We start from the raw sequence: 72,089 nt of genomic DNA, 5'->3' as shown, positions 1-72,089 counted from the left end.
ACTTCGGCATTCTAATAAATTGTCATCCTAAAAAGGTGAAAATTACCAAATGTTCAAATTACCAAACATGGAGGGAATCTTCAAATAGAATAGCACCCTTTACGACAGACATAAAAAAAGACATATTACAAGAATGTTAAAAGGACAGTGCTCTTAACATTGTTTTAATTTAACTGATACCACGTAATCCTAAGTGTATTCAGCTTGCATAACATAAGATGTAATGTTGCAGAAAAGCATAGCAAGTGGCAAACTGTGCGATATATTATTATCATTATCTATTTTCACGAACAAAACAAAACAAACGTATTCCAACTTGTCCATTATTTTGCCAAGAGTCACGTTAGCCACATGTGCGAATACTGGCCTTACAATCACTGCTCATGTGTACTAAATGTTATGGTAAGTGATGCTTGAGATTTTACGTCGTATTTAACAATTTTTCAGTTATATGACGACGAGTCATTAGGTGTGTGCACATCATGTGTCTTCTTGGTTCGTGTCGAGTCCATGCAGCCAAAGTGTTGTAGCCACTGAAATATCATGCCGAATACACCAGACATGACACCCCACCCAGTCACATTATACGGAGACAAGCCAATCAGTCCTGTTTCCTTGCTCCATCCTCACGCGAAGCAGCAAGAAATACAATCTTTAACGTCTCTGATATGATCCGACCTGGGGTCACCCGACTTCGAGACGAGCGCTCTAACCATTAGGCCACCAAAGATACGATTGATTTTATTTATTTATTTTACTGGTTCTTTATGCCGTACTCAAGAATATACCACTTATACGACGGCGGCCAGCATAATGGTTGGAGGAAACCGGTCAGAGCCCGGGGGAAACCCACGACAATCCGTAGGTTGCTGGCAGATCTTCCCACTTACGACCGGATACGATTGGGATACATGTAAAGGCTCACTTCGTTTGAATGAGGCGAGACTAGAAAATTGCAAGCTTTCGTACAGAATATGGCTTTTCATCCCAGATTAGTTTCTATCACAACTTTGGATATGCCTCCATATATAATTTGTATGTATTATCACATCACTTTTTCACGGCACGAGGTCGATACATTTATGGATGTTTAATGAAAAGTAATTGCTTAACAAAACAGTCAGAATACATACAAAACGGAGCATTCCGATTTGCCATGGACCAGTGGAAAAGGTAAAAGACGTACGGGTGATGGAAAGTCATACAGTGGATCTATTCAGTTGTAAACAAAGCAACTGCAAATACACAAATTGTAGAACGGATGACAAAACTCCCAGAACTCTCCGGATCCGATGCATTACCCATCGCACAAACTTTTCTCAGAAGGTTCAATCTGGAAGGCACGACTATGTGCACTGTATGTACAAAAAAAATTTAACTGATATTATGATACCCTGCCTAAACTGCCATAAAGCAATGACTCTGCTATGGGGCCTGTCGTTCTAAATGAGACATGCGTGATAAGCTAATTGTATTTAAACTCTAAAATGTGGCACACGGCAAGTGTGGAGTAACTGCCATCGCAAACAACCATATATTTCGTCGTAATTAAATATACGTGTAAGTGCTAGACAATTTTGGATGCATTATTTAATTTTGGCCATTCTGTCCGCGAGTAGTTTTCATTCAATACCATTGACTGGTGAGGATTTCAACAATGGGGACAGCTAAGTGAAATTATCGGCCATATATCTGTCCTGGCTTGACAATGACAAATGCCCACAGCAGTTTAATCGGCGCTAGTTTTGGTGCAAATGAGATTCTGCGCAAGTCTCCTTTGTCTTTCTAAAACTCTCACTATAAGAGATCCATGTCACGGTAAGTATAGTATAAAAGGAGCCGTTGTCTCAAAGCGGATTGCTGTTCGCGCTTAATTTACATTTACATTTAATAACAGTTCCTTCGTCCACATAAATCAGTGAATTAAAAAAAATGCCGGTAGTTTCTCGAGGCATTCATCAGGAGTCTTCCTTGGTGGATTATTGGCGGAGTATGATCTTTTTACAAATTGTTCGCATCTACGACTTTTGTCACACCTTTTTCGCTGCTCTGGTTTTATTACTATTGTACAAGTCTTTTTTATTATATTGCCGTGGTTGTAATTTGGTACAGCACTGTTCCACATTCTCCTGCATGTGACTGACTTGTATCAAACAACAGCCGTTGTTTCGTAAAGAACAAAGGAGAAGGCCGTTGTACAGGTTGTTAACGGTGCTTATTGTTCAGTCGTTAGCACATAGCTGGTGCAGGCTCAGAATGGCCCATTTACAGATAATTTGTAGATTCCCCCACTCTCACTAATCGTGGGGCCATGGTGACAATAAGAGGTCACAGCTTCTGGTGTGGCCGTTTTCGCAATCAAGTTGAAAACCACCAGTCTCCCATGAACACGGTGTGCATATCTGTTCGTAACACAGACTGACGCTTGCTTATCAACAATTGGTGGCGTGTGGCATTCAGTACATTCAGGTTTAAAAACCATATTTTTATCGAACCGTTATTGAGAAAACTATGCAAATTTGTAGATTCCTGCGTTGGTGGTAATAAGTAGTCGACGAAGCATTGTTGACCATTTAAAGAGATTACCGTGTTCGTTGAAGACCTCTTGTCTTTCACCAATGTGTTGTGTGACAAAAGGTCGCCCGTAACATGTAACAGTTTTGTGGGTTACACTTCAGATTTCCTCACTCTCAAGACTGGCCGTCGTCGTGAAAACTGCGAAATAGGCTTATGGTGATAAACAACAGTAAGTAGCCATTGCAACATCGCGATAGCCATTGATGTATATACCCTTGATAGAAAGATACATTTTAGTTTGACGAAATAGAGCTTTGAAGTGCAAATGGAGGAGGAGACGATTCTCAGAATAAGGCACATTTGTTCTCCAAAAAAGTAGTAATATCAAGTAGATTGCACAGAATAGAAACTAAATGAAGCCTAGAAGGGCGGTAAGGCCTTCCCACGAGTACATGCTAATAACGGTAATTCTCATTGTAAGACCAGCTTTGTTCCTTCTGATATCTAGTCCACTCCGAGCTTGCCTTAGATGCGACAAACCTGAGATCTCTGACAAACTTTGATGTCGTAAAGGGATATTGGGGATCTCGTCATGGGGATATCTACATCCAGTAGATAGGTAGTTCACTGGGCTTCTCTATCAGTTTCAGCTATTGAACCTTTACCTTACTAATGGGACTTCCCGGACAAACTTGATCCGAACTAATCAGTCAAATAACGTGGCGTGGCACAACTGTATCCATCAGGGCTAATGGTTTTATGATCTCGAAAAGACCACTAGAGACGTGGCTGCTCTTGGGTAACCTTGTGATGTCTGGCGACCATAAGCTTAGCGTGATAGGCCCACAGGTCTGCAGGGCACGAACTGAAGTAGCGCACTCACAATCAATGTCCTTGAAAGATTTCAGATCTGTTCTCACTTAGATTAAAGTTCACCTCAAGAAACAAGCACATGGAGTACTAAAACCGACGCCCATAGCATAACGGTAATGTTATTTTGACGAACAAGAGTTGAAGGTTTCCTTGCCTGGTGTGATTATTGTCCTATGAAAACATCATATACAAGAATATATTTTGACTTGAATCCAACATTTGTCAGTTGCTGGAAGGCGGTCTATACGTATGCCATCGTTACTTGTTGCATACCACTTGGCTCATTTATCATGTATAGGTTTACAGACTAACTCACTGTACTTTATGTCTGATAAAAGTTTAATTCTATTTTATACGCACAGCCAATACGCTAACTGATATCTACGTGAATAGATGTCTTGCCGAATGGTCGTAATTAAATTCATATCTTAGTCTGTACTCCACAAGACATGAATTAACAGGTTTATGTTTCTGTTACAAGCACTATGCAAGTTCTCAACAACTCGCTTTTCTAACTTTAAGGCATACACATTTCTGGTGTTGAAGTTTGCGAAGTAACATATCCCTTTTGGCCATTATCATTGCGAAAACATTTCCGTGGATGTCATTGTATGGTGAGTAATTTATCAATATTGTCTGCGGAGGGGAATTATCAGCAATATATCCATTCTAGCTTGACACTGACAAATGTCATCAGCAGTTATAATCAACGTTCCGTCTGATCAAAACAAATTTCTCCCACAATCTCCACTGAACCGATTCGTGGCACAGTAAGTTTGGCAAGACATGACAACTGATGATTGTGTTTTGGCAATTTATTTATTTATTGGATTGGTGTTTTACGCCCTACTAAAGAATATTGGCAATTTATAGTTGCGACTTCATTACACTCTCGTGAATGAAACTTGTTCATTTATGTTAATAATATTTACCTAAATGTATTTATGTACCCGTGTATCTTCATTTATGTATTGTTTACATGCATTTCTGATGTTTTGCTATATATATTCATGTGTTCCTTATATTTTATGTAATTTCTTTCAGTATGTTATTTTACCCCTCAACGAAGTTGGTGGGCGTGTTCTCGAATCATTCTGCCTGACTAAAAACACGAATTTATTCGTCCATCTCTTCCCAAACTACTGCACCAATTTTAATAAAACTTTCCATACATTTACATCTTGCTTATCATCTACTCTTCTGCATGCTGAGGTTTTTCGGGAATTTCGAACATCTGGATTCTATTTCTCGTTCACACTGTACAATTATGTGATTTGTAATTTCCTTTAATCGGTTCTTAAAATCCACTTCAATGGTTTACAAAATCAATAAGTCAGCTTACCAGCACGGCTCACATTTATGAGCTGTTTATTTTTAATACTACGAGATTGTTGTCAGCTTGTTTTTCAGGATTCGGGCAATTCAAGATTGAAGATTTGGGAAAAAAGAACATCATGTCGGCAGTGATGCCTTTCGGGTGAACATTGCACTTATCAGCAAAAATCTATTTTAATAAAACATCATAAAAAGAAAGGAAAAATACTACCTTTGATAAAAAGAAAACCAATATGTAAGGCCTGGATAAATAATGTTGGAGAACTTACTGTACAAAGAAAGAGTTAATCGAGTAATAGAGGTGGGAGACGTGAAACAATAAAATGGCTTTGCTGGTTTCACACATTTTTAATGCAAAGAAAATAGAGTAAATGTAACTAAAACTTGGCTTTCTTTCGTGCACAGCGAGTCTAGCCAAGAGTGAAGGACGTGAATATTTTAGAAAATGTTTCTCCGTTTTGTTGTGTCCACGCATACTGTCTCCCTTTCGAGGTTTTCCAGGTGAGACAGCGTCGAAACACCGTGACCTCATCCTCTTCCTTAACATTCTACGCAACTCGATGGTGTTACAAGAATGGAATAGTACAAATTCACTTTTCGTCAAAAGGTGTGAAAGCGCATCGACAGCTGTATAGCAACACCAGCCTATTATGAGCTTTATTTCGTTTAGGTTCTTACATTACCACAGGTAAGGTGAGACCAGCACTGTAATTCCTCGCTGGGCGGACAGATTAATGAAATTTCAGGTTTTCCGCCCACCATAATGCTGGCCGCCGTCGTATAAGTGAAATATTCTTAAGTACGGCGTAAAACATAAATCAAATAAATAAATAAATGGAGATTTGCGGAAAATCTCATTTCCACCAAAGGTAACGCTGATTAAACTGTTGAGGACATTTGTCAATGTCAAGCGAGGACAGATATACGGACGATAATTCCACTTCCCTGTCCCAGCTGATGAAAAAAACTCATCATGCGAGGAAATGTAATGAAATTTACCACGCCAAGAGAATGGGACAAAATAAATAACGTCTGTGACATTATCTAGATCCACACGTGTGTTTAATTGCAACCAAAGTATGATGGCAAGTCAAACTCGCTATTTTATGTAAAGACCTGGCCGAGAGAATCACTAACCTGTTAAACTATATCATACGGAAGAATTCTGTAAATTTTGAAATGAGAAACATTAAAAGACAAAATTCTGCAGGACAGAAAAACACATTACTCTGTGATACATCCAGGAAATCAAACCTGTGTATTAGTTCTGTGCCTTATAACCAACAACGGGTATTAACGTTGATATCAGTTGCACCGCTTTAAGCTCATTCATGGATAATTGAATATGTGTCAAAATCACTTTGCTCTCAAACTATTTGGAATTGTCCAAGGCGTCTTAAATGGCAAAAAAAAACATGTAGAAACCATTTACCTCTCCCTAACAGATAGAAAGCCTTTACAAAACATATATGTAGGCATTATCAGAGCCCAAGTTGATTAATGCCTTCTTCTTCAGGTCAATTTCGATCTCGATGTGGAAAGCGAATAAAACGGTGTCAGTTTAGACATGGACAGAGCAGTCTCACAGGGACCTACATGGTAAGGGCTCTGGTGATGATGACGAGTAAATCAAGACACCTCTTTTAGATCGCAGTCAATGGGTCGAAGACTTGAGGGCTAGTGTGCATCTCTTGCCGACCGGAAATAAGTTTATGATCAATAGATACAAGGTTACCCAGGAATAGCCACGTCTCCGAAAATATTCGGCGAGCTTTCAAGGTTATTCCATTGGATTCCATTGTGCTAATTTAAACAAGATCAAGCCAGTCCCGCAAATCAAGTTTGCAAACGATAGGTTGAATAGGTGGAATTGATAGAGAAGGGTAGTAAACTACTTATCTACAGGAAGTGGTTATCCCAAGGGTAAATGGTTCATATCCCGTTTTGTAGTTTCCAGACTCTCACATGATACGGAGTTTTGCGGCTGTGGGGTAAATACAGGAAGGATACTGTGAGGGCAATACATGACTAGTGGCTGGGACATATACCACATGCAACCTTTCCTTACGGATTAACACTTTCGGTTCGGAAAGCTTTCACAGTTTTACTGCTGATCTCTGTGTATGCTCATATCTATGCAGAGTTCTCAGACTTTGAGTCCATCCGTTAGTTTCTGACTTTACAGTTACCTTTTACCCGATCATTCACATGTCCATCTTAAAGAGTCATTGCGTAACTTTGCATCATCTTACAAACAGCTGGGAATGTAGTTCTTTAAGCTCGACTTTTGGTGAAGTTAAAGGACGCCATTTTTGGTACTGTAGCGCGACGTATTCACTGCATGAATAATTAACTGTAAGTAATTAGCCTAAAGATGGATGTGGATAACTCGAGGTGCCCGTGATCAGTCAAAAAATCACCATAAATTGTCTCTGTAACAATTTCTGTCACTGACAATGAGTCATCTATAAGACAAGATGGCAGCGGCACTGTCGTAATGTCCAGTTTCAAGTGGCTTGACAGCTAGACTGATGATTAAAGATGCGAGGGTGAGGTTGAGTGAATTAGGGTGATTTTATACGCGAACGTCATACTACAGTGAGTTAAAGTCTTGCAAACACTCGCCACCTGTTTGGTGTAGTTGATTCTCTTGGCCTGACAACTTCAAACGAGAGAAAAAATGCTCCCTCTTTAATACGTACTATCGTTTTAATGAAATTATTGTTGTACAGAGAAAAATTAGGATGGAAGTTTCTCAGCAGAAAGTCATGTCTTGTATCTGTGGTAAAAATGACTCTCTGAAGTTAGGTCATCAACTTAAGGCCTTTCGTAGCGCTGCAAATCTCTTCAAATATCGGTGTATGTACGTCGAACTCTTCACTGGCTAAACGAGATCTAGAGTAGACAAAGAGCTATTGTAGCTCTGTACATACAAGAACACTCCTTGCTTCTTTCGGTCTTTGATAAAAGGTGTTGACCTCTCTTTGGATGAACGTGTCCTAATTTTTGTTAGACGTTGTTTTGGAAATTTGTCTTCCAAGTTATTGATTATTGACAGCTGATCTGTTTCGACGACAAGACTTTTAAGTTTAAATAAACATAAATGTCAAAGGGATAATAAGAACATTTTAACAATAAGACCATTGTTCGGAATTTAAAAATTTATTCTCTAAAATAACGTCGAAAATGACGCCATGGCTTGCATTTCTCTGTTCTGCGTTTGTAAAAACCATTCTGCCACATTACCAGGCAGCCTAATTCCTTGGATAAAACATGCAAACTTCATGGGGCGAATTTCTGTCTTTGTTACGAAAGAATGAAAACTTTAAAGGAATACATGGAAGTAAGCTTTACTCATCCGTATTGATATTCTACAGGGAATTTGTAAACTCCTGGGATCTACAAAACGTAAAACCACAAGAAATTCAGCATCATGCAAAAGTTAACAGTTGCCGTTTTCCTGGTGTAACTGGCTTAAAACTTTTATCTAGTTACTTTACATGTCTCCTTGTGATGTTATCCAAAATACTTGTAAAGTAGACCCATCGTAAGTCTGCCATGAGCTCAACAAGAAACAAAATACCGAGTGAAATTTTGTTGTTTTCCAAAAATACTCTTCCATATTTTTTGCCAACGACAGCAAAAATCAATGCATATATAGTCTACATGTAACTCACAATTAACACGTCTTTGACAGAAATTTATTACAAGTCTTTTTACCCAGACTGGTACATTTGCGTATTTGGGCAACAACAAACCTGAGGAAATCCATCTCAGTTTAAGTCACCCGTGTGGTTGTGTTCGGAGCCGACTAACCTTTAACACATCATGCCATCAATAGTCTGGTTAGATTGTAAGCGATGACCTCGAGCTGGTCAGGACGACTGTTCAAATCACCTCTGTATGTCATCGGTGACACGGAATTACCCACACAAGGGAAGACGTCACCAGTCACAAAATGAACTGCGGACATTTTTTTCTGAACTTCTTCAGTCACAGGATTTTTTTAGAATCCTGTTAGCACAAGAATATCTCTTTTTCTTATGAGACACGGTTATTCATTTTCAATTTAATACATAAAAAGGTAGCAACGCAAAGCGTTGGTTCAGCGGAGATCGTAGGCATTCGGGAGGAGGTATCAGATATCCCGTCGATCACAAAGGTGTTGGGGCCTCCGTGGCTCAGTTGGTTAGCCCGCTAGCGCAAAGTCTAATGAGCCAGGAGTCTCTCACCCATGCGGTCGCTGTGAGTTCAAGTCCAGCTCGTGCTGGCTTCCTCTCCGGCCGTTAATGGGAAGGTCTGACAGCAACCTGCGGATGCTCGTGGGTTCCCCTGGGCTCTGCCCGGTTTCCACCCATCATAATGCTGGCCGCCATTGTATAAGTGAAATATTCTTGAGTACGGCGTAAAATACCAATCAAATGAATAAATAAACAAATGTGTCAGGAAAACTAAATCACGCGGGTAAATCGCTTTTTAAATAAAACACGGGCCATTTTGAGTGTATACATTTATCCCGTATGTCAGTAAAATAACAACAGTAATGTAAATGTCGATACTCCAAGCGCCATACCAGTATTTATTCACTTCAGTATAGGTTGCATTTCTTTCCGTCAGAATTGGATTGACAAGAATATCTTTCTCTGATGGTACGAAATAAATATTGCAATGCATTGTTCCCACTGAACACGTTGGTATCCCTTGAGCCCTCAAGAAGACATGCTTTGTTCTCCATCGAATGAACTTCAGTCCACTGCAACAAGCCGACACACTGTTACACGGTGCATTTAAAGGAGAAGAAAACATAAAAATGATGTCAAAATCAGATAAGGTTCTAACTAAGGATGTAAAGCATGTCTAAGCCATTTATCTGAATGTCCATCCGTTGTTTGTTTGAATCCAAACATGCATTTATTCTACTGATGATAATATTTATGAATATATTACAAATACAAATATGATCAATATCCTGGTTAAACGCATTTGTTACTAGAAAGGACAAAATTGAAAAGACAAAATTGACAAAATATTAATTCAACAATGGGTTACATCCTCATTTATATAATTACTGAAAATAAAAATATATCAGGGCCTGAATACCCATCAAACAAAACTTGCTTTTCGGTGTCTTTTTCTCTGTAAAGAAAAATCGAAAAAAAAATTGAGCATCACGTTTGCGACTAACTTTTCGCACTCTTTGCTCTGAACTTCATGTAACTTTTAAGTTTTCTCCACATTTAAACACTATAACTGTAGAATCTTTCGTCAATCTTTATTGATTATTGGGTCTCGAAAGTTCTGCATTTTTGAAAGGCACGTTGACGATGGATGATCCTCAACTGCCTGTGAAGGTGTAACTTCTCAGGGCAGACGGGTTGACAATAGCGCCCGTGATGCCGAGCTGGCGATGTATGTTTCACTCCTTGGAAATATAGTCAGAGTCACTTTCACGGCAAACTGGGATGAAATATGCGCAATTGCATAAAGAGACAATTAGCGATACAAGCTTCAAAATATTATCCCGAAAATGAGCAAGTGGCGAAACAGAATCTCACAAAATGCCACTTCAGAAAATGGAGTACAATTGACGAATGTCGAATGGCATGAAAGTCGATATCTCCGAACCCGGTAAAATCCTTCATAGTGGATGACAATAGTAAATGGCCGTTCTCAAGTGGACATGAGTAAATGACTGCTCTCAAGTGGACGTGGGTAAAGGACCGCTCTCAAATGGACATGAGTAAATGACTGCTTTCAAGTGGACATGAGTAAATGACCGCTCTTAAGTGGACATAAGTAAATGACTGCTTTGAAGTGGACATGAGTAAATGACTGCTCTCAAGTAGACATGAGTAAAGGACCGCTTTCAAGTGGACATGAGTAAATGACTGCTCTCAAGTGGACTTGAGTAAATGACTGCTCTCAAGTAGACATGAGTAAAGGACCGCTTTCAAGTGGACACGGGTAAAGGACCGCTCTCAAATGGACATGAGTAAATGACTGTTCTCAAGTGGACTTGAGTAAATGACTGCTTTCAAGTGGACATGAGTAAATGACTGCCCTCAAGTGGACATGAGTAAATAACTGCTCTCAAGTGGACATGAGTAAATGACTGCTTTCAAGTGGACATGAGTAAATGACTGCTCTCAAGTGGACTTGAGTAAATGACTGCTTTCAAGTGGACATGAGTAAATGACTGCTCTCAAGTGGACATGAGTAAATGACTGCTTTCAAGTGGACATGAGTAAATGACTGCTCTCAAGTGGACTTGAGTAAATGACTGCTCTCAAGTGGACATGAGTAAATGACTGCTCTCAAGTGGACTTGAGTAAATGACTGCTTTCAAATGGACTTGAGTAAATGACTGCTCTCAAGTGGACATGAGTAAATGACTGCTCTCAAGTGGACTTGAGTAAATGACTGCTCTCAAGTGGACTTGAGTAATCGACTGCTCTCAAGTGGACATGAGTAAATGACTACTCTCAAGTGGACATGAGTAAATGACTGCTCTCAAGTGGACTTGAGTAAATGACCGCTCTCAAGTGGACTTGAGTAAATGACTGTGAGTTTCACAGCTCCGTCATTAATTACACATGAACATAAACCACACGCGTTAATAAATAAAAATCTAACGAAGTAACTAAAAAACTGAATTTTGTAAATCGCGTACCATAGATTTATATAATATTTACCTGACATACTCTTGCTTACGTTCAACCCCGTTCAATGCGTGACACAGCATCTATATTCTTTGTCAGGCAATTCCAACTGACGTTGTCTAGACCACATGCAAAACAAAATCCCATTTGGAAAAGGAAACATGCACCTGATGCGTTATATACGAACCCGTTTCCTTTGAGACAGTGAAGCCATCTGACAACTATAAATTTCTTAACCACAAGCACTGACTGAGACACAAACCATTCGTCTTGAGCCACCACAGATTCGGCACCACGAATCAACAGCAACGGTTCAATAAAGATTGACGGGCAAACTGCTTTCACTAGTATCAGCGTCGATTAAATCTGCTGATGGTATTTGCCGTTGTCGAACAGAGATAGATGTATGACCGATAATACAACTCCGCTGTCTGGATTGATCAAAAACTCGCCAGTATCCAATATTTCGTGGATATTTATTCGCGATGAGAATATCCGAGAAAAGACTAGACTACTGTCAACGTTATTACACATATGTTCATATATCTCTGAATTGATGATAGGAGACTGTTTACACGTAAAGTCTTGAGCGAGGTAGGCCAGGACATATCAGTTAGATATTCAAAGCAAAGGAGAAGGAAAAAAAGACAACCATAATACCAAACTATTCATCAATGACCAAAACATTGACATTAGAAACAAGATATACATTAGAATAAACGCAAACTCTCCATAGGGAGTGAACGTCCATCTTTCAGTCATCCAGTCTGGAAATCAGAAGCTGATGAATTGGGTGTTATATTACCAGCAAGGGTGGCATATTTATAGACCAAATTACTAATTAACGGGAAATGCATAGCAAGTTAAAATTTATACCCTGTATAAAGCGTTTGGAAAAAGTTTTGAAGAAACTTCATATCACAGAAATAGAATCATCCAACAGAAAGACCGGTCATAGCTGAAAAATCTCACTGAAATAATATTTACCTAAACTTACAGGGGGGTGTTAAGTGTTAAGCGTTAGATGTTTTGAGTGAACTTTTAACTGGGAGACGAAATAATGAAAAATTTTCAGGAGTGTACATGTAGGTAGTGAAATAACTCTCTCAGTCGACCCCGCAGGGTTGTTGAGCTATTGATGTTCAGGGGGAAGTTATTGCACCTGTGTTTACATCGATGATGTAGTCTGCTCTGGAGAATCTGGCACGATGATAAATACAGTTGTGTCATGGCATGCCATTCAGCTGATTAGATCGGATTGAGGACCTCAGGGAAAATACCTAGAAAGTAGGCCAGTGTACTACTTATCCGGTTGGTGGGGGGGGGGGGGGGGGTGCTGTCAAACATTGGCTGTCTCCTTGTTGGTGACTTCCAAAGCGCTCATAGCATCTCATGTTTTGGCGGTATCGGTTTTTCTGGTGGTTTGCTGTTGCTTTACTGCTGACATCACTCCACTGCTTTTCAGAGCAGGTGCTAATGTCTTTTACATTACATTGTACGCCAGCCTAAGTCAGAATTCTGCATGCGCACTAGTCTCTTTCTCATTGTTTTCATGTTGATGATTATTGAATGTGATGATAATCTGTGCGTCAAAACAGACGTTCGTTTACTAGCCGTCAACCCATAAGGACGTTCCGGGTGAAAAATCGCAAGGCCAATTCCCAAAACGACGTTTCACACAAACCGCTAAAGAACCAAGAAAAGATATCGGGCAAAGAGAAGAAGTCAACAGTTTTCAGTGATGTAGGAAATACACAAGTTATGTTCTAGGCGACTCTGTGAAATCAGTATTCAAACCGTAGTAACATTCGTGTACCAGGATGTAAAGCTGTCGATAACAAAATATATGCGATTTGATTGCAACTGTTCATATATCCAAAGCGGCGACCTGATGAATATACAGTCCATATATACAGCACCAGAGATTCTTGAAACTCTGTCCATATTTACTTACAAGAGAATTAAACTCATTATGAAAGTTAAGAAACTTGGAGTGAAGGCTTTTAATGGAATAATCTTGACACACTAGTTTTTGAGGTAATAAATTGTGGCGTTGATGCAGGAGCCTACGATGTATTGATGCCCACGTAAGGATTATTTACAATGTCAAAATTGAAACTATCCCTCTTGTCGTACAGTCTTCGGGAGAGGAAACTGTTTTGGTCTTTGTACAAATATAGGTCGAGATAAGATGTACCATCGGGAGAGGCTGTGGTTTCCTTTAAATCCAGCGAAGGTGGTTAAATATCTTTCATATCCTTTACTATAAATGGATTGTATAAAATTAGCAGATCAATATACTGTTTCGTGAATGAGACAGATCGGGCTTGGTGAGGATTACTCCTTAATAGTTTCTGCATGTAGTCGTATTCATATGAGAACAGGTATAGGTCAACTAATAGCCGGTCACAACTGGTGCCTATTGCAATGCCTATACCATGTTGATATATGGTTTCCCCGAATTTCACATAGATTTTATTAATGAGAGACTCAAGCAACTCGATGATATTTGAGTTACTCTGGAATAGTCACGTCTAATAAATTGTTTTAAACATCACTGCTTTTTTCACCTGGCTATTCTTTAGCCAAGGTGCCAGGGAATGAGGTGTTACCAAGGTTTAACATGCAGGATTTCTCCGAGTTCGTGTGACATTTAACAGCCACATACATCACCTTGCCGTGACTCTTCATATTTGGATATCCTTTTACACTGGAGCAATTTCATTCAAGAAGCCATACTAACAATCACACTGTGGCTGGCATCACACAGAGATTTGCAGTTTAGAGAAACGAGTTCTGTTCTCAAAGTCTTCAACATTGAGAGAGAAAATACATTTACTGTTGGCGCACAGATCATTATTTTGTGTTTCAGTATTACAATCTTTCTTTAAGCACAAACTTGTCTCAAAACGCTTTGTCCTATAGTTTTACCTTTTTGACAGATTTTAATGTTTTTAGTTACACTTCAAATGTATTAATTATTAATTGTATTCAAGGTGCAATCAGCGAAATTGCGTACCGAACTCGTGTCAAAGAACGCAATGTTCTCATCCGGCTTCCACCCTGCTTGCACAGATTCAACAGAGCAATGCTCCCCATTCGTCTAACTCAGCGAATTTTAAATAACTGTCACGCAACATTATGGTTTATGTTCAAATAATTACTAATTCTAGATATTCATTATGATGCTAGCGCAGCCAGTATGACTGCAATATAAAATGATATCTGCAATTTCAAATAGCCAATAACTCCCACGAGTCCTGTCTTTACACCACTTTTGTGGCAAAGGTAGGCGTCGTGAAAACTCCTGATCTTTTGAGTCAATGTAGGTTATATGTAAATGAGACATAAGATAGAAAGACGCTTCCTGTCTAATCTCTCCTGTCCAAGCAATTCACTCATTGTTGCGGGGGAAGGAAGCCAGAGTGATGGTTATTTTAGTGGAATGACAGCTCACGTCTCTCCGTTAAAATTACAACGTGAAGGTGGTTAGCCATTACGGGGGTAATTTGCACGACTGTTAACCTTTCCTCGTTTAGTACTTCGAAGTTCGCTCTCTGTGGCCACTTACTGTGCAACTTAGTTCCCCCTTGTGGTCATCGTTGTTAGAGTTTCACAAAAAAAACTTTATATCGCCTACTGATGACAGTAGGACAGTTTAGGATATATGAAAAGCAAATTAGTATGTCACATTTAAAAGACCACCATTACACTAATGAGTGAGTGAGTGAGTGCTTGGGGTTTAACGTCGTACTCAACAATTTTTCAGTCATATGACGACGAAGGAATCCTTAGAGTGCATGTACGTGTAATTTGCCTTGTTGCAGCACGGATTTCCACTGGTCTTTTATTTAGTGCTGCTTCACTGAGACCGAGCCATTATACTGATACGGGTCAACCAGTCGTCGGGTCAACTATCCCCTTCATGTCGAACGCCAAGCGAGGAAGTTACAACTTCCTCTTTTAAAGTCTTATGTGTGACTCGATCAAGGATTGATCCTGAATCTACCGGTAACGAAGCGGACGCTCTACCAACTGTGGTATCCGGGCCGGTAAACAAATGAAGGTGTCGTATTTACCAGGTTAGTTACAGTCCTGTAGGACTACTTCACCTGGATACTCAAGGATGCATGGCAGGGGGCGATGGACATAACATCAAGGTGTCTCCCGCAGTCTTCACTATGGGTGCATGGACGCGCGAGAAAGAGGAAAATGTGTATACACATTTTCCTCTTTCTCGCGCGTCCAAGCACCCACCTTCTAATAATGGCTCGGTCTGTGTATAGGTTTGTGAGGGTATATATCAGCATAGCTTTAATTTATTCCGACACCGAAATCGTGAGTTCGAGTCTCACACCGGGCAGCAGTTTCACTGGCCTTTAGTGAAGGAAGTAAAATCTGCATCCGCGTATCAGTTTTGTAGTTTATATGTTCCTTCTAAAGAAGAATTTTTACTGAAAGCCTGTTGTTTAGCTCAATAGTAGATTCTGCAGACGAGGATCAATCGCTACAGCTAGAAAAAATGTTCTCCAATAAGACTCTTACTGCATCAACATTTCTAGACCTCCTAACCAGTTATCTTCCAAAGTTTAAAGTGATATGATCTAAAGGTCTTAAAATTCATCCGTCATGAGCTCACCACAAAAAAAAACCAAGTGAAAACTCACTGTTTTCCAAAATACTATCCCACGTGTTACGTCAAAGACAGCCGTACTACTGGTAAAAGCGTCAGCTGCCAACCAAACTCATTACAGATTTAAACCACCCCACAAAAATAAGTTAGTCACACAAATTCGCTACAGGGGAGTAGTATGCAGAGTATAGGTTCTGGCACCCCCTCCCCCTTGGGACCCTCCCAATAACAAATAGGGGCTCCCAACCCCCCATTCCCTGAACACCCTCCCCCTGGCAAAAAGGGGCTCCCAGCCCCATCTCGAGGCGTATACACACTATAGGTTCTGGCGCACCCTCCCCTTGGGGCCCTCCCCAGAACAAATAGAGCCCTTAGGCGCCTCCCCAGCCAGGGCGTACACGCTTATTTACAAGTCTAGCCTACATACACACATTGATATGAGGCGACCTAGTTGGCATTTAACAGATAAGGCTTATAGCCTATATGTAGGCCGAATGTGTTGCACAACAGGGTGATTCAGCTGATTTTCTCCCCAGGATAGGGCTTAAACTACGGGTTTTTATGATAAAATAAATGTGACAGTTTTTTTCAGCGCGTCTTGTTTGATAAGATCCAGTATTTTTAGGAGGATTGGAGATATTGTGTTTATGCAGAAAAGTCCTTCCAATTTAGCCCATGTTTCGTGGGTCTGGGATATAGCTCAGTCGGCTGACAGAGGTGGGAAAGGAGCTGTATATAAGGGGTGTATTCATATACTGCGTATATAAGGGGATGTTTGCTAGCTCAAATCCGGATTTGGTCTCCTGTATATGTAGTATATGAATACATTACCTGTATATGGCGCCGGCCTCTACGCATTTCTAAGGAATCTCTGCAACTTTCGACAGTTTCGGAGGAAGAGAGACCTTTCCAAGGGGTGTTGTAGATGGCCCAGTGGTGGTGGGATGTGTCAGCGCCAATTAACCCCCCTAACGGTGGGTCGCTAGCGCAAAAAATCCGGAGCCCGCCGTTAGGGTGGTGATTAATTGGTAACAGGTTGAGCTATAAACCAGGCCTTTTGCTTTTTTGGACCATGGGTTCGAGCCCCACACTGGGCAGATTTTTTTTACCCCCTGGGCTCTCGAGACATAGCATGGGGGTTGCCCTGGTTCCAAACAAGTTCCCCCTGGGAACCTCCCCAGAACATCATTCGGAAAAAGCGTTTTTCAGATCTTGCCGAGCTAGTTTTCGGCCGCGATCTATAAGCTGTTTTTTCGTGCTTTCATCGATCTATACGGTGTTGAATGCCTTACGAGACTTAGCGCGTATCTCCTGCTTCAGATCAGAGTAGTTCTTGAGCTCCTGAACGACTTGCTTGAACTCTACGTCTGAAATAACACCATCAGATAATGCCGTAGATACCTGCGCACGGATGCTGTTAAGTTTGGCCTCAGCCAACAGTCGTATATCGTTATGTTCCTTGGCCTTTGCGTGAAGTCGGCGGCTAACGAATTTTCCGGCGACATTTAAGACACCGCAAGCTAGGGCCGCAGCTTCCATGGCCAAGACAGCGTGGGTTGCAATTATTGTTGTGAGTAGCCCCACGCCTGCAACCCCTAGGCCCAAACCGGCCGTGAGCATGGCTGAATCAAGGGCTTCGGTGGCCAAGACACCACGCCGGTACTTTTTGTATCATCCGTTTGGTCATCCGTAATCGTCGGTAAGGAGTCTTCATCCGTGATCGTCGGGTACAGTCGCCCCATATTGTCCGTCCTACGAATCAATAACGTCGGTTAGCTCTAAATTGTCATCGGGATTAAAGCGGCGAAGGCCTATGCCGCACTCTAAATAGATTTCATTGAGATTTTAAACGCCCCCTGTGACGACTCGTATATCCTCGAGAGAGCTCCGGATGACTGGGTCGCCCTGGGCCGGTAAATTGATCATAAGTCTGAGATACTTTGCATCGTGCTCCGCGGGCCACCTTATTTTCAACCCGGTAATCACAGTGCAACGGCGACTGCCCGCGCCAAGCATGAGGTCGAAGATAAGTATAGATCCAGGGTTTAGTGGTAGTGCGGCCTTAAAATCGGTTTGCGCGGTAAGACGCACGGGCTCTAGCATCTGCGACGACGTTAGTATGAAGCGGCCTCTTCTGTCCTAATCTAGAATACAGCGGCCGGTTGGTACGTACGACACGAAATAGGTTCCGGAGTTGAAAACTTTTTTTCACATCGATCACGGTGGCCTGGACCGACATCGGGGTCACCTTCACATCTATCAACCAATCGGGGTCGCGAGCTCTGGTAAGAGCAAAGCGGTCTTCAAGGCGAATTAATGAGAGTTTTTGTTCTTCAATCACCTCAGACGGCGACCTGCGCTCTTGCTCTGCAGAGGATGAGACATCTTCAAGGCAAGCAAACGTGACAGGTTCTGCTTGCCCCCCCCCCGCCCCCCGTAATCTTTTTGCGGTTGTACTTGCCACTTTGAAACTGGAAGGCGTAGATTTTACCTTCCTGGCCTTGAAGTTCGAACTCCGACACATCTGCCAAGTCGCTTAAAGACAGGCACGCAGACCTGGGACCGGCTGCGTCCACCATACTCATTGTATTTCTAGGGTAGCACTGAGGTACCCTACATTCATATACTTGCCGTCTTTGTCTAAATGTGCCACGGTCAAGTGCGTTATATAGTCGGCGCGCAAGGTTTTGTACTGTGAGTTGGGAAATGAAAACGTCTTCCCGCAGTCAATCCCTTCACGGCGATGGCTTTAAGTAGTGTGGAACCGCCACCGAAATCTGAGGTTATTCTCACGTTTTCTGAGGTGCTCAGTTCATCTAAATGCACGAAGACTTCTTTGTGTGAGACCAAGTTAGGTAGCTTTTCACCCTTCACAGCCCCCCCCCCCCTATGGGCGTCATCCCGTCGGAGAACCCCAAGATGGGGGCAAGCTCTTGGAGTATTATGAAGGCATTTCTAGGGAGAGTAAGGACTAAGCGGCCCGTGGCTTCATTCAATCCCAGAGAAACCCCATGCGGGCGGAATATGTCCTTGTCCAGCGTACAGACATTGTAGTAGCCCGTCGGCACTTCAACGCGTTTGCCCTCAAGCAAGAAGCCCACTCCGGAGGGGATATTCACCCAGGCCGGGTAGAATGTTATCTCGCGAAGGGCGATTTTAAGGCGGCCGTCGAGGTTGTTAAGGGCATGAGGCAGCGTGTGCTGTGCCCCATTTAGAATGTCAGTCAATGTGATGAACATCTTAGCCACGATGAACAGCGTGGCGAACTACAACAACAAAATCGTCGTGGCCACAGAGGACCAGAAGCTAGGCGCCAATGAGGGTGTGAACGCTAAAGTGCCGCCCACTTTGCACAAGCGCGCACCTTCCCACGGGATCGTTGAGCCACAAGAAAGCGTCCCACCACCCACCACGCGCGTTCAGCATGTTGCAGCCGCCGGAGGCAAACAAGAACCCCTTTTTCCAAAGCAAAAGAATCACGATGCGGAGAAGACAGCCATCGTCGTCACTGGTGTTGGTATCGTCTTACTGCTGCTGTAGACTATGCGATAAATACTTGCGAACAGCCACGAGCATTAGGCCACCTACTGCGACGACTAGACCCCAGACATTATCGGCCAGCCACCCAGCCGTTTTCCCGAGAAGGTTCAGGAGCCAGGACACGATACTGCCAATAATACCCGAAATCGCAGCGGCAGCCTTCCCAGCCAGCTTGCCAAGGGCGGGCGCCAGGGACAGGAGATGCTTTTTCACCCATTCTTTAAGACCACGCCCGTCGGATGGAGGTGGCGTTGGCTGGATGCCCCCGCCGGACCCGCCAGTCAGCGCCAACTTTATCGCTAGCCCGAGATCGCCATCCCAATTGCCGTGAGAATGGAGATCCCGGTTATTCCCTGCTCCCGGAAGAGGGTGAGGACGCGCTCGTTTCCATTATGTGGACAGCATCAGCGGCCTTTTTCGCTGGTTGGTTTAAGTCCTTCAGCGCCATGGTATCTGCCTCGGCGGCCACGGCACCGAGTTCTGAAATCGCAGTCTCCAGGGCTGCGACTGCTGCCGGAGGAAATGATGGCTGGCTTGTCTTTCCCCAGTTTTCAAAGCCCAGCTTATTCCAAACAACACCAACTCCTCCTCTCTTGGCGAGTGTTGAGAGGGCTAGCGGTTCACCTGTGTTTATGCTGGTGAGGTTCAGATCGGAGTATTTCTTGAGTCGCAGACGCCCTTCTTCGTCAATCATAAAACCCGGGTAATAGGGCTTGGGTTTGGTAAGGTTAGGATACTTCCTCGCCATGGCATCGTAATATTCATTCACGGTGAACACTAACAGCCTTCCATCTTGGGATTTGAGGTCCACATCCAAGGTTTGTTGCTCGGGAAGCACCCCGATCTGGACATCACCACCTGCACGGAGAGTGGTCTGTTCGTCGTCGATGTTGTTGTCCTCTTGGGCGTCGTCGAACGCCTGGTCACCAATATCAATGTCTGCCATAATCTTCGTATTGAACATTGCAAGGTATGCCTTCAATACAACAATGGATGCATACGGACGCAGGCTAAACCCCTTCAAAACACTCCGTAAGCCTCTCGGGGTACAAAGTGTACGGCAGTCCTTGGTCGTCACCAACAACCCGGGTACGATCGACCAGAATCAACAACTCTTGGTCCGCTTCCCCAACCTCGGCACACATGACGTCACTGTGCCCGGTACTGTGCGCTTGGCCTTCTCGATCGCGATCAATTCATCCGACCCGAACGCCACAGTGGCCGGGAATCTCGGACGCGCAGTAGTCAAGAAAACCACGATCAGAATCAGCGGGAATGAGGTAATGTCAATCGACGACTCTGATGTGTTTCACTGCTACGGCGACTTATGGCTGACCAAAAATGAACGGCAGAATGCGGCCTACCAAGGCATCGGCAGCGAAAACATGCTTAAACTTCGAGTCGGAGCGGAGGACGCAAGTGACGACAATGCTGGAGAAAATGCCATCGCTCAAGCCTTTGGCAGCCGGTTCCACATCCCGCTAGACTTTGAGCTTCTAGATAGCCACATGCCATTCTACCAGAGTGCCTTGGCCGACCGACTGGAGGACGAACTGACGTTCAACGATTACAGCCGGGTCATCCAGACAACAGACAATGCCGACGCGACTTACACCATCGACAACATCAGCCTGGAGTTCGATGTGGTCACCGAAGAGGAGCTCGCTAGACAGATCCGCACCCAGTTTGCCGGGGGCGTCTCCATACTGTATGATCGCGTCCTCCGCCACCGAAAGTTTGTGAAGGACAAGTCTGATACTCTCTGTAACATAAACCTGAACACGCCCACGAGAGCAATGAAGGGCATCCTCATGCTGTTCGAGACTAAAGGAACCCCGTGGAGGAGGAGGTCGGAATCCTTTTACAACCCTAAGATCACCAAAGTAGAAGTCACTACAGAAGGGGTCCCCAATCAGCTGTACAGAAAGGGCATGCGGGCGTACCAGCAATGGGGCGAGGTCCAGAAGTTCTTCGCCAGTTCACCACTTCGGAAGCGGGACCCTGAGTTGGCCAGGGTCGTAAAAGACTTAGGCCTGGCAAACGTCTCCCTTGAAGAGTTCTTGACGCACAAGCACACCTTCTGGCTTGACCTTCGGCCAAGCGACGATGACGAGGTGCATGGCAGTGGGAGGCGCGTTCTGAACGCCAGCGAGGGGATTACGATACAGGTGACAAAAGAGAGAGCAGATCCCGGCGTGTTGAACGTATATCTATATGTGATCATGGACGCAAAGCGCGATTATCTGTGGGCAGACAAACTGCGGCAAAAAAGTCTTCGTGCTGGACCTGCTTGAGGGCCCTTTCCGCGGTTTCTTTCATCACATTGTGATCCTGTGCCCCACTCTTAAGCATAACGAGGCATACCGGCGGCGATGGATCCTGTCTGACCCTGAGGTCTTTTGACCCCGGCGAGCGGCTCAACGATTGTCTGAGAGCTTTCTACAGATTGTTCGAGGGGGAGCCCACCCAATACATCATCGATGATTGTAGCGCGTTGGAGGCAATGAAGAAGAAACAAAAAATACTGTCATTCATGGCTTTCTCGGGCCGTCATGCAAAGCAAAGCGTCTGGTTCCTCACTCAGAAATACAACGCCGTCCTCAAAGACTTTCGCGAGCAGACAAGGTGGGTGGTTTTATTCCACTGCAAAGATCGGCACTCGTTCAACGAATGCCTGGAGGAGAACCACATCATCGAGGCCGAGAGCGAAAAGGCAGAGGTTCGACAGAAGCTCAAGAGCAATCCGCATTCTAAACTCCTGCTAATGACTGACACGCCCGCCACATCTAAGATTATATATTAGATGTAGGCGCCCCTTTCCAATGAAGCATGGATACCGACGAGCTTATAATAGACGAGATTCTGGGCGCAGAGGAGGAGCCCGGCCGAAGCCAACAGCCCGGCCAAAGCCAACAGCCCGACCCCAGCCAACAAGATGATGCACGGTAGCTCAGGGATAGGCTGGCGGCACTTGCGGTGGGTGGGCAGGCCAAGCAATATCTGGGAAAAGATGTAACAGCCGCTGAGATTGACGCCATGAGCGACGAAGACGTTGAAAGGCTGTAATCCCAATACGAGGCTAAGCTCGGTGCGCGGATGGTTAACGGTCTCGGAGGTATGTTCTTGAGATCATATGTAAGGGCGGCCATCTGGCTTCTACTAATCCCACCCGAGAATCGACCAATGCTCATGGCACAGCTCGCCACCGACCCATTTGTTGAACAGGCGCTTAGCAGTCCTAGCTGCTGGCTATACTACTGCTATGGTAAGTACTTTGTACCGTTAACCATGGCGCTGACCACTGCTGAGCACTGCTTATTTGAACACAACTGCTGTCCTAGAAATGAGCCGTATGATCCAGAGGAACATGAGTACAACGAATCCGGAAGGCCCGAAGGAAGCGGAGGGGGTGACAGCGGATTCTACGAATGACGGCCCTGCGAAGAATCCCAAAAAAGTCGCTGCGAGTCGAGCGGGTGCTGCAGCGAGAAAGGCCAAGGCTGAAAAGCTCAAGGACGAGGCAAAGGCTGCTTTGCTTGGCGCAGCTGATTCCACCAAGAAACAGTCGAAGAAACCGGATTCTACGAAGAAGGGGGGAGCCACAGATTTTGCGAAAGAACCAGATTCTACGAATGCACACCAAATCACCCACTGGAGGGCGCCCCTGGCCTTATTAGGCGTTGGCAGCCTTGCAGTGCTAGTGTTGCTACGCGTGTGGCGCAGCCGCTATACAGCACATGCACGAGGTGCAAATATTACGCCGCAAAAAGATATCACGCCGCAAGAAAAGAATCTCCATTTGAATACACGTCGCGACCCTTTCTATATAGAGCAGCATGTTTACTCCACCCGGTGACGGAAAAGTGCTAGTCAACGCGGCCTACCACGACGCTGTGGTCTCTCTCCTGGCTACTGGGTACGCTCGTCTTGGCCAGATGTTCCTGAAAGGAGCCCTCTCGAAGCTGGACTTAACACCCCGTGACGTCGGCATGGTCAATGCAGATGTAGGCCTGGCCATGTTTTCGAAGGAACTGCTAATTAAACAAGGGCTCCTTCCTCCCAATATAATCCAGTAGTAATGGCCTCCATCGCAATGATTATGGGCGGCGCCCTCGTAAACGCTTTGGCCTTCAGCGGGAGCAACTATATGTTTTCGATGCTGAGGAGTTCCGGTGTCGACGAAGAGCGGAGGCGCCATAACCGCGCTGTAGAGCAGCTCCAAGCCGCCCAGGAAAAATGGGCCCGAAAGCGCACTGAGCGCTTGGACTTGATCAACGATGAACTCCGCCGCCTGGGCCACGCTGTCCAAACGTTCCGGGATGTCGACGCTGCAATGCGCGAGTATTCTAGGGTCACGGGCAAAACTCTTACACGCGATGCACGCGACGCGCTGCTGGGCACAGAGCCCCAGCTCTCCCATTTCTATGTGCCTAATGAAGATCAAAAACACCGCGACATGACCTTCGTCATCCTGGGAATGTGTGTGGATGGGGGTGTGAGTTACGGAATCGCAAAACTCACCAAGTAATACGAACTGACTGTGCCGGACTCGCCATCGAGCTCCTCGCCGTATGGCAGGCACGATCTTAGTACTGAGGTGGTTCTGAGCACGCAAATACGCCGCGACGATTAACATCTTTTTCGTCGCAAATCTGTTAGAGGGCTACTAGAATACCTTGATGACATGGCTAGTAGGGTGTCTGCTCGCCTGGCAAATATCTACTACAGCCCTCGTGGGTACTGGAAGGGCCGCGCGGCCATCCAGAAACTTGCCACTGCGGCTAAAGTCTCCAAAGATGTGGTCCGGGCCTGGCTGGAAAAGCAGGCTATCTGGCAGATATACTTGCCCCGTCCCAGAAAAATACCGAGGCCTATGTTCGATGTTTCCACGCCGAATGACATCCACCAAGCCGATCTTCTATTTCTACAACATGATCGGCGAGGCCGGAAGCTGTATAAGTACGCGCTGACAGTTGTTGATGTCGCTTCTCGCTACAAGGAGGCGGAACCTCTGGATACTAAAGATTCCAAAGAAGTCGCTGATGCTCTCTCGCGCATTTACAAGCGGGGACCCCTGAGATGGCCGAAGCTTCTCCAAGTTGACCCTGGGCGCGAGTTCATGGGTGCAGTGAGCCAACTGCTGGCCAAACACGATGTCACAGTCCGCCGACGCCGCGTGGATATTCACCGAGACCAAGGTATAGTGGAGCGTTTCAACCGTACTCTGGCTGAGCGGCTCTTTGGACATCAGTACGCCCAGGAGATGCGCCCCCCCCCCCCCCCCGAACATCGGTCTACTGAATGGGTTGGTCGGCTTCCCTCTGTTGTGGCCTCTCTGAATAACGATACAACAAGACTGGTCGGTAAAAAGCCGAAAGACGCCATCAAGGCACAAGAGGTGCCACATAAGCCTTCCTCGACGATTCCAGGTCGCCCCGTTGGACTTAATGAGCGGAAGATCCCCGAGGGTGTTGGCGTTTGTTATCTCTACCAGCCTGGAGAGCTGGAGGGCGGTCGCCGTCGCGCGACTGATCCTGTGTGGTCTCTAGAGATATATCGGCTGGGGCGCTCTGTCACAAAGCCTAATGAGCCCGTGCTGTACTATCTAGACGATACGTCGGATGGCCCGCAACGGGGCTTAGTTCGTGAAGAGTTGCTTATAGTGCCTCCCGATACTCAGTTTCCCCCGGGTGGGTTTCTACGGCGCTAGTAGTTCCTCGATGAGGACGTCCATCCCAGCCCATCCTGCAGGCGCCGCATCTCTATGGCCATAAGCCAGGGTATGGACACCGTCTTCGGCGATCCAGCGCTTACTATCGAAGGGGGACAGTGAGACCTTATTCAGGTGCTGTCCGTAGATATGGTGGCGCTCTGATCGCAGCACGTCCATACCGTGTCGGAAGATCTTCTTCTCGAAGGGGGTCTCTTTGTACTGCTTATGGCGGATGTGCTTTTCCACAACACCCTTTTTCACGCCCATGGCCTTCTTTATGTTGGCTCCGCCGGCCTCCAGAATGACGTACATCTTGGGACGCAGACCTATGTATTCGGCGATCGGCCGCCCCGCGCACTCGTCCTTCATTTTCCCCAAGACCTTCATATTTGCTACGCTGTGCAGGGGGTGGTCTTGTGGTTAATCTGAGGTGTCGTACAGGTTTGCATTCTCAGCCATATCCGTATTAACATCATCAGTCTGAATCTCGAGTGCCCGTGTCAGTGTAGAGGAACTGGCAGCGCTCTCCGTACTGGGCCTTCATGTGGTTGTAGTAGAAGTCGTACATCAGGTGCTTTGAGAGATCTAGAATGCTCATGCCCACGTAGATAGGTCGGTTTAGGACTAGACGGGTCTTGTGCATCTGAATCGCTGCGAGGTCATCATCAAATATGTTTGCCCGTGCGAAGCTCGGGCTGCCTATCAAGTGTCGGAGCTTGTCGTCTTCTCCAGAGCGTACCACCTTGACATCCACACGCTTCCAAAGGTTCTCCATGGTTTTTCCGAAGACAGAGTTGTTCATTAGCTTGTACAGGTCCTTCTCGAATTTAGTCGCGGCCGTTTTTCGGAGCTCGGTGATCCTGATATAGGGTTCCATCCAAGGGCTCTGGGCGAATCTCGGGGCCCGGTGAACCTTTGTCAGGCGCATTCCCAGAGATAGATACAGCTGTAGGTTCCGGTAGTGCAGGACGTACCGTTCCTTGTTGCGGAGGATGGGGATCAGCTTTTCGACCTCGGTAGGCGCTTTCTTGCCGAGAAGACCGTGCTGATAGTCAGACATCCACTCCTTCTGGACCACCAGACGCTCCGGGGCTATTGAGTAGCCGTTATGTGCGTTACTTAGGTTGGCCGGATATTCTAAGTCGACCTCGAGGATGTAACCATAAGGACTGTCGTGGGGGTGGGTAGCAATCGTTTCACCGAGACGCTGCGCGTCACCTACCCACTGAAAGCCGCCCGTTGGAAGAAACAGACTCATAGCCCAGCCATATAGATTATTGGCGACTAAGTATTGGATGTAGCTGTTTGGACTTTCGGGGTTGTATCCCTCCTCCTGCGGATTATTGGCTTTGGCGTGTGGCTTACTTACCATGGACATTCCTCCTCGCAACCCCTTCTCAATGAAGAGATGTTGGTCATAATTCGTCAACAGCTTCAGCTCTACCCCGGTCTTCTTGAACAGCGCATCCCACGAGAGACCTGGGCTCGTAAAATAGTGAGCAGGGTCCAATCCATACTACCGTAAACAAGTCTTCCGGAAGGCCTCAAACACATCAGCCAACAGGAGCACGTCTGTGCGGCAGTAAAGGCCTGTGTAGTCTCCCAGATTGGTGCAGTCAAATACCTTCCATACCTGTTGAGCGTGGATGTAGTTCTCACCGCTAATGCCTGAGGCTTTAAGCTTACTGTAGAAATCCTCTTTAGGTGGGAGGCTGGGCTCGTCGAAGCGCTCCCAGGAGTCCATATACTCATAGGGGTAGAAACCCTTGCGCATGAGTAACTTTCCTTTTTCTTCGGCAGGCTCATACCGGGCTGTGATGTGGAAAGCCTCAGGTTTGTTGGCCTCTACCAGATTGTCAAGGGAATTCGGTAAGAATTGAACGCTGTCGATGAAGCGGAGCTGCCCCAGCGAGAAGGAGATGTACTTTTCCGTGTTTCTGGGGATGCAGGAGATGCGGCTCTCCACCTTACTTATGGCTTGCATCAGGAGGTGCCCGTCGTAGCCCCGTAGGTTGTGGAAGACTACTGGTATGGCTGTCTTGGGACCCAGCCGCAACTTGCATGCGTTATGGGCCACGCCTCTGTACTTGCCGGTGATATGGCAGTGATCGCGCACAGAATCGGCGCCTAGAGGCTTCTCACACACGTGACAGGTTGTGGCGTTGTTGTGAGCCTGCCAATCCTGGGGAGTCATCCTCATGGCTATAGGGTTAGCTAGAACATTTTGGATTTCCCGCTCCTCCTGCCGGAGAGCTCTGATGAAGTGTTCCGTCGCGTCAGAGCCTCTGTATTCCACGTGGTGTTTTGTGCGGCCGTCGCAACGCACCACAACATAGCAGTAACAGCAGGGCTGGTGGTGCTGAGTCTTTTGTGTTGCTCTCTGTAGGGCTTCGCGGTGGGCCTTCAACCCTATTGGTCAGAGCCTCGAAGTCGGCATATATGATGAACGGAGCCGGTAGCTGTTTGTGGTGGTTCTGGAAGGTGAACTTGTTTTCCACCTCCTGGGGCATTTCCACCCTCACCTCCGTCTGGCCAATCCCTCGGCATTCCGGCTTATACTCCTCGAGCAGGTTCTCCCTTGTGTAGCTGTGTAGGCAGCGTTCGCAGAAGTGTTTGCGATTTGGCGCCTTACTTTCTTGGTATAAGAGCCGATTGAGGTCTTTTATCCACGTATAATGAAATTTGCCTGCCTTCTCAATCAGCAGCAGACTCTTCACTGCCATCGGCGTGGGCCTTTCGCAGCTGAACCCTGAGGCCTAGTTGGAACAACCCCGTTGAGTGTTAGGATCTCTTCTTCTAGCTTCTGGCGAATAATGGCTCGAATTTCTTCTAAGAAGGTTACTGGGTCCGTTCAAACGCCTTCGTGTACGCCCATCTGCCAGACCCGGAGGAGATTCCTTATGGCCCGGCCGGTGTTAGTGAATTCTAGTTCCTTTTCACCCTGTATTCCGCCTAGCAATTCATCCAACTCCTCGTTACTGAGGGGGTTCTTGACGTCTTGCTTCAACTCCTCGTTACTTCGGGAGTTCTGGATGTCTTGCAGCCGCTTCCACTCAGCCACAGCCGTTTTATGCCTGTCGAGGATCCCCTGCAATTCTTCCAAGGCATTGCTGCACCGTGGGTACTTGGGCCGTACACCTAGGAGCGTCTCAAACTCCCCCCGTAGTGCTCGCGCTTTTTGATGGTGCCTCATTGTACGCACCGTATGCCTAGTGGCGATGCCTCACTAATATGAAATTTCGAAAGCCGCCAGCTGTTTGAACTCGTCCAAGAAAGCCTTGCGCCTCCGCTGCCTTTCACGCGTCTGGGCATTATGATATCCACAGGCCCCGCAAAGCCGAAATTGGTTTTTAACGCTCCGACCACAGCGAATACATGGCTCGGTGCCAGGACCTTTCCGCAGACGGTAAAGGTGGAAGCCGCAGTACTCCCCCAGACAACTCTTACCACAGAGCTCCGTGGAGCCGATGAGAAGCCACCGGCAATTATTGAGACTCTTTGGCATGTTGTCTTGCTTCCCAGCCGTTTTATACCTGTCGAGGAACCCCTGCAATTCTTCCAAGGCAATGCGGGACCGTGGGTACCTGGGCCGCACGCCTATGAGCGTCTCATACTCCTCTCGTGCTCGTGCTTCTTGGTGATTGGTCATTGTACGCGCCGTTGTGCAATATCGCCGTATGCCTAGTTGCGATGTCTCTCTAATATGAAATTTCGATAGCCGCCAAACCCTCCGCTGGGGAGCTGGGGGCCTCTATTTGTTCTGGGGAGGGCCCCAAGGGGAGAGTGCGCCAGAACCTATAGTGTGTATACGCCTCGAGATGGGGCTGGGAGCCCCGATTTGCCAGGGGGAGGGTGTTCAGGGAATGGGGGTTGGGAGCCTCTATTTGTTATGGGGAGGGCCCCAAAGGGGGGTGTGCCAGAACCTATACTCTGCATACCACTAGGGGCCTTTTTCTCTGGACTGTTACATATGTATTTGGGTAACCAGTAGCCTAAAGCTTTATTTAACAACGTGTCAGTTAAAATCCACCTGTCAATGCCTTCAGGTCTGGTTAACCTCTAACACATCATGTCATCAATAGTCTGTTTGTGTTGTAAGCGATGACCCAGCTGGTGATGACGACTGGTCAAATCATTCCCCATGCATCAGAAGTGACGCGGAATTACTAACAAAAAGATTATAATCCTGATAGCATAGGTAAATACGCCTGTGTATCTTTTTATTATAAATACTTTTTACTAGTTTTCTTTTTTCTACTTATTAGATAAAAAGGCACCAATCTAGAGCTTAGCTTCAGTTAATAAAAAGGAAATTTACGAAGAAACTTCAAGTAACCCGTTTGTCACAAGCTAATGGCAACAGTAAAATGACGCAATTACATCGCCTTTTAAATGCCAATGTGTGCCAACGTCCACACACTTACCGATTGTCTTCATTATTTAAAATCACTTGATCCATTTCAAGGCGGCAAAGTCCACAAGACTCACAAGGAACATTCTCTGTGAAGATTAACAGGCTGGTTATCTTTGGCTATACCACGCTTTTCACATGACGAAATCAGTATTTTGGTATAAATATATGTCACGTGCATTATTAAATAACGTGACATCCAGGTAACTAAACAGCTGTGTTTAGTAAATCTTGCACCACTGAAATCTTTATTGTCTTGCTGACATATTGTTACTTCTCAAAGCACGAGGGTCCGGTAAATGAAACTGACGATATCTAGACCAAATTTCCCGGGGGGCAAACTGTTCAAGCATCAGCTGCTTAATACATGATAGTAGAGACCTTTAGTTAGAAGTTAATGTTCAACTTGGAACTTTAAACTAGAATAGGTAAACTAATTTAAGTCAGAAGTTACCAGTAACAACTTATAACTTTAAACTGCAGGTCTCTTGTGAAACGGATTGAAAACTGCAAATTTTAAAATCACAACCACTGACTGAGGTTCGTCATTCACACAAACCATTTGTCTTGTCCTACACTAGATACGGGTGAACTGATTTTCATCTGATCGACCGCCAACCTGATTAAATGGAGATGTTTCAAAGAAGGTTGTCAAATTTAGTCCATTCATCATTTATTAAAATACAAATTAATTATGTCGCAGATATATTTAGCTTCTGTTCACTTCATTAGAGCAACGGGTATTGCATTCCTTTTCGGTAAATATTTTTGGAGCAGCTTTTTATAAGATGATTGGCAAATAAAGTAGCCTTTGTTTAGAAAGCACAATATACGAAATGTCCCATATCACCGGATGTTTCTTAACAGCAGCCTATTGCATTATGGAGAATGTGCAACAGGAAATTATCAAATCAAACCAGAGATAGGTCGACCTTTCATCAGCATGAATGATGCGTTATACTATCACATGTGACACGTAATTATACCGCAACCCAGGAGGATTCCGGAACACTGCATCGATACACTGACGCCAGTTTTCACAGAAATGTCTGTGATGAAATCTCTTGCCATTCTTTTTGAGATTGACATTGATAATAAATGTAAAGTAAGCGTCATCACTCCGCTTTCCGACAACGGTTGGTTTTTTTGATGGGGTAGACAATGTGAAACGGATTATAGGTTTAGTTCAAGGAAGGCAATGACTATTTACTTATAAAATCATGTCGACTAAAACAAGCACCGTTTAATATGTTATCCACATTTGTCAATGTCAACCTATGACAGATATACGGCTGACAATTTCATTTCCCGGTCCCCACTGATGAAAAACCCACCATGCAAGTAAATGTAATGAAATTTACCACGCCAAGAGAATGGACTAATATAAATAATGTGTCTGAATTTATCTAATCCCACACTTGTATTGAACCGCAACCAAATTACTAATGACATGTCAAACTTGCTAGTTTATCAAATGTCCTGGCTTACAGGATCATTACCTGCTTTATGAAAGAATTCTGTAAAGGCTTGAAATGAAAACATGAAAAGACCAAATTCTGCACGACAGAAGAAAATAGTACTCTGTGATAATATACATGATGGAATGGAGGCGATATATTAGTCCTATACCTTACGTTCTACAACAACGGATATTAAAGTTTAGATACACCGAGCTCATTCTAGCTTCCTCTCCAGCCGTACGTAGGAAGATCTGACAGCAATCTCTGGATGGTCGTGGATTTCCCCCCGGCCTCTGCCCGGTTTCCTCCCACCATAACGCTGGCACGACGTAAAACATCAATCAAATAAATAAATAATAAAGTTACATACGATTTACCGGGATTTACGGATTGTCTAACTTAATTCTATTTGTAAGTGTCCAAGGCGTCTTAAATGATATAAAAAGGCATGCAACAGTGTCATCCCGCTTCGCTCTCTCTATTAATGGTAGGTGTTGACGGACGTTTCTTTTTCTTGAGGGGAATTTTGATCGCTGTGACAAAAGAAGGAAAACCTATCATGGGTAGAGCTAGACGGAGATGTGACCCCACATGGCCAGGATGGTGTTGATGTTGAAGAATAAATGCTGACACCTCAATTTCATAACAGTTTATCAGTGCAAGACTTGATGGCCTGTATGCATCTTTTGCTGACCGGAAATAAGTTTATGATCAGTACACGACACAAGGCTACCCAGGAATAGGCACGTCTCTTACAGTCTTCGGCGAGCTTTTAAGGTCATCTGTGATGCCGTATTTCATTTATCTCCAGTGTGCTATATTAGATAAGACCGAGTTATTCTCGCAAATCACATTTGCAAACTATAGTTTCAATAGGTGGAATTAATGGAGAATGGTAGTAATCTGCTTATCTACCGGAAGTGGTTATCCCAAGGGTAAATAGTTTATATCCCGCCTTGTGTATTCCAGTTTTGCCGCTCTGGGGCAAATAAAGGAAGAACACTGCAACAGGTGATTCATACATAGTGATCGGTTGGTACATGTGTTACACACAGCCTTTCCCTATAGATTTCCACGTGCGCTTGGGAAGGCTTTAACAGTTCTCTGGCTGGTGCTTGTTCTGGGAATTTGATTCAACTGTCCATTCGTTTCTGCCTTTTGCAGTTACCTTTTACCCAATCATTTACAACTCCGCCGTACTGAACCACTGCGTCACTTTACATCAAGTTCACATGCCTTTTCTGTTAGAAGTTAGATCAGAATGCTCCTATTTTGTACACTGAAGGATTCCGAAATGCTTTTCTCCTGGCGATTATAATGTTTACAAAAAATTCTGTTTCCACAGTTTGACATCGTAAATGTTTAATATGCTTCAAATTCGAAACGTATTTAACAAGTTCCACATCTTTAAATGTTAGGAACCCCATGCTGTATAGGATTGATGGAGTCATCCACACTTTCTTTGCACGAATTTACTTAGCCTCTTCTGCAAACCAACTTTCGTACGAGACCACATTCTTTCATCCTATTAAAGCATACCTGTAGTTTATGTAAACTGTGTACTCGGAGTATGTCGTGGTAAAAATTAAACAGAAATGAAAACCGCCACCCATTCGGATTACGCTCATTCTTTTCGCATACTTCCTTTCAAAGGGTTCCTATGCCATTTTATCTGTTCCCTTTTTTTTATGCTAAAATTTGGTGAACATGAGCTGTTATAAAAAGATAGCCATTATAATGTAGTTACCATGATGCATGCATATTCGACGGGAAATAATTACCCAAAAAATGATCAGTCAATAATTCACAATTTTATAGTTCCGTCCTGATGACATTCGAGTCACGTAGCCTACCATGAGTTATCTTCAACACGACATGACGGCTGCAATTTTGTAACGTCCCACTTTCATGTGGTTATGTGGATAGATTGATGGTAACAGAATGCCAGGGAGACGTTGAGCGACTATTTCGTATCTGATCAGTGGAGTAGTGCTTATACACTGATGTCACATGACCGGAAGCTGAAACCTTCCAAACTCGATCTATATGGCACAGTAGCTCGTCTTTGCCTGGAAACTTCAAAAGAGAAAAAAGCTTCCTGTCTAGTCCCCGCTATCATTGTAATTAAACCATGGTTGTGGGGAGAAAAATCAGGATGAAAGTTTCTCAGCAGAAAGATATATGTAGTTTCTGTGGTAAAGTAACCTTTGTGAAGATGGGTAGCCTTTTTAAACGTCATTCGTAGCACAGGAAATCTTTTTTCTTTTACGACTTCATGACAAGCGTTATTTTAAGGACTACCGAACCGCTAAGATTGGAAGCTAATTAGCCTGTACAGGCAAAACATTCCTTCCTTCTTTCCGTCATCATTCAAAATTGTCCTCTGCATTTCTTTTCAAGAATCCGTCCAAATTTATTACCTTATGTACATCATTGGTTCTTTGGTGTTTTGTGTTTAATGGTATTGTGTATATTGGTCCTGTAAATATTGACATGGAACCTCCGCTGTGGTTAAAGGCTGGTATACCAATATTTGTCTTTTTGAGATGTTTACCTGTAAATAAGTATAAATGACCAAGGGATATTAAGAGCATTTAAACTCTACCACCCTCATTTGGTGATATCGTTGCCATTTAATATATTAAAAATGTACTAAATCACATCGAAATTGACAGCCTACTGTAAAAACATTTCTTTCATAACCATACTAGGCAGCTTAATTCTTCATTAAAATGAAATCTCCATGTTTTGAATTTTTACCTTGAGTGTAGAAAGAATGAAATTTTCAAGGGGATAGGTGGTGGTACTGGTAAATATACCTCATCCGTATGATGTTCGACTGGAAATTCTCTTTGAATACTTAGCAATACTCTGCAATCTACCGGACGCTACAAAAATTCTAGCCACAGTGTGTGTTCCAGAAATTCACCTGCATACAAACTCAATAGGTGTCTTTTCCCCAGTTCAAGTAACTCAAAACTGATACAGCTGGTTAGCGCGCTAGCGCAGCGTAATGACCCTGGAGCCTCTCACCAATGCGGTTCAAGTCCAGCTCCTGCTGGCTTCCTCTCAGGCCGTACGTGAGAAGTTCTTCCAGCAACCTGCGGATGGTCATGGGTTTCCTCCGGGCTCTGCCCGTTTTCCTTCCACCATAATGTTGACCGTCGTCGTATAGGTGAAATATTCTTGAGTACGGCGTAAAACACCAATCAAATAAATAAATAAATAATTCAAAACTCATACATGTTACCTTTAATGACGCATTATTATGGTGACATTAAAAGTCTTTTAATGTCCACTCGTCATCAGCCATACTCCACACAAAAAATAATTCAACATGTGGCGTTTTCCAAAAAAACACTATCATATCTGGTTTCAACGACAGCTGCGTATCTTGACGGTATAAGGCGTCCAGCAAAAACTAATGCCACAAATATAAAGCTAGTCACTGAGATTCATTGTAGTACTCTTTGTACGCGGACCGGTTGCGTAACCATTAACTTTTATTTAACACCTGAAGAAATCGATCTCAATTTATAGCCACCTATGCGGTTGTGTTCAGAGCTGGCTAACCTTTAAAACCATTATGCCATCTGTACTCTGGTTGGATTGCAAGCGATGACTCCGCGCTGGTAAGGGCTGCTCAAATCATTTCCCATACATCAGCGGTCACACACGATTACTAACACATGGAAAGATCATCAGAACGCGAATTGGACAACGGACATTTTTTCTGACTTTCCTCGGTTACAAGGCTCATTATATTCCTGTTAGCATACACGTGTAAGTAAAAATGGCGTGTGCATCCTTTTTAATGAAACATCCAGGGAGGGGCGGTTGTCTATTTAATAGATAAAAACACATCAATGCAGAGCGTTGATTCAGTGCAGATAATGGAGGTCTACCAAGAAACTTGAGGTATTTTGTTTATCGCAAAGCTGTAAAATGATACAGGTACATCACTGTTTATGTAAGACGTGGGCCAATTCTTTTAACGTTTATATACATTAATCCTTTAATTTGCCAGTCTCAGTGAAAAAAACATCAGTAATTTAAAGTTCGATGTCCCAAACGGAAAATCACAAATGGCCATAGATTTTGATGGCAATAAGTATTATATTTCTTTCCTTCAGGTTTGGATTGATAGTTTTTTAGTATGGCACAAGATCCTTTTTGCATTCAGTCACGCTGCACCCACATACCCTATATATACCCATATTCATTTAGCTCATAAGGAGACACGCTATTCTTCCACTTCATTAGACTGACGCAGTGGTAATTGGTGTCTTTACATACTATGAAAGTAGAATCTTTTGTCAATAAATAGCGTCAACAGGTCTCGAAAATTCTGCATTTTTGATGACACTTGATCCGAGCCGGAAAACGTAAAATGCTATCTAACTATCTAACATATCTGTGTTCCATGGCTACAAAGTTCAAATGACTCCGTCCAGACTTTACATTATTGTAGCCATTAACACACCGGTTGGCTTTCTTACGTGATAAATTTAACTAACATTATTGTATAAATTAATCGAATGAGATGAAATAAACCTACAGATACGTAACAATGTTCACACGCATTGATAAACGTAGGACAATGACGTCACGCCCAAGATAGGAAATAACTAAATCACCGCATTTTGTAAATTTGTACCTCAGAATTTTTTTAATTTCTAGCTGACATACTATTGCTTACGTTCAGTTACGTTCAATGCGTGACAAAGAGCACCTACATTCGTTGTCGGGTAATTCCAACTGACGTTATCTAGACCACATGGGGAAAAAATCCCCGATTCGAAAAACGTTCATACATCCGCTGTTTAATATACGAACCCGTTTCCTCGAGACAGTAAAGCGAATTGCCAACTATAAATCTCCCAACCACAACCGCTGACTGAGACACAAACCATTCGTCTTGTCCTACCGTAGATGCTGTACCACAAATAATAGCAAGGGTTCAAAAATGACTGACGGGCAAACTGATTTTGCCAGTACCAGCGCCGATAAAAACTTCTGATGACATTTATCAGTGTCGAGCAGAGATAAAAATATGACCGATAATACAACTCCGCTGTCTGCATTGATCAGAAACTCGCCATGCGATGATTTCCAAAGATATTGGTTGGCGATGAAAATCTCCAAGAAAACACTACACTACAATCGAAGTTGTGTAAGAATTTAACACTTTCGTCTTAGTGTTTGTTGCATAACCTGATACCACTGACCCTTGTTTTCCGTACTGAGTCACATTTAGTAAGGTTTCTTGTACATGCTGGATGACGCCATGCCGCTGAGCTCAGACTGAACCCTCATGAAACAAACGTTTCCTTTTTCAGGTCATGACGTCAGGGTGAAAAATGTCAAAATGTAAAAAACCAAAAGCGAATATCTATAAACCTGAAACAAAATTCTTATATTTAACCTATATATAAAAATTTTTTTTATATTTTAGAAATAGACCACATGAAATGATATTTCTCGGGGAGGTAAACTTACCAGGTGATGTGCTGCATGACATCCCCGATGTTGTTTAAAAATTCATCTATATTTAATATGTATATTTGTACACGGTTGGCAGCTAGCAGTGGAATTACATTTAAGGTGTTTGCTGTAGAAAACATAAGCTGTTAATCCATGCCTCAAGGTAGATACGGACAGCATCACAGTGATGAAAGAAAGAGAGACAACCATAATATCAAGCCATTCAACATTCAGCAATACATGCATTTGGAGTTATACGTCCAGTCATGACATTGGCTGTGGATGCATAGAATACACTCAAACTCTCTTTTGGTAGAGAGTTTGATATTTCATATCACATATAAAATTACCTTCTTGCAATATATGCAGTTGGAAAATCCCTTTAAGGTAATATTAACCCAGTAACACGGGCAGGCGTTTATATGCCTTAAACGTACGAGGTGGGATTTGATCTCGGTCACGAAAGTATGGCAATCTTCCACAGAGCAGTCTCAGTCGACACTGTAGAGCTGTCAGCTACTGAGCACTTACAGCCCTCTATCATGCCAAGTTTATGGTGTACAAACAGCAGGCCATTCGCAATATCCACATCTCCGATAGTATTTGGCGAGATTATACGACCATAAGCGATGATAACTACAGCCGTGCCATGTCACGCAATTCAACTGATTAGATCAGATCCATTTTCCTAGACAAATCACATTTGCAGACCACGGGTACAATAGCTAGATTTGATAAAGTGAGCACACCTATCTACCGAAGGTGTCAAACCTCGACTATATCATTGATAACCCCTGCGGACTTCCAAAGTTCTCGTATATTGCCCATATTGGCTTCTCTGCTGGTTTGTCGTTGGTTTACTGCTGACATCACTGCTATGGATTTAGTTTAGATGCTGAAGTCTTTCATATTGACTGCGTTCGTAAACCAGAATTATAGTGGACTTTCATTGGACGCTAACGATTATTCATTGTGATGTCACGTCTAATAAATTGTAATCAACATTTTCAACATTGTTTCCGCCACAATATGGCTGAGGCATTGTCGAGGTGGCGTTTATGGCATAATCATTCATTCATTCATTCAACATTGTTTATCTTTGGTCAAGGTGTTATGGGAAATGGGGCCACCCTGCATTAACATGAACAGCTGAAATTTATTGAGGTAAATTGGCAACATGCAGGATTTCACCAAGCTCCTGTGTCAACAACATGTGTGACCTTGCCGTCGTGTGTCAGGTTTACATATTCTTTTAAACGGGAGCAAATCCACTCAGGAAGCTTTACTAGCAATGACGGTGTGACTGACATCACACAAAGGCTTTTTCTTTAGACCGATAGGTTCTCTTTTGAAAGGCTTTAGCATATATATCTTAGATGGAGAGCGTACATGCACTTTTACTGTTAGCACATAGAATATTATATAGTTTTCATTTCTACAAGCATTCTTTAAAGAGAGCAAATGGCCGAAAAATTATGCTGATATTTTAAAGGTCATTTACATAAAGTTAAGACTTCCAGATGACTGCGGACATGTATCTGACCTCGAATGTTCTGTTTTGACCGGAAGGAAGACTGAGTTTGTTTGTTTTTTTTGTTGGCTTACCTCCCCTTGCGGTTTAAACAACGGGATATGTTCAGAGAACATTATGTCACACACGGTATTGTGTTGTAGTTTTGCAGCCTACCATGTAACTTCAGTTCTATCTTATATTACATTATCGATACATCTACATATTGCCTTGCGGACAGTTTAGCCAGTGACAGATTCCCACTAATTCCTTTAATTGGGATTTTTCGGAAAATATAGGCCGAGGGCGTTTAGTTTGCAAAATTTCTGGCAGTATTTTCCTTTAAGCAAACACTTCTCTCAGAAGATGTAGAAAAGATTTTTGTCCAATGATTTTACGCCCTTGACAGATTTTTTCTTTCTCATTCTTTAAATGTATTAATTATTAATTGTATTCAAGGACTCGCGGCGTGCGATCCGCGACGCAAGTTGCAAAGCGCACGCGAATGGTACCGTCCTCGTCACGTGGAATGCATTGTATTCGTTTAGGTCCAGAAAATCACGCTGGCTATATATTCAACATGACGTTACCGCAGGCAATTTTTCCTAAGGACATGAAAGGACACCTGTGACTTCAAATAGTCCAGAACCCTTAGAGTCCTGTCTTTAAACAACTATTTGTCACTTGCAATGAGCTTTGTAGAAGATGACATGGCGGCAGCGATCCCGTTGTTCAGTTTGAAGCGACATTTATGGATAGATTGATGAGAAAGGACTTTAGGGTGACACAGAGCGAAGTTGACAATTCCTCATACACAGCCGTGGAATGAGAGGACGTTGGGACATCGTGAAAAGCAGGTTGCCTGTGAAGGAGACTGAAAGATATAAAGACGTTTTCTGATTCCTCCTAGCCTAGTATAGTTACTATAGTAAAATAACAGCTCGCACCCCTCCGTTAAAATTACACAGTGAAGTTGGTCATTTTTGCGAGTCGCTCAGTCTTTCTCTGCTGGGTACTTCGAAGTTTGCTTTCTTCAGTATAGCTGGTGTGGGTATTTTATTTTAGTCTTCAGCTACATGCTGTGCACAGGCATCCCGCATTGTGGGCTTCGTCATGAGGTGGGCGTCTTTCACAATAAGTTTTCAATCGGCTACAGACGATTTAGATTAGGTGGAAAGCTAGTCAGTATGGTAGATTTATGCGTTCAAAGGGCCTTCATTAAACCGTCGAAGGCGTCGTATTTTCAAGACTACTTAGAGCCCTTTGTGACTACTTCAATTCGTTACAGGACAATTTAAGGTGTGGGGTCGATGGACAGAAAACCAAAGAGTCTCCCGCGGTCTATACTGTGGGCGTCTGAGCGCGCGAGAGAGAAAAGGGGGAAAAGACGTGTTTAAACTGTCTGGGAACGGAAAGTCTTATACACCTTCCTTTTGCCTAAGTTAATTTACTGTTCACCAGATGAATGTAAAGACACAGTTGTTAAATTACAATTACAGCTCTCTTTTTTTCTTACAACATGTATTCCTCTTGCTTGCGAAAATTTAAATATTGCCTCAGATGTTGATAACTCTGTCCATCTTTGTCAGGGTATATATCACCATAGCTTTAATTTATTTCCACCCCGAAATGGTGAGTTCGAGTCTCACACCTGGTAACATTTTCACTGGTCTCCGGGTTGTTACCCAAAGCCATCAGATAGTTGCATTAGGGACGAAAATAGAATCCATATCAATTTTGTAGTTTATACTTTCCTTCTTGGAAGATTTTCACTTAAAGGCCGTGCTTTAGTTCACTCTGACATGCTGTAGACGACGTGTGTTTTGCATTGTGACTTAAAATCTCACCCCAGCCAGAATTTTCACTGTTCTCCACATTGTCAGCCAAAGTCAAGAGATAGTTGTATTAGTAAAATATATAAAATCTATATTCATGTACTTTAATCTCACTTTCGCTGAAAAATTTGGACATAAACCCTGTATTTTGATTCACTCGGACATGCAGCAGACGACTAGTGATTTGTACAGTGAACGTTTCATTATACAGATCCTTGTGTCATATGGCTTTCCCTCAAAAATGTCTTTGTTGTAGCTGAGGGCATATTCATGATGGCCTGGCTTTCTACGCCGTCCTGGTCGAAAATATGGCGCTTACTTGTATTAGATATGTAATTTCAAAGGAGACAGTATTTATTTCAGAATAACTGACATGGCGCCTTGCTCATTTAGCCCTTATATAAACAATCAGTAGACGAAAGCTGATAGTAAATAGATTTTAAAAATCAACGAAGATCTAGTATTTGAATCAAGCTCTCGCTTTTTCTTGCTGCGGCTTTAATTCAAGAAGTTCGTCAGGTGCCTCCCAAAGGCCGGTGGTTTACTCTGGTTCCCTCCATCCAACAAATTGACGGCCTTCTGTAGGCGAGAAGTTCTTCAGCACGGGCTTAAACACTAACCAAGCAATCAAAACGCTGATTCGTCACAAAGTGATTATACAGCCAGTTTTGTTTTTCCATGGACCGTTAGGATGTTTTGTCACAATAAATGTGCTGTAATAACAACTGTACACATACAATCTTGCTTCTTAGGTCAAAGTATATTTTCTTGCACTGAATGAGGAGAAAGGTTTTCCCATCGTATCGCGAAATTCCCTCACTGCAGACCTAGCAACAGAATTATTGCCCATATATCTGGTCGCTGTCGACACTGAAAAATGTCCTCTGCAGCTCAATCCGTGGAGCTCGTTCTGCTGGACAAGAGTTTCTCCCTCGATCTACATTCTCTTCATTAGTCGAAACCCATAAATGTACATCCACCTGACAACATATATGTTGCCTAGAAAGATGTGCTTCACAGAGGAATGGTGAATCTGCCTCATCCTAATCATTGACATGCAAGTTCATTAGGTTCTATGAAAACTAATGTTGTAGTGCTGTGTGTTAATTAAATGGAGAGTCCGAATGGTTCGTGTAGTCATTTGCCTTGTATCACGCTGTCATCACTGCCTCCCGTTTACTCTCCATGCTATAGTATTTTGTATTGGTATATTTCATGTGGCCCATGATGTATTTGAAATATTTTTTTGAAATGTCACATGTAGGAAAGTCCGTCAGTCATTTCCCAAGTGATCGTGGTTTACACTTGGCACTCAGGTTCCTTCATTAATAAAATTGACCGTCATTGTATCATTAAAAAAAATTCTTCAATATGCAGTGTACTAACAAAGGAAAAAATAGGAATTTCAAGCTCTAAATGACAATACTTCCCTTAGCCTCAAAGTAGTACTGTAAATGCTTTACACATTTCAAGTGGAGAAAATTACAAAGAAACATTGCATGCAAAAACTTCCAAATTTAAGTACTTATGTCGGCCCCAGGAAAACGGGCTGGTATTGATGTTCTGGACAAATTTATGACACCCCCGTTAATCCTGTCGCACAACCGCCTTCTCAACTGTAAACGTACGTTCTTTTAAAACAAATTCGCCTTGGATGAGGTTTCAACAAGCAACTTAACGGTTAGGCAGGAAAGAAAAGGAGACACCAGAATAGACGACTCAGACAATTATCGGCAGTATTGTACAGTCATCAAACAGAGTAGGCTAGGTCGTTGCTTGTCTTGCCCCTGATGCGATTAGATTGGATCAAGTCCGTCTGGCAAACTATAGGTCCAATAGCCTGATATGATAGAGGAGACCAGTAAACTGCTTATCTGTTACCAGTGTAAAATTCCCCAAGGTTAGATCGTCAGTATTCCTTGTCGGTTACAAAGGTTGTCAAACCTTATCCTGCTTTATGACCATGATTCATTGCCAGACCCGGTGATAGTAGAAACGTTACGTTTACTGTTGCTTTCAGATGCACCCGTTCTAGTGATTTAAAGGGAAACACGTCCATATTAGACTATGACCCGCTACTTCTATGAAAAGAGAAATAATCACATTGCTAAATTGCTAAATTCTAATTCAGTTCAAATCTGTATATATATGTCCATCACACACTGACCCTTTCACTCTAAAGGCAATGTATTATCCCGGCAAATTAATGAAGACTGCATTGCTGATCTTGACCAAGTGTATTGTGATTCTCGACATGAAGGGTCCGTTATAGCTGACGATTTGTATACGAATATCTGTTTTCCCAACGTCGTCTTTATAAAGGAATCAACTCTCATGAAATATTAAAGCAACTATCATTTTCGTCACAATTACTAAGTGAGTTCTCCAAAAGTTATAAATCACACTCACACCCTTAGTGATCTGCCTACTTGCATCATTTATACTTTACAGATGTATCAACGATAATCAAATAATAAATAAGTACCTATACTTTCACTCACAATTAGTAAGAGAGTCATTCAAGTGATAACCACTTGAGTCATTTTCAGCCTTTTTTAAAATCTTCAACTGGCCAGTATTTTGCATGTTTAGCAACTATGCCTGTCTCACCAACATACCAAATCCGTCTGAGTCATCTGTACCTACATATGTTACTGAGGTTTGGCTAATCTTTAACCTGGGGTGCCATCTATAGTCTGGTCGGATAAGTTAATTACTACCGGACATGCGAGGAGTGACTCGTCCAACATTTCCTCCTGCATAATGGGCAACAGGAAACTATGGTAAGAAAACGTTACCTTAGCGACGAGAGGCGCTACCGTCAGTTTTCTTAGGCCTTGGATCAATTAAAAGAACGCAGACACTGTTATCAAAAGTAAATGACTAGTCCTAAACAGACAGCAGCTATTTGTTTTTACATACCCTGGATATATTGGTACCGATATATCCCGAAAGTTCAGTGAAAATAATGAAGATTGACAAAGTAGCTTTTTTCCACCAGACCGAACGGCGATTAAGCCATGCGAGACATTTGTCAAAGTTAACCGAGCCAAGATGCATGGCCAACAAATTTGTGCTTCTGCGCATTAAAGCGTTGACTCTCTATGTTAAAGACTTCTTCTTTGACCTAATGGTTAGATTTATTTATTTATTTGATAAGTGTTTTACGCCGTGCTGCAGAATATTTCACGTATACGACGGCGGCAAGCATTAACCCGGGGGGGAACCTTGCCGGCAGACCTTCCCACGTAAGGCCGGGGGGGAGCCAGCATGAGCTTGACTTGAACACACAGCCTTATTGCAATTAAACCTGGGTCGGGTCATACCAAAGACTTTAAATATGGTACTTGTTGCTGTCTCTTTTGTCGCTCAACTCTAAGAGGTTAAAGCAAGGAAACAAGAGTGGCTGGTACGGGGTCAGTATAATGTGACTGGGAGAGTGTCATGTCTAGTCTTCGGTATGATGTTTCAATGGCGACAGCAATTTGGCGGCAGGAATAACCCCTCATCGATATATGAAAAATTGCTGAGCACGACACAAAACCCCAAGGATACATACATACATATATATACACACACAGATATATATATATATATATATATATATATATATATATATATATATATATATATATATAAATATATGCTATCTTTAACATCGAAGCCGCGTGTTCGAATCCAGCTTCCGCTGTTTCAGCTATAGAGGCGGAGGTTCTTGACGTTCTCGGTTGTTTATTCCGGGTATTCCACACTTTAGGAATAACTTGTGATTAGGCCGAGTTTCTTCAGTAGATTGGTGTTGCTGACAGCTGCTTGATGATGGTTCGTGCTAAAGCTTTCTCAGTTCCCAAATTGGATATGAGCAGATGATGGATATGAGTGAAGTCGCGTCGTCCACGCGCGTACAAGTATGCCCTTACTGTCTTGTGTCGGCAGCCCGTCTAGACCACTTACATTATCTCCCACTGAAGTAGAACAAAACTACAATGACTTCACAAATAAGAGGAATTTCGAGTTGAAGGCAAAGAAGTTTACTTTCTCACGTGACCGGTCAAAAATGTTACACATTTATTTTTCAAACGTGTCTGAGAAAAGTTTAACAAAAAGTTATCTGGACTAGGCAAACGTTGGAGAAACCTGATAGCTGAACGTTCTTGTAGTCATCCGTGCAACAGGGTGACCCCGTACCAAGTGGAGCTGAAAGTCCTTGTATTCATCCGTGCAAAAAGGGTGAGACGGGTGTTTGATGTCAACAAGATCTTACACCTTTGACAAGCCACATGACAGAGTAGAATTGTTTTACCGTTAGCGACAAAAGGGTTTTAACTCTAAACTAATCTTTCGTTTACTAATATACAGGGCAATTAGTGGGATGTTGAAGGTGTGTTATTTGACTGTGGCACAATTCAGCCTGTTTGATTAATCACCATAGCCTTTGATTTTATTATATGATGCTTTCTTATACCGTTACCAGCCAGTGTCACTTAACAATCCATGCGATCACAAGATGACTTTTTGGCGCCATTCGCAGTTTGATATCAAAATGGCAAAACAGATTTCTCGGCACTGAATGAAGGTTAAAAATTTTCTGAACGGTCTTCTAGACTTAAAATTTGTTATCGTATATGCGGAAATAGCGCAAGTGGAGCAGGAAGGATAACCTGGCAGTCCGTTTTTAGTCGCCAAAACACAGGCGTGAAAATGATTACATGTTTTGTTCTTTGTTGCAGGGATCATTATATTCCTCTGTCAAAATGAATATATGGTTTCACGCTCTTCAGGGCATACGCTGTATGCGATCGTCTAAGCCACAAACTTGTAATCTCGTGATCAGCAATGTTTGGGCGTTGACCCAGTGTCGTGGTATCATTGTTGTTCGGGGATGGGGCCTCCGTGACTCAGTTGGTTAGCGCGCTAGCGCAGCGTAATGACCAATGTGGTCGCTGTGAGTTCAAGTCCAGTTCACCCTGGCTTCCTCTCCGGCCGTAAGTAGAAAGGTCTGTTTGCAACCTGTGGATGGTCGTGAGTTTCTCCCGGGCTGTGCCTGGTTTCCTCCCACCATAATGCTGGCCGCCGTCATATAAGTGACACAATCTTGAGTACACCGTAAAAACACCAAATAAATAAAGAAACAAATAAATAAATCATTGTTCTGTGACATTTCTATCTTCGTCATGTCATCACTGAAACATATGTATGTGACCGCTACATTCAGTATAACATCTCTGATGTGCCACATTGCTACATGTATCATGACGTCATATATTAATGCCAATGTTACATCATTAATGTGTCACAATGCTACGTTTGTGTGGATGTCATCTATGTATAACATTGATACAAGCATCATTATAGACATAATATATTAAATTACGGCATGTGTCATGACAACATTGCTGTCTACCTTTGCTACATTTGTCATGACATTGTTGATTTATAACTTGCTATATGCGTTGCTATGTAACATTGCTTCATGTCTCATGAAACCAAAATGGTTTCACTTTGACAGTTACTGATGCACCACCCAAAAATCTCCAGTGACAATATAATGTGAGTCCAAACGATGCGAGCATAAGTTGTGTAATGGATAACCGTCCTACATGCCAGAAAATGAATCCACCAACACCAAAAACCAATTCAAACACAAAATGGGTCTTAATTAATAAACTAGATCTCTAAAGAGTCTCTTTGCGTAACCACTAATTGCGCAAGTCTCATTAAACAGTTACCCAGACGAAATCCATCTTAGTTAGCCACCCGTACGTTATATTTAGAGCCGTCTAACCTTTAACACATCGTGCCATCGATAGTCTGGGTGGCTGGTAAATGATGACTATACTATAGTGGGAACGAATGGCCAAATTCACCACACATCAACAGCCACACGAAATTAACTCACGATCGGCGACACGATGCACTCCTGCTATGTTTTTTTTTCGTTCAATGGCCCCAGTTTTTCCATCTACATGTATTATAACAGCGTTAGGAAGCGCTCTAGCATCATTTTCCAAGAGAGGTGGGCCGTCTGTCTTTTCATCTCATAAATATAAGGATAAGCCGCAATAGCTTACTGATCTGGAGATAATTGAGATTTACCGGGAAACTTTTGGGCCAGATCAAACATTGTTTAGGTGTCAGGTGATATTTCTCCCATGCCAAGCTAGTTTAGACACATGACTCAATCGCATTAAAATCAGATTTAGGCCGGGGACCTTGATCCCTTGGTTACAGGAAAGATACTAATAAACAAAGAGTTTAGTTTTAAGAAACATTAAGAAAGGCACGTTAAAACAATAAAATCATTTTTGAAGCGTATTGTATGTTTTGAATAGCCCATCTATTTCATGCATATTTTCCGTCAGTGGAAATATTCAGAAATGATGTCATCGATGAACATACTGGAAACGCGGGTACAGCTTACCTCCCCCATCCCCTAGCAAAGTTGTTTTGACAGCTGTCATCGCTGACGTAACCACAACCGCTGGGGTTTTAATCAAAACTGTAGATTAGGGCCATTTTTGTTCTGTTTTTAATTGTAGGTCACAGTATATACTACATATGAAAACATAAAAACCAAGAGTTTCATATACCTTCTTTCTTAACGTGTTTTCTTTCATTTGGTAGTATACACAAGGTGAAACTTCAAATCCTGCTAATTTATACAAGTTCACTTTAACTGTTTATGTATATGCTTGAACAGTAACAACTTACATCCCCTAAAAAGGTTTTTATTCTTTCGTCAGCGGGATGGAAATTCACCCCAAACAGATGGCATTTATCAACTTACATTTTGATGTATACATCCTAACGTGGCTTCTGATTCAAGAAGACATGCAATCTGCAGTAGCTAGAGCTATACAGACATGTCACTTCACTACTCTGTATTTGCTTTTTTTAAATTTTGTTTTTTGAAACAACGGACAAAACTTTAGTAACATTTTATACAAAGATATATTGCTGACTGAGACTTCACTACTCTGTATTTGCTTTTTTTAAATTTTGTTTTTTGAAAGAACTGACAAAACTTTAGTAACATTTTATACAAAGATATACTGCTGACTGAGTCTTCAACTTATTTACGTCTGAGGTACAAGGTTTGCTGTCGTTCATACCAAGTAAATCAATAAATCATTTGCCCATTTCATCCAATTTATTCCTTTTCCCTGTGATAAAGAACAGTTGATGACTTATCCCGTAGTTGTGTCCCTTTACGTAACGTGTATATGGGGTAATCAGAACTCATAAATCTGCTGGTGTATCAGTATTCTTGTGTTTTTAAGATTTTTGTCGTGGCCTTTGGTTTTGTCATTATATTCTGAACAAACTTTCATTGAACGCCATGGCATGAAAGACAGCAGACAAGAACTACAGGCTATATATCAGCCTAAGCTTACCGTAAAGACATCCACACACATAAATGGCTGTACACGAAGTTTTACCCAGGTCATCCACACCAGAAACTAATGACACACTATCCAGCATCTTTAAAAACAACTTATTTGCTCAGCCGTAAATCATGGAACCGTTATCAAATCTAGACCTTTCAAAGGATCGATATACTTGTAATAAATAAATCAAACAGCATCTCAAACACTAGTATTCCAGTTCAATTATATCGACTGCTGGTGTACATAATTTGAGGTATAAAAGACAATTTATTTTCCAATTAAGCTCCCAGAAATTTAGTTTCTCCTACAGTTCAGACTGGAACCCTGGTTAAAGACGAAACTTCCTTTCTAGAAAAAAACGCCAACACAAGACTAAATGTGTATATGCGTCCAAAAAAGTATCGAAAAAAAGAGGTTTAAAAACAGATTTTTTTGTCTGTGTAATGTTCTATAACTAAGATATGGCAGTTCAAAGTAAGCCAAATGGGAATGCCTCATACGTCACTCTAATATCCCCTGGTTAATCAGGTCTCAGAGCCGTTACATTCCGGTCATTCTAAGCATAGTTTCTGCCTGGTCATCTTGCAGATATATCATTCAACACGGCAATAAAAATTTATTTATTTATTTGATTGGTGTTTTACTCCTAGCTCATATTTCACTTATACGATGGCAACCAGTAATACGGAAACCTGGAACGCAGAACAATCCGCAGGTTGCTGCCAGACCTCCCGACTTACGGCCGGAGAGGAAGCCAGCATGGGCAGGAGTTGAACTCACAGCGACCGCATTGATGAAAGGCAGCTCTATCATTGCGCCGTGCTGGCGTGCTAACTCCTTCAGCCACGAAGGCCCCCTACTAAAGATTCAAGGGAGACCCAGATAGATGTAAATAATTTGTACTTCTGATTTGTTGATAACACGAAATAATCTAAATGTACAGGAAACACTGTCTTGGTAGGATTCCGATGGAGTACCAACTAAACATAAATGCTTAAATTAGTGTATCATTTTCTACTATTGAAATACTTACAAAACAATAACAAAATGTACCATTTGGATTATGGTGCTAAAATACAATCTAATACTTAGACGGTATGCTACGGTGTCAGTCATGCCAATCCCAGTTCCACTGCGGTCGCGCATCTATAAGCTGTTCTTTCTATTTGCAACGTGATGGAAGACACAGACGTTTGATAGCCATTTTTAGGAATGTACCTTTTACAATAAAAGAATCACAACTTTTAAATCTCTAGTTAAGAAACAAATAGTGTTTTACTGGACAAAATTCATCCCATTCACTCGGAGACTCTAGACAGCTTCCGGTTAAGCCACTGGCTATTAACCAATGAGATCGGTTTTTCAGAACCGACTCCAGTTGAACAGAATCGATCTGCTGGGTCGGTTTTGGCCTTAGTAAGCTCAATATGCAAATCACAGGTAACAATATCTAAAATTCCCAAAGACAAGTTCCATTAAAAAATTAGCATCATAGTATTTTTAAATATATATAAGTTATCTGAAAGTAAAAATTAGGAAAGCCATGCGTGTGTAATATACGAAGCGTAAAATTTTGAATGTTGCATTTCTTGCGCTGAATAAGGAGAAAGGTTTTCCCATGGCGCCGTGAAGTTCACTCACTGATGGGTGTTGGTAAATTTGCATCCCTAAAGGTAGCCAGCTCAATGTGAATGACTTGGGGCAAACTTGCATCCCAGTGACGAAACGTTAAAAACATATATAGGGTAGGTCGTGACAGAGATGAGTGTCGGTCTCATAGAGACGGGCTAGTAGGAGTGTTTCGGGCAAATTAAACGACATAACAGTTAGTAATAACGAAATATGAATTTAAAGCTTGAATGGCGATTTTCCCCTTACCCTCACACTATTTATTTATTTGATTGGTGTTTTAAGCCATACAAGAACATTTCACTTATGCGACGGCGGCCAGCATTGTGGTGGGAGGAAACCGAGCAGAGGCCAGACGAAACCCACGATCATCCGCAGGTTGCTGACAGACCTTCCCGCGTACAGACCGAAAAGAAGCCAGGATCATCTGGACGTAAACTCACCGCTTTGGTGAGAGACTCCTTGGTCATTACGCTGCGCCAGCACGCTACCCAACTAAGCCACGGAGGACTCATCACTCTATAAAATCGCATTTTTCTGTATTTTACGAACAAGGAAAGTACTCTAAATACTTTTTACATTTCAAGTGGAGAGCCTGTGCAAAGAAGTATAAAAATGTCCAAGTATAAGTACGTGTGTCGGCCCCAGAAAGTGGGACTGGTATTGATGTTCTGGACAAATTTTAACACCCGCGTTAATCGTCCATACGATTCTCAACAGTACTCATAAGTCCTTCTAAGACAAATTCGCCTGGGACGAGGTTTCAACAAGCAAGTTAAAGATTAGACAGGCAAGAAAAGCCGACCCCAGAGAAGAAACGTCACAGACAATTATCGGCAGGATTGTACAAACCATCAAAGAGAGTACGCTGGGCCGTGCCGTGTCATGCCCTTGGTGTGATTAGATCAGGTTGAGTTTGTCTGGCAAATGATAGGTGGAATAGCCAGAAGTGATAGAGGCCAGTAAACCGCTTATCTGTTACAAGTGGAATTCCCCAAGGCTAGATGGGCAATATCCCTTGTCGCTTGCAAAGGGTATCAAACGCTCCTCTGGTTTATTACCATGATTCATGACCAGATCCGGTGCTAGTAAGAGCACTTGGGTTACTCTAGCTGTCAGATGTACCCGTCCTAGTGATTTAAAGACAAACACGTCCATACTCTTAGACCACGACCCGCCGCTACTTCTATAAAAAAAAATAATAGCATGTAATGGTTAAATTCTAATTCAAATCTTCATATATACATTTAAATTCTTCTTGTCCTCTCCCAAACGACTATTGGTATACAAATATATGTTTTCCCAACGCATGCTTTATAAACGAAAGTAGGGGCCTCCATGGCTCAGTTGGTTAGCGCGCTAGCGCAGTCTAATGACCCAAGGGTCTCTCACCTATGCTGTCGCTGTGAGTTCAAGTCCAGCTCATGCTGTCTTCCTCTCCGGCCGTACGTGGGAAGGTTTGACAGCAGCCTGCGGACGGTCGTGGGTTTCCCCCGGCTTTGCCCGGGTTCCTCCACCATAATGCTGGCCGCCGTCGTATAAGTGAAATAATCTTGAGTACGGCGTAAAACACCAATCAAATAAATAAATAAATTAATAAACGAAAGTAGAATAGTAGGGAACTTTCGTGTCCGATTGAGGAGGAGGGATTGAGAAGGAGGGAGTGTGTCGTTGAGTCCGCGCTCCCCTAGGCGCATGCATGTGACGTCACACGTCACACGAGGCGCACCAATGGACCAATGAGTGCAGCTCCTTCAGCTCCATGTCGCGCCAAAACAGACCCATCGGTTCGCGCCAAAACTGACCAATGGGTGAGCTCTATTTCGTTCGCGCCAAAACTGACCAATGGGTGAGCTCCATTTCGTTCGTGCCAAAACTGATGTTACGCGCGAGAGCAGCGCCTTCAGCATCATGTCGCGCCAGAACGGACCCATAGGTGAGCTCCATTTTGCACCAAAACGTCGGCTTGTAAAGTTGGGTCGAGCAGCTCCTTCAGCTCCATTTCGCGCCAAAACTGATGTTCCTTCAGTGCAAAGGCAATGGCACGGAATGCCTTACATTTGTCAAATTACAAATTATAAAGAATCGATAAACAAAATAAATGAATGGAATAATCATAGAATAACCACCACGACTTACATTTTGCTGAACGTACGTCACGCGAGGCGCGCCAACGGACCAATGAGCGCAGCTCCTTCAGCTCTTTCGCGCTAAAACTGACCCATGGGTGAGCTCCATTTCGCGCCAAACTGATATCACGCGCATAAGCACCTCTTTTTTCCCGCTGGGTTATTTCGTTGAGGTCCGCGCTACGTCGTCTAATGAGCAAGGAGGATGAGGAAGTCATGCTCGAAAAGGGAGCAATAACATTGTAACAGTGTGTATAGTATTACATTAGTATTGTATAGTATTATATTTTTTGGTAAGCTTGTAAAAAAAAATATTACATAAAATATTACATAAAATATTACCTGTTATCAAATCGATATCAGCGACTTGTGATGATGACGGAGCTCCATGTCGCGCAAAAACTGACCAATGAGGCACGTGAGTGACGTCACGCGCGAGAGCAGCTCCCTCAGCTCCACTTCGGGCCAAAACTGCCCAATGAGTGAACTCCATTCGCGCCAAAACTGACCAGTGGGTGACCGTGCGGTTTTGGGGCCTTAATTTCGTTGACGTCCGCGCTGACGGGATAAAAAGGTGTGAGAGTGAAGCTACTCCGGCTATCCTACCTGCCTAGACAACACCAGACCATGTTCACCCAGAGAGACGCTACGCTGCCTAAACCACGTTCTCCCAGAGACTGACACTAAGCTGCCATCATGGCTTATGGAGGAGCAGGACGAGGAGAACGGGGAGGAGGAGGACGGGGAGAAGGGGGAGGAGGAGGAGGAGGAGGTGACGCTTCGGCAAAGTTTACTTGTCGAACGTGCGCCAGGCGGTTTTCCCGGCGGGACAACTGGCTCAGGCATGAAACCAGTTTACCTGCGGCACGTGCGCCACGACGTTTTCCCGGCGAGACAACTGACACGAGAGGACGTACCACACGTGGAAGAGGTTCACGTGCCCGACCTGCGGGCGGACTTTTCCCAATTTGATCCGTCACCAGCAGCGACCCGAAAAACAGAAGGAGCGTGTGTGGAAATGCGAAGGGTGTGACAAGACTTTTCACCGGTTATGGGCTTGGCGCATCAATCAACGTGGTGATTGACACACTCACTCACACACTGTTTGGTAAAAGCCGAACGGTTTGTACCATTCGGCTACGCGGCGATGCTCCCGTCTAGCGCGGACACATTACCTCAAAAAAAAGGACTTTCCTTTCTCAGTTGGTATAGCCGAACACTCGCCGTAGTATAAGCACATGCCGTATTTCGTAATATGAATTTATTGGTGATCTACTGGTGAACTACTTCTGCAGTGGCAAAGCGAGTGTTACATAATTGTATGCTTCCAGGTTATAAGCTTATCTTTTTACCAATATGTTGCCTAACACGTTTCCGTGGTCATATTCTCTGGATTAGGTGCCTTTTGTATGTAAAATTGAATAAAAAAATAATTATTGGACAAGTGGGCTCATCTAAGCTAATGCTCGCTAGGTCATCACCCGCCGCTGTTGGCTTCTGCACATACATGAAAAGGTATGACTACCGATACCAACATATAATTGTGTGACATGATAAGCTATTCCATAAGACAATCCAGAAGCTAGAAACCACATGAGAAAAAAAATATTACACAGGACAATGCCTGTTGTCAAATCGATGTCAGCGGTAGTGTATTCGTTGGATTTTTGTCATTTTCAGCTTTCCAGATAGCCTATGTGTTTTTGCAGAACTCAGTTGATGTTTTTTGTACAACATAACTCTAGAACCGAAAGCCGTCGACTAAAACTGACGTATTTATCATACGATGAAGTATAAACCCATTTCAGTGGGAATAACTCTGGGCCGCTTGTTGATACGGCTATAGACGGGGACCAAATTTTGGGGCTGTATGGTTCCTCTAAGCCCACATGTTTGAACAGAATGTCACTCTACTATAGTTATACTCTACTCAATATAGTTATACATACAACAATGAAATAAAAAAATAAATAAATATACTGTACTATAGTTATACTTTACTGCATACTGTACTATAGTTATACTCTACTGCAGCTATACTATAGTTATACTCTACTATACTATACTATAGTTATCCTCTGCTATAGTTATCCTCTTCAATACTAAACTATACTACACTCCAGTCTACTCTACTATATTTAGGCAACTATTCGACACGCTTCTGTGTCACAGAGACACGTGGCGAGTCGGGCTGACCTGCGTGAACTTCTCACCGATCATCTCCCCACCCAAGATCCACTCGCAAGACGAAGTGGGGTATGTCTTAGACTGCGTAGAAGACCCGCACCGCGCAGAGCATAAGCTAACATTGCCAGCAGGCTATTACCCTTAACCCAGAGACCTCGCCAAAGGCCTGACCGACTTGTTGACCCACACACACATCCCTTTACTCAAGACTCACGCCTGTGATTTGACGTTCGGTATTGATGATGTGCAGCGAAAATACAGCCTGCGGTTTCAGAAACAACTGGGGCTCGGTTTCAGCCTGCCTTTGGAGCATCTCATGAATTTGACGCCGGCGGAGTTGGGGTGAACTGGCAAATCCCATAAACTTCAACCGGGGAGTGATGACGTGGTCCGTGGACACGTCCTGTTCGGATGCGTGGTGGGTAGCGGGGTGGAGGTCAGGTCCTCGCCAGGGACGGTGCTATCAAGCCGACGCGCGATGCCACTCGGCGACGACGGTGGTGATGGTGGTGGTGACGGTGGCGGAGGCGGCGAAGACAAAGGCTTCCCCGACCAACGAAGGACAAAGGCTTCCGCGGCCAATCCACCCACTAAAACTCCGATGTGCAAGAGAACTCCGAGCACGGCTTCCACGGTGTCTTTATTCTCGCGCAACCCTTGTACCTTCTGCCCGGTTTCCTCCCACCATAATGCTGGTCGCCCTCGCATAAGTGAAATATTCTTGAGTACGGCGTAAAACACCAATAAAATAAATAAATAAATAAAAGTTGCACCAACAAGTTAAACCCGTCTTGGTGCTCTGCCGCTTCGGGAGCGGTAGATCCAGGGAGAATCCTGGGTCGAGTCACACCTAAGACCCTAAAAGAGGAAGTTGTAACTTCCTCGATTGGTGTTCAGCATGAAGGGGATAGTGCAACGACTGTTTCACCCGTATCAGTACAATGTCTTGGGTGGGGGTCTGCTTACTTGCCTTCGGCAAGGCGCATCAGTGAAGCAGCACTAGATAAAAGAGCAGTGGAATCCGTCCTGCAAATATGAGGCACAAGACATGCACTCTAAGGATTCCTTGGTCGTCATATTACTGAAAAGTTGTTAAGAACGACGTTAAACCCCAAACACTCACTCACTCTTAGTGCTCTGTACCCTCATACATTACTGGGACTTGGCTAACCTATAAACTGGTGTGTCATATATAATCTAGTCGGATCAATTAGTTACTACCGGGCATGAAACTAAGGAACTTGTCAAACACTTCCTCATGAATAATCGGCAATAGGAAATTATGGTATGAGCGTTACCTTAGGGACGCCAGGCGCTACTGTCAGTTTTCTTAGAACTTCTTCAGCCACGGTTTCAATTAAAAAAACGCTGGCACTGTTATCAAATGTAAATGACTAGGCTACGTCCTGCCCTAAACAGACAGCGGCTATTCATCTTTGCACACCCTGGATATATTGGTACCTATTTATCCCTTATGTTCCGTGAGGATAATGAAGATTGACGGAATAGCTTTTTTCCACCGGAGGGGGATTAAGCCATGCAGGATATTTGTCAAAGTTAACCCAGTACACATACATGGCCAGCAAATCTGTGGATTAAAGCATTGACTTGCAATCTTAAAGATCTCTTCTGTGCCCTCATTGTTAGAGAGGGCCTCATCCTCGAAGTCGGGAAACCCGGATCAAATCAGGGTAGGGTCATGCCAAGAAACTTTAAAAATTGTTGGATTTTGATGCTGAAACGCAGGTGATGAAACTCGGTGAAGTCGTAGTCTACAGACGTCCGGTAAATTAATGTCAACAAATCCCTACACTGTTGACAAGTCACATGACAGAGTAGAATTGTTTTTACCGTTAGCGACAAAAGGGTTTGAACTCGAAACTCCTCGATCATTAACTGATATGCACGGCAATTAGGGGATGTCCAAGGTCTGCGATAAGTTTGCGGCAAAATTCAACTGGTTTAATTAATCTTCATAGCCTTTAACTTTATTACCTGATGCTTTTCTTATACTGCCACAGAACAATCTGTATGATGACAAGTTGGCTTCTTGGCTCATTCAGCTGTTTGATGGCACAAAAAAATTTTTTCCAGATGTATGTATAAATTTAATATAAGATATTTGGAAAAGTACATGCAGAAATAGGGCAAATGGAGCAGGCGAGATAACCTGACAGCCCGATTTTATTCACCAAAAATAGGCGTGTGAAAATAATTACACGTTGCATTTTTGTTACAGGGATCATCATATTCCTATGTCATGGATGTGACATTCGTACATTCAATATATAACATCACTGATGTGCGACATGACGTCATATATTAATGGTATTGCTACATCATTAATGTGTCCCAATGTTACGTGTGTCTGGACATCATCTTTGTATAACATTGGTACAAGTGTCACTATAGAATTGATGCATTAAATTACGGCATATATCAAAGCAATTTAATATTGCTGTCTACCATCGTTACATTTTTCATGGCATTATTCATCTTCCCTACATGCGTTGCTGTATAACATTGCTCCATGTCTCATGAAACCAAAATGGTTTCACTGTGACAGTTACTGATGCACCACCCAAAAATCTCAGTTGACAATATAATGTGTGTCCAAACGATGTGAGCATATGTTGTGTAATGGATAGCTGTCCCACGTACCGGAAAATGAATCCGCCGACGCCTGAAACAAATTCAAACAAAAAACCGGTATCAATCAATAAGCTAGATCTCGAAAGGGAGATTAACACCAGCTTCTTTGCGTAACCACTAATTGAGTATGTAAGTCTCAATTAACAGCCACCCAGGCGAAATCTATCTTAGTTAGCCTCACGTATGTTATATTTACAACCGGCTGACCTTTAACACATCGCGCCATCAGTAATATGGATGGCTGGTAAATGAGGACTACACCGTGGTGAGAACGAATGGCCAAATTCACCATACATCATCGGCGACACGAAATTAACTCACGAAAACGTCATATCAGCGACACGATGCACTCCTGCAATTTTTTGTTTTGCCTCAATGGCCCTAGTTTTACTATCCATATTTATTATAAGAGTGTTGGTGACCGTCATGGCATCATTTTTCAAAAGAGGCGCGCCGTTCGTCGGTTCATCCCATAAATATAAGCATGCGCCACAAGAGTTTACTGCTCTACAGATAATTGAGATTTACCCGGAAACTTTTGGGCCAGATCAAACATTGTTTAAGCGTCAGGCGATATTTCTTCCATGTCAAGTTAGCGTAGACACATGACTCATTCGCATTAAAATCAGATCTATGGACCGGGATAGAGGATACATAAAAAATCCTACAAAACGAGTTTAGTTCTGAGGAACATGCATGAAGAAACGTACACCAAAAATGAAAAAAAAAATTGTTTTTTCTTGTAACCCCTATATTTTATGCATATTTTCCCAAATTTTCTGAAATGATATCATCCATAAACGTACTGCGGGCTCAGCTTAGCTATTTACTACTCTCTACGTGTTTTTTTTTTAATTTGTTTTTTTGAAACAACTGACAAAACTTTCCAACAATTTTATACGAAGATATATGGCTGACTGGGTCCACAGCTTGTTTACTTCTGAAGTACAAGATTTGCTCTCGTTTATGATATGTAAGTCAAGAAATTATTTTGTCATTTCACTTTATTTATTTTCTTACATTTCTTATCATTAGGAGAATTGTCGTGTTGGTGTAGCATTTCTGCCAGCATGAACACTAAATAATCAGAGCTCAAAAATCTGGTGTCGTTTAAGTATTCTTGTGTTTTAAAGGTTTATGCCGTGGCCTTCAGTTTGGGCATTATATGCTGAAGAAACTTTCATTGAATTCTATACCATGAAAGACTGCAAACAGGAACTATAGGCAATTATCAGCCTTAGGTTACCACAAAGACATCTGCATTTGGGGAATTGTCTCTGCCGAGAGTTTTACATAGGCCATCCACACTGTGTGGCCACCAAAACAAATGACACATAATCCAACATCTTTCAAAATGACGTACTTGAGCAGCCTTAAATCAAGAACCGATTGTCATATCTAGATCTCACCAAAGATCGATATAGATGTGATAAAATAAATCGAAAAGTATCTCACTGCTCGATTCCTGTTTAGTTACATCGAATGCTATTGTATATTTAACTGTAATGATTATAATTTTGGGATTACAAGATAATTTATTGTCCGATTAAGCCTGATGAAGTTTAGTTTCACTAGGCTAAATGTGTATAAGATCGATAAATTACCTTAAAAGGGAGTTTAAAAGCAGGACATTTTGCCTTTGCGATGTTGCATAATTGCAATGCTGCAGTTTAAGGTAAACAAAATTGCGCACATTGAGAAAATCAAAAACACTGCCTTGTTATCAAATTGATCAATCAGGCGCAAGTTGTCTTTATAACCATAACACGCATCAGTTTCCGATTACGTCACGTTTGTCCCGTCGTTTTAACGTAGTTTATCGCATGCCCTGATACGAATTTCAAGTAAGAATTGATTTATTGAATTATCAAGGGCAGGAAAAATGGTTGTGGCAGTTTAGGCCCGCTTTCGCTCATCTTCCTAAATAACTCAGGTCATATTATTTGTTGCCTTTTCTTTTAAAACAAACTCCATACATAAACCAAATTGTTTAGACCGTTGAATGTAAATCTGTTTTCAGCTGGACATTCCCAGTTTTCATCGGAATGGCCGCTGTATGTTTCTGTTCTAAATATCTAATATACTTATATATATATATATATATATATATATATATATATATATATATATATATATATATATATATATATATTGTATATATATAAGAAAACTGCCTTCATTAACACGCCAGTAGTCCGTGGTTTACCCAGGTTACTACGGTTTCCTCTACCTACAAAACTGAACGCTCTCGAATATGTTAATTATTATGCGTATGGCCATAAACAATAAAACAATAATCAAATAAATCAGTAAAACACATAACCGCTTATCAATTACATGCCCTTGTGACGTGGTCCAAAGTTCAAACCCTGGGGATTAGACAGAAAAGGTTTGTTCTTTTTCGAAGTAACCTTGAAATCACCTTGCCAAACCTGTCCAAAGAGTTCCTGACCTGTCAACGTCGTCGCTGCACTGGTTTTACTCTCCACTCCGCCGGTTTTTATTATATATGTCATACAGTCTCCTTGTATGGGGAATTGACCGTTTCAGTCTTCATTTGTTGCAATCCGTATTGCAATAATTACGCATCATACCTAAAAGATATTTTTTTTTCAAACGTTACCCTAAGACCCATTGACGTTTATCAACTCCAACAGCCGTCACGCACCGGTCATTATATCACAGTCGCCGTCTAATCATCTTGCAGATAAATCATTGCAAGCGACAAGCAGTGTTGCGAAAATTTATTGAGTGATCTATTGGTTCATCATAGCTAACTCGAGTTCTCCACACCAATTCATTATACCGCTTATTCCTTCTGCTGGTTATTACTGCAAATACTAATGTGTCAAGGTTATTCCATCAAACGCCTTCACTCCAAGTCTCTTCAAGTTTCAGAAAGGGTACAATTCTCTCATATGTAAACATGGGACAGAGCGTCCAGAATCTCTGGCGCTCTGCTTCACGATTATGTCCAATTCCGATTAACCTTGGGCTAAGGGCTGTATATTCCTTGAGTTGAAATAGATCGCCACGTTGGACGTATGAATAGAAGCATTCAAAGCCCAAATGAGATACATATTTTATTATCGACAACTTATATACTAGCATGGTACAGGATCTGAATACTGATTTCGACAAAAACATACCTTGACTCTTTCCTACATCATTGAAAACGGTTGACTGCTTTTCTTTGCATAATTCCGTCCTGATTTCGTACTTTATGTACTCTTAGTTCTTCGTTGGTTTGTGTTAAACGTCGTTTTGTTAATTGGTCTTTCGATTATTCACCTGGATCGCCCATTTTGGTTGATGGCTGTTTCAAGGCATAGACTGGAATCATTCGAGTAATACGAAAGACCAAAACATTGGCCATTCAAATATTTCTTTCACTCTGTCCTGTACAATACCGCGCTTATGATGTCAGCCTGGTGTACCGAATTTTAACCTAATTAAAACGTGTAATCCGGAATCTATTCCGAAAGTTGAAAATATCCAGGTACATCTTCACTGTTTACTTCTGATTAGCTGATACCCTAAATATTCTAATTGTATAGTAACGTTGTCTTCATAAAATACCGATGGAACACCAGTTATCCATTAATGCCTAATATTTATAATTTATATATATATTTATTTATTTATTTATTTATTTGATTGGTGTTTTACGTCGAACTCAAGAATATTTTACTTATACGACGGCGGACAGTATTATTTTGGGAAGGAAACCGGGCAGAGCCCGGGATGAAAGCCACGACTATCCGCAGGTTGCTTCTGGAGAGGAAATCAGCATGAACTGGACTGGCTGGCCCGTATCAGTATAATGGCTCGGACGTAGCGGCTTAATCGTAAATCGTCTCACTAAAGCACCACTGGAAAAATAGTTGAAATCTGTCCTGCAACAAAGAGGCACATTACACGTACTTTCACTCTAGGGACTCCTTCGTCGTCATATGACAGAAAAATTGTTAAAGGAGAAGAAATTTTAAATATCAATCAAATACCATTGAAAAGAGTATACTTTTCCTCACAGGTGCATGCCATAAAACATTCTTATATGTACCTAAAGTTGACAAATTATAAATAAAGTCAGCGCCAAAATCCGCTGTGGGCGACTCCATTTTGCCTAAGATCTAGTCCTGAAGCCTTCTGTGTTAGAATGAGAATTGCAGTCGGAAATCGCCGAAGTGCAGTTCGTACATTTCCGGTAGAACTCTTCTTTCCGGGAGGTGGCGAACAGTACAGTTCGTTATCCGCTTGACTATCGGGAAACTGGAATGTTGGACGTAGATTCCCAGTTTACACGAACAAGCTGGCAGTCTTAATGACTCCTATTGGCTGAGAGGCAACACACCCCCATCATAAATTACAGGGTGTTAAAGATGGAGGATGTGATGGACTCCGCGATTTATGCCAGCTTTCTCCTTTTAAGTACGACGTTAGTTAGCTAACTATTCAAATCACAATTCCAAAAGATCAGTTTCATTAATAACATTAAAACCAAAATCAGTTGATATTTATTTATTAATCTATTTGATTGGCGTTTTATGCCGTACTCAAGAATATTTTACTTACACGACGGCAACCAGCATTATGGTGGGAAGGAAACCGAGCAGAGCGTGGGAGAAACCCACGACCATCCGCAGATTACTGACAGATCTTCCCACGTACGGTCGGAGAAGAAACCAGCATGAGCTGGACTTGAACTCAGCTCACAGCGAACGTATTGGTGGAAGGCTCCTGGGTCAATGCGCCGCGCAGTGGAAGATAGTTATCTGGGAGAAGAACTTAATGATATACCTCCTTAATTGTCCGGTAGAATCAGTCAAAGGCTGGAAATTGGAATTTTGCGATCATTCACCTTGAACGTCTCTTATAACGCCTACGACCGATTAACATCGCTCGTCTAATCAGTTGGCTGGTGTGACATGACACGAAGCTTTATCATCTAGCTGATAATTTCCACAGATTTTCACTATGTCCTTTGGTTGGCATTTACTTTTAGACAAAGTTAGTGCCATGTGGGCGATTACCCGGACACCACGTTATAGTTCACCATAAGATTAACATCGCTGTCACGATTTTATTCAAGACATAATAACCGGCAAGACCAAAGATAGCTGGGAAAAACGTCATAGGTATTGAAGTTTTCGCTTTAAAGCAATGTTTAGAATAAAACAGAACGTTACAATAATGGCACTTACATATACATTTACGACGTTTTGGACAACAATGCCAGTCGTTTTTGTTCCGGAAGCTATTGGATCCACTGATTGGTTGCACGTAATAGAGTAAAAGTGCAACTCCGAAGAAAGACAAGCTTTCATTTTGGTAAGGCATACATTTATGCCATCGCCCGGATGTACAGAGCATGTTGGAAATATAGATTTACCAACATGAAAGCCTCGATTTTCTTCTGCGTTACACTAAAACTGTTTTCCTCATTCAGAAGATATCTGTAGAAGTATTCCAAGAGTCAGAGTCGCGGTCCATATCTTGATTCAAATGGGGTCATTTGGTCAACATGTGTATTTGTTAGCTCAGAAAGACCTGTTTGGTTTCTTTTAGTGTTTTCATTCGTCTTGTGCCTTCATTATCCAAAAATCTGATTTATCGACTGAAATCCAGATGTCAAAAGGTAATATATTGTTCATCTTCCTTCGCAAAACTAGAAATTTTCTTTGGTCGAAATTTTACATATATCAATGAATCATAAATCTGTCGACTGTCGCTCATTTTTTAATCTTTGCTGGGCGTAAATATTCAGAGTATACAGCGTGTGCCAAAAAAATTTTGTTGCTGAAAACATCAGTCTTCGATTTGTCAGCCATATATCTGTTTCAAGGTGAAATTGACAAGACAAACGATCTTCCTCATTTTATTCTGCGTCAAGTCTAATCGAAGTCTGTGTCTGTAGATAGAAAATAACTGCTCACAACTGATTAGTACATGTGCGGTACCACTGTATTCATAGAGTGTGACGAGAGGAAAAATCGCTGTCTCACAGGAGCGTGACGATACCTACGTCCTCAACTTTTGACCACGTCCTTTTATAATTAACAGAAGTGCAGTCATTTTCTGTTATGCTACTGAGGGTGTGCGCACTGGTGTTAATTCCGTGTCGTTGATGATGTATGGGAAATGGTCAGTCGAGACGTGCCTGCTCCTTTCGTATCCTGAGAAACGGTCTAGACTATTGATGGCACGTCGTGCTTAAGGTCAGCCAGGTGGTCATTTTTGTGCGTGGTGAATGGCCAGAGCTTATTTACGGTTATGGCTACCCTATTAAAACGTCACGATTCCATTTTAGCTGTATGAACTGCAGTCGAGATTAGAACATGCTGACTTAAGACATCGCCGTTGAGTTTTATGGGTTGAAGAAACGGAAGTGCCATGGGTAAATCACCGACCTTAGCAAGTTAATTACTAACTTTCTCACGTGTCACTTTCAGATATGCACACCTCATTGGTGCAAGCGAACGTTAGTCGGCAAAATCGACCACACGGTCGCTGCCGACCCCTTATTGTCACCAAGGCCGTAAGCAGTGAGACTGGCGAAATCTACTAATTCTTCCGGTTCCGGTTCACTCAAACCTCAGTGGTTGGTATCAGAGGAAACCCTTTTCACAAACACGTCAATATAATGGTTACAAGATCCTTCACACTCACTTTTGTGCAAAACAACTGAACCCACATGGGTATTGTGATATAAAGCGAAACACGTTTTTTTCTAAGGATTTCCCTGCCTTGGGTGTGTCCAGACAGGTTCTCTCTCTTTCAAAGTCCTCAGATCATCATCCTGCCACACAGCTTCCTCCAGTAACAAGATACCTTATGAGTACACATTCAAGGTCGTCGATCTAACCACATTGCTGCTTTATATTGGGCATAGCGGTAATCTCACCGCCTTTTCATCATATTGATCTAAAGATTTCCCTGCCTTGGGTGTGTCCAGACAGGTTCTCTCTCTTTCAAAGTCCTCAGATCACCATCCTGCCACACAGCGTCCTCCAGTAACAAGATACCTTATGAGCACACGCTCAAGGTCGTCGATCTAACCACATTGCTGCTCTATATTGGGCATAGCGGTAATCACAGCCTTTTCATCATAATGATCACTCAAGTCGACTGAAGGGCTTTTGTGGCCTGGTGGTTAGTTTGCTAGCCCACCACAATACCTCACGTGCCTCTCACCAATGCGGTCGGTGCGAGTTCAAGTTCAGTTCATGCTGGCTTCCTCTTCAGTCGTGCGTGGGAAGATCTTCCAGCAACCTCCCCACTCCCCACCCATAATGCTGGCCGCCGTAGTCGTTAGCGAAATACTTTTGCGGCGTAAAACATCAATCAAATAAGTAAATAAATCAAGTTAATTGAGGCGTGAAATTTTATACTCTGTATGATGCTAAAAATGTTCGATATATTCTTATTTCCTAACGTCGTCATGTGAGTGAAAAATTGTTAGGTGAGACGTTAAAACCTAAGCATTCATTCCTGCATTCATTTTTTCATATACACGGCTGAGAGCGGAACGATTTAGAAAGGAAAAAATTCATTATAGAACATGCGGATAACGGGCTTCTTATTAGGAACTGATCTTCCATTTATGCCCACTGGACTGGCACTGTGAATTATATTATTTTCATAACATTAGGGATAAGCTTCAACTGACAAGAGGCCGTGTTTCACGGGATTCGTGTGATCTTTTGCCAGCTGTCACACTTTCGTCGCTGGTCTGTTTTTACTCTATGCTGTACGTCTTCAGTTATATAAAATATATCTTCAAATGTTTATTCACCCTTTGTTCACTAGTTTGAAACAGATGCTTTGTAAATGTCAGTGTTCTCAAACCAGTGATATTTTTAGACAGACGTGCATTACGTATGGCATTTATGTTGAATATCTTTAAGATCAATTCGCCTGCAGTTCGTTGGTTTAGCCATTTGTTATTCTCTATTTTTGTTAGTATTTTTCTACATCATTATGTTTAGCAGTAGCACGCAAAAGTATCAAATTACATTTTGTAACAGTTCTCTTGAATCTGTTCCAAATATTTTTAACCGTAGATTACGTGGAATAGTGTCAGGTCGCCCTTGTACGTAGACCAAGAATACTTGAAGTGACACCTCTGACGACATTGTCTAAAAACTGACGCCTTCTTCTCTAAAACATCTAATGCCCTTGTGAAAAGGATAAGCACTCAATCTTTGATATTATGGATTGTAAACGCAACACAGAACTGGATATACTTTATGTCAGATGTACATCGCTATGGTAATTATAAACGACAGTCCAATAAAAGACGATGAATAAAAGACGATGCTATATTATAGCGATTTGTCATATTTCACGTGTCTATTTCACGCGACCAGCTCGGAGAAAACGCCAACAATTTAGACACCTTGCCTTAATAAGACCGCAGTCCGAAGTCCGATCGGATGTGGTGAGAGCTGTGGTACAAGCGAAAGTGCCAGTCGCGACCAATCATATTATGTGAAGATGTGTCAGACGCATGATAGAAGTGTATGAGTTGAAAAAAATCACAGCTAACCTGAAAAACAAATTAGAACGTTATTGTTTCTTCATTGAGCAATACAAAACTATCGTATACTCAGCGATACCCCCAAAAATCATGTTTTCCTTCAGTGGTGAACTGTATGTTTTATGTTTAATCTGAATGGGTCTTTCCACGTGTGGCCGTGACAATGCCAAGAGAAAAAGCAAATTAAAAGAGAATCTCCCTAATTCTCTGTCCAGTAAAACAACAGGAATACTTGTGTTGTTCTGGGGCTTGAAGTCAAAAGTTCACTTTCAAATCTTCATTTAATGGTCTCGCTTTTACTCGTTTAACTATGCGTGATTATGTCATTGCCTTGTTTTTCATCGATGGCTGGCGCCAAAGCGGTCTTAGTTGCCCATTTAACGTGGAGGAGAGAAGATTTATAGCATCCCAAGGGACACGTTGAATGTACGGGACACAAGGGGCATAATGTAAAATGTTTGTACTTGGCTAATCGCCTTTAAGAATACTACAGAAGAACTTTGATTATTGTCTAAATGGTTGTATTTTGCAGTAATTTCCGGATAGTTTTTTTTTTCCTTCTGCGTTGTAATGGTATGGCTTTCTATCGGTTCAAATAATTAGTCGCTAACACAAACAACACCTTCCTCCCAACATCAAACTCCAACCCTAACATAGGATTATTTAGCTCAAGAGGACGGTACAGCGGTGCCGTTGGCACTGCTTTTCTCTTTACTGCTTAAAAAGACTTCTTTACAGATCTAGGTTAATTTCAGCTATATTGCATTACCACACCCAAACCACAGTTCACGCAATACATCCCACCATTGTCCTTGAGAAGAGGATTGTTCTCCAAATCACCTAGCCCTAAAAACTGAAACTGTTCCCCCAGGATCTGTTCTCAAATTTCCATGACATCCCGTAGATTTTTTAGGCTATTCTTGCCACTTAAGAAGTTAAGTAACTTAAAAAAAAATATATCTGATTGGAAGACGTGAAAATCTTTGCGCTCCTCCCTTTTTTTCTGATGTATACGACACACAGGACAACGCCTGACGCCTTTGTTCGAGACCCTGTAATCTGTGTTCCACAGTAAATAACTGATGCAAAACAACCACACAGCCCGCAGTGTTCTTTCCTCTACAAAGTAATCAGGACAAAGACATACATGGCATGTTCAGAAAAAAATCTTCTTCATTTGAGTTTTCTCAAATTCTAACATTTTTCACTGTTTCATTCTCGTTTTTCTGAAACACATGGAAGTTATTACATTTACATGCAATTTGTTAACGGGTGTTTCCGAAACTAAAACTTAACACTTACAATGAAATTTAGACATAGAGACGTCTCGCCTTAGAGATTGCAATATTTCCTGAAGTTTAAAAAACATGGATTCACGATCTAGCAGACAGTCCTTAACATGACCAGATTTCAATATTCTTGATATTAAGGGGATCGTTCAGCGACGTATCAGTATAATGGCTCGGGCCGGGCGGCTTACATGCCTTCGGTAAGTCGTCTCATTGAAGCAGCATTAGATAAAAGAGCGGTGGAAATCCGTCCTGCCTGAAGGAGGCACATTACACGTACATTCACTCTAAGGATTCCTTCGTTGTCATATGATTGAAAAATTGTTATCTACGACGTTAAACCCCAAGCACTCACTAACTCAACATTCTTGAATTTCGTTTACCTTCAGAAAGCATCGCCAATAGAGCCTTCTAATTTGGCGATTAAAGTGCTGTTGTCCCGCTGTGGGATGACATATTGTGTACATCTAAGGTGCCAGAAGATCATCCTCTTCAATTCGCAATTATTAAAAATGTTAAAATATGGACACATTTGATCAAAATTTTAGCATCAAAGGTGAAATAGTATTGAAGACTGCAAAGAATCTAAAAGAGCCGTGTGAAATTTACATAGTCAGACAGAGTGACATCAAGTCGGAGCTTGTAAATTACAATTGCAATCACTAAACTTTAGTTTCAAAGCTCATTGCATAAAAAAATAATAACGTCATTAAAATACGTCATTCAAGGTTGATAATTATGAGGTAAAAACTTACGAAATGGAAAGGTCGATAATCGAGCCAGTCAAACGATTCTGTTTTTTGACATGATAGTGCTTCAGCATAGCTTAGCTGCATGTTAACGTATCAACAAGACCATTTCATAACTAATCTGGTTTCCTTGCTTTTGTCCTAACCAATGATTGACACAAGTGGAAGGGTTTCTCCAATAAGCTATTGCCAATTCATTTGTCAAACTCTTATCACGCTAAATGCAACCAAAATAAAAATAAAAAGCAACGATATACACAGATATAAACAACAAATTGTTGTTTATCAGTAACGTTTAAATTTCGGATTGCAAATTTCGGGAGTCGGAATTATCTCCCCTTTCATGGGTGTTATCGCTAGGCCTACTTTATGCTGCTACGCTATTTCCTTGTGCATGTGCTTTGTACACATAGATACTTGTCCATAATAAATTATTTCTTTCACATTTTATTATCGTTATCACGCGAACTCGTCTCTTCACTGCCATCCATATATTTTCAAAATCTGTTAAAGATACATGAAACGCCTGCTTTTCATTCCTTTACATGGAGTTTAGGATGTGCCCTAACCTGTACTGCAGAAGAACTAAAACGCTTCTCGGCTTTCTTCTTGGGGTGTACACATTAGCTTTCCTAAAGCCCAGGCGGGCAGTCAGGAAATGAAGTAGTGCGCTGTGATGACGTCAACGGTGATAGCTGTCAAAACAACTTTGTTGAGGGGGGAGACCGAATTGGGGTAGCTGAGTTGTTCCCGCGTTACTAGTATGTTCATCGATGACGTCATTTTCAAATGTTCCCGACCATTAACGGAAAATGTACATAAAATAGATAGGTTATTAAGAATATGAAATATGCCTCAAAAATGAAAAAATGTACCTATGTTTTTTTGGCATATCTTTTTTTATTTTCCCTGAATAGATACTCTGTGTTTTACGGTACCTTTTCATTTATCCTTTAAGGACGTTTTGCTGCCGTTAATGATTCTTGTAAACATATTGCCGGAACTAGAATCTTTCAAAATGTATTCACTTTCTCCTGTTTGAAACATGTTCTCATAACAACATGGCTGTTGTATAATATACCAATGTGACATTAAGCCATAATCATTCATTCATTCATTCAAAAGGTAAAGATTATTGAAAGTTCAAGTTTTCACTGGGTAAGGCTAAAGGGAAAGAATAAAATGAGGTAAAAACAGTAGAACGATATTCGATCCTGAAAATACCTGACGAAATTTTTGAAAATTTTCTTCTCAGTCTAACAGTCAAATGTTTTGATTGTGCGGTGGCTCAATAGATGATATTGATAACGTATTTCCTCAGTGACGTCACAGCGACTTTTTCTGTCCTTACAACACACATTTAATATTATATATGCTTTTTCTAGGACAGTTCACATGACTTTTATTCAGGACTGAGCAAGAAAAGTGCAGAAAATGAATGAATAATTGCTTGAGGTTTTATGTCGGATTTACGATTTTTCAGTCATATGACGAGGAGCCATTAGGTTTGTGTACATATTCTGTGTCTTCTTGTGGCTTGGCGAGCCCATGTCGCCAAAGTACTGCCGCCAATGAAAGACACCAGACATGACACCCCATCCAGTCACATTATATTGACACCATCCAATAAGTCTTGTGTCCTTGCTCTAACCTCTCAGCGGTGAGCGCCAGACGGGGCAACAAAAGTACTATTTCTAAAGCCTGACCCAACCTGGGTTTGATCCCAGGTCTCCCAACTTCAGAAGTGTAGGAAAGGTTACGTGACTTGACGACACGTACGTTACAATATGATCCATAAAGTCCACCATACATTCAAAACCCTTGACTGTATTTAACTCACAGAAAAACAAAATTTAAAAAATGATTGAAGGTATTTTCAGAAACACTTTTCAATAGTCTATAAACTGATGCTAACTCCAGTTTTACAGTTCCTTTGGCTTTAACGCAGTTTTTATTAGGTGCCCACCAAACTCTGACATTTTCAGAACCAGTGATGAGTGGAAGCAAACTTTGGATAAAAACATAATGCGGGATTCGAATATATAAGTCTTAACATTTTCAAATTCCCAAGCACGATCTGGCCACTTTCAGAAATGACAACTGCATCTATCTGATATATTTCGTTATGAGAGCCTTTTGGCCATATTCGCATTTTCACCATAAAATCTGATCTCCTGACACTTGCCAATGATTCAGATGGTTTATTTATTTATTTATTTATTTGTGCATTAGACTGTTGCTTAACACTGTCGTTGTACTCCAGCATTTTTCACTTTTAAGATAGCTGTCAGTTGTACGAGAAGATGACCAATCCCCCCTTAGCAAGTCAATAATGAACTTTCCCACACGAATCTTCAAGTTCCTTATCCAGAAGCTGATATGACTGCTGACGATTAGATGTCTGCGTGTCTGGTTGATGGTTTGAAAACCGAAATGTTCTTAGTCAAAATTCAAAACTTCCCTATTTCACAAAAGTGTAAGCCCAGATAACGGTAATTTCAAATTTTCAAATCAAAGATGGAATTAGCATGAAAATTGTGGCCTTAGTGCATCACTGTATATCATCTTGCGTTTAAAGTTTCAGACACAAGGGGATGCAGTTTGATACTGACTCTTAATCTCAATTATCTGCAAGATGTAACAGATTTCTGCAGGGTTTTGTAAATCTCATTAAAACCTTTTCATCGATTTATCTTGATCTTAATTCACTCATGAAAAAAACAACATTTCCGCTAAACACAAAACCCAGACGCACTGGAGTAAGACTTATACTTTGGTAAAAAAATACATGGTACTGACACACTGCAGAGAGAAAAATGAATACCGTAAACCAGTTATCCTGTATATCACCTTGACTTCAGCATACACATTCATTTAGAATATACCGAAATATATGGAGTATTCACAAGTTCATAATAACTCTAGTGGAGTATATTCATTCAGACTTCAACAAATCTTGCTCAACTCTAAAACAGGACCTCCTGTACAGCGCTGTATTTTGGACACAACACTTAAATCTGATGTCGAAGATATGTTCCGCCTTTGATCTGAAATGTTACTCTAGCAACAAAACAGGATCTCTAGAGCGTTATTCAGTCTGTTTTATAGCAAAATATAGAGTAAATTTCACGCCTCATCAAGGTCCTTGTTTTTCGTACTGCAAAATTCGGTTGATGACCTTGTGACGTCTAAACATGATACAAAATTGCCTGAGTACATCTTGTCATGATTAGCCCTAGTTGGTCGTTCATGGCGTGTCTGTTTCCGACGTGCTATGAATCCATTAGTTAACTCCTTGGCAGACACTGAAATATTGGTCCGGTATTAGCTTTCCACATTTCCTGGAAATCCCCAGTGTTCGTTGACATTATTTGCTTGTTGCGTCTCACCAACATGAACTTACCATCAGCACGAGGTGCGTGACTTTCTGAGCTTGCACAATGATGTGACAGGAACAAAAGCACGTTTTGTGGGTCCTTTTTCTACATTGTCTGTCACAAAGGGCACAGAGCACTGGTAGTATTTATTTGAACATCTATACGCTTAGCTTAGTGCAGACCACGTATATCATACAAAGCTGAAATATTCTTACATCGCAATATGATATTTCCTACACTAATGAGAGGCGACAGTGGTCAGTGTGGTAGCGTTATTACACTAAATATTCTAACCCTTCTACTGGCACTCGTACTTAAACAACGGGGGTCTATGCGTTAAAACAGATGTGAATTTAGTAAAAAAAACGAACCTGAAAAGCTAGTCCAGTTTTTTTTTCATTGTATGTTCAACAGAGCCATACACTTTTAAAGGTGCAGAATACATAAAAACGATGTCAAAATCAGATGAAAGAGCGTCAAAAGTTGTTTGCAAATATGATATTTAATATTTTGAGGGAATTTCTTTTTCAAGAGAAAAGGGTATTTGAAAATATTTTTGTATGGTGGGTATTTGGGACCAAATTTTGATATTTATCATTGTTGCAAATAATGTTCTAAATAAGAATGTGATGCTTGTCTAATAAATTTTATTTATATATATGGAAACATATGCATTTAACCTAAATTATGATAATATTTATGAACATATTAACATATTATAAATATGATCCAAATTGAGGATCAATACATTTGTTAGCTGAAAAGAACAAATTCTAGTGCAAAAACATTTATTTTACCTGTGTTACATCTTCATTTATGCCATTATTAAGCAAAGACTATAAATACCAAAAGGTGGTCCCAAATACCCACCATGCAAAAATTATTTTCAAGTGTCTTTTCTCCTTAAGGAAATATTGGAAAAAATATTGGAGACTATTGGAATAACATTTCGCACTCTTTCATCTGAGCTTTGTCATTTTTATGTTTTCTCCACCTTTAACTGTATATGATGGAATCTCTTTTTGTGATTATATTTGTGTGCATGTCAATGAGTATTTAAGTCGATGCGCATCTCAGTAAATTATAACGGATGTCTGATTTTTTCAACAAGCGTTCGAGCGAATGACATTATTCTCGTTTATCCGATGAGTTGCAGAAGATCTAAGTAAGTGTAGTGTTGCATATTTTGTACGCAAATTAGGCCATGATAACCACAGATCTGTACGGAAGCTGTTTTCGAGATATTTGGTCTGTTCACAAAATCTTCTGGGGTTTGTACACGAAACCTCCTGGTTCTGTTCACAAAATCTCCTGCGTTTGTACACGAAGCCTCCTCGGCCTTTTCACAAAATCTCCTGGGTTTGTACACGAAATCTACTGGGTCTGTTCACAAAACCTTCTGGGTTTGTAAACGGAACCTCCTGGGTTTGTACACAAAACACTCTCGGTTTGTACACAAAACCTTCAAGACTTGTACACCAGCCTACATGCCTCAGACCACCAATAGCGTATAGTGATCTTTAGCTGTGAAATGAATCCCATGCAAAGCAGAGGAATGTCATTTACACCGTGTGGATACAAAGATATCATTTGTCATCAATGGGCATTTTACAACATAATGTTTTGATATTTATATGTGTTATAGTCTTATGGTCTTTCATTGAATTAGCACAGACTTCAAGTTTTACAGACTTGAAAGACTAGTATTTCGCCGATACCGATAGCCCGTAATATTTTGTATCGACCAAATCGTATTTGAACTGTTTTATTGTGCCACTTAATGAATTCAGAAGCCGTTGTTTCTGTCCGTTGTCCAACTAAGGTCGTTCTACAATTATGTTAAATACGACAACAAAGTAAATACGAATGATGACTAAATTAAACACCACCACAAGTTGCCATCGGGTGTTATCACACCCGCTAAGGCCACCCTGACCGTCTCTGGACTTCTCACACCAGAGGCAGTGATTGAGAAATGCCCAGCCAGTTGTTGGAAAGAATGTACAGTGAAGCATTGTCATTAAGCTTATTTGTATCTTTTCAGCTTTGAAATAGCATGCTTCTTTGTAAACAAAACTCGGGAGAAAATAGTTGCTCTTTCGCCATTACTGTTCGAAATCTATCTGTCAGACGTGCAAGAGGGTCAATCTCTTTCAAGCCCTTGAGGCTTCATTCCTGCA

Source organism: Liolophura sinensis, chromosome 5 (assembly GCF_032854445.1).
Source record: "Liolophura sinensis isolate JHLJ2023 chromosome 5, CUHK_Ljap_v2, whole genome shotgun sequence".
Taxonomy (NCBI): domain Eukaryota; kingdom Metazoa; phylum Mollusca; class Polyplacophora; order Chitonida; family Chitonidae; genus Liolophura; species Liolophura sinensis.
This window is presented reverse-complemented; position numbering follows the sequence as displayed.